Genomic DNA, 60,948 nt, shown 5'->3' with positions numbered 1-60,948 from the left:
CGAGTATAAATATCTTTTCTATAAAATTTTGGTTACAACTTTGAATTTGTCTTGAAATGACTTTTCGCATTTCGCTCACTCCTTTCAAAAACGTCAGATCTCAAAAATTAGCGATTTTGAGTTATGAATTTTTTGAACTGCCATGAATGAGTATCATATCTCTGCAACACCTGCATTTCTATAACCTAATATTTCGCGTTAGAGAGCAAAAGTGTCGTATTTGTATTTTTAAGTATTTTCGGAATGTTCTTTTCAAGAATGCCACATCTTGAGTTGTGTTTGATCAATTAAATGCATGAAACATCTGTGTCGTTTAGTGATAGGTGGTATTATTTTTTCCGAAAACAATATTTCATACACAAAAAGAGCTTTTTTCATTCTTATTTTTTAATCAAGAACGCATTATTTGCATTTATGTCTGCATTGTAGAGAACAATTATTAACAATAATGACCTGTCTACAACGATACTGCTGTTGGGACTTAAAAATAATATCGCAATAGACAGGCTATCGTTACAGACAGTTTGATTATTCATGCTGACATTTTGCTGGGGCCAAATATATATATACATATATATATTTTTTTTTATTTCCAATGGCTATATATGTATAGTTATAGACAGATTATCGTTATACACAGGTTTCACTGTATTTTCAGATATTTCAAATAGATCAATGATTGATCTCTGAAATTTAGTGCAAGAACGTCATAAATAAAACGCAACTTTTTAAAACTAATGCTTTTTACACTTCTTCATGAAACAGAGAAGAAACACCAGATTTTCTTGAAAAAGACCTTGTGCGTAAGAAAGAGTTCAATCAGTTTCTTGAAAAATAGTTTTACTACATGAGATCTTACTTTTAAACTTTAAAAGCGGTCTCCTGAAAAATAGCTTTTTTTTTTTTTTTGATATACCTGTATTTCGTTGTTGCACCGAAACACGTGTCTGCAATCATTTGCAAGTTTTGTGCTTAATAACGTTGGATTACTGACTTTTTAATTTTTCAGCACAAAGGTATTTATTCTTTATTTATCTTTAATTTTAGTCAAGATCTGACACGAAATTGCTTTACATAAAATGTGGTCTTTATTTTTATTATTGATTTGCTTCCAATTACTTTAATTTAATTGTCCTAAAAATTTTTTTAATCATTTGTTTGTGACTCCCCACTTTTTGACCTGAAACAACTAATATCATTTTCTTTTTACTTATTGCCTTTTTTTTTTTCAAATCCAGAACTATTTCTTTTTGAAACGGTAGGTATTTCTTTTGTTTTGTCAAGTGCTTTTCCTTTTTTAATTTTATTTTTCATTTCCTGTCTTTTAAACATTCAATTTTTATTCATATAATTGAAAGCTATTTAATGTCGGTTACATTGGCAACTTATTTTTAATTACCGATAAAAATTACCATTTAATCTCATTCAAGAAACTGGAGACCCCCACCCCCTCCCTTTCGTGAAAGCGAAAAAGCTAATCTTTGGTTTTCTTGATTTTAATTGGAAATTACTTTAACTGTGATTAGTCCTTTGAAAGGTCTTTGAGGTCGGATTTTACTGTCCCCCTTCTTCTTCTTCTTCTTCTTTTTTTTTTTTTTTTTTTTGACGTTGTGCAAGTCAAGACTTTCAATTTTAAGCTATTCATTTCTTTTTCTTTAAATCGAACCAGACTCCTAAATTTTTAAATACTCAGACACTTTACTCTTGCTCATAGAGACAGATAAAATTAATGAAAAAGGAGAACGAAGGATAGTATATTTTGTACGAACTGTGCTACATTTTTTGGAGCACTCAATAAATGTGTTTTTGCTCTATAAACACAAAGAAGCAAAGTGTTTTTTACATTTGCTTTTATAAAATTTGTTTCAAACTTTTTAATGTTTAAACTTTCAAAGTCGAGAATCTGTCTCTCTCCTTTTTAAATTTGTAAATCTTTAGTTCCTTCACTAAAAAGGTTCAAACACAAAACATTTTTGTTGAAACAGATCGAAAAATTATTAAGAAATGAGCAGTGTGCTTGCACATACGAAAGATAAAAAATTTCTCAGACATAAGTACAAATAAATGACAACTTTAGGGCTGCTGAATCGGGGTGGTTTTCGGGCGAAGGAGTCGGAGTTTGAGTCGAAGGCTTTAAAATTCAAAGAGTCAGAGTAAGGATTGATTGTTTTCCCTCTGAGTCAAAGTTGAAATCGAGCTGAGATAAAGGAGTCGGTGTCGAAAGCTCTAGAATTCCTAGAGTAAAAGTTCGCAAATGAATACGTCCATCAATAAAGAAAAATAAAATAGTCAAAGATGCAAAGATAGTTTTCCATGCATCAATAATCATATTCTATATTTAATCAGTCCTTCCGATTTATTTTCATCATTGCTTTAGTGTCAAGACAAGACATTGCTAATTCCTCAATTCCAGAAATAAGAAAATATATGTAATTATTCTGCTCTTGATTTATTTTGGAATAATTTTCAAATTAAAAAAAAAAAAAAGAACCAAATGATTCCTTGACAAACTGCAGAGCTCAAATGAAAAAAAAAAAAAAAAACTGATTTTTCTCGAGACAAGCAATGCGCGAACAGAAACGTTAAAACGCCATATGGAAACGACCCCTACACATGACGCAACTTAAAAAGGATCGTCCACATGAGCGTTTTCTACCCAAACCATCGCTATGGTAACATGTACGCAAGCATTTTCTTTGTGAATATTCTAGTCATACTGTAGTCAGCATGAGGATTATAGTGCTAATAGTGCTCTGTACGCTGTACTTGCTGTACCTGCTTGACACAGGTAAGTCATAAAAAATTCGAACGAAGTTTGAGGTAACTTTTTTACCTATTAGTCTGTTCTAGCGGCTTTCTTTAATGGCGGCCGCCATAACCGTTCAGAATCGACAGGTGTGTTTTTGTGTTTACGGTGTTTGTAATTTCTGTTTACATCGTAGAGCCCAAATTTCGGGTTATACTTTTTAAACGTTTTTCGCAGATGAGTTTTTAAATTACGTTTTTAAGACATGATCTTAAGTTGTTTTTAAATCGGTTTGTTTAACTCTGGGCGTGGCAAAAGTTTGTTTACAAATTAATGTGACCAATAGTCAGGGTTAATTTAATTTTTTAAATTAGTTAATGAAAATCGTTTAGCATTAATGAAGAATAGAGCTAGACAAGCCATGCATATAACGAAAAATTATCTTTTTACCCCAGAAAAAACATTGGTTGTGCTGTAGAAAAAAGTACTATAAAAGTTAATCCTTCGAATTTAACATAATTAAAATTTGCCGGTGGTGCAAGAGTTAGTTGCACCCAATCGGATGCCAGAACAAAAAGTCTCAGGAGGTCACCGTGACCTCCCACAAAACTCTTTATTCGTCATATTTTGCCTGACTGTTTGGGCGAATTCGGAGCCAGTATTGTTATACTACAATTTCTTTTCTTTTTTTTTTTTTTGAAATTCATAATATCTTTTCTCGTCAGAAGGGTAGATGCGCGTACTTTATCATTCGGAAAAATTTTAATTTCATTCTATAAATTGAGAATTATCCCTTCGGAGAATTTGAAGTTTGGGTCGCCTCTGCTCCCAAATTTATATAACCATTCAGTATTATTTGCATTTTAACTTATGAATCACTTTTATGATAATTTAAGAAAAAATTAGCTTTTGCTACATGGGGTTGTCTACAAAAAAGTGTCATGCTCTGGGGGGGGGGGGGGGTCGTGAAATTGTGACAGTTTGTGACAAGGAGGAGGGAGGGGGTATCAAAAGGTGTGACATCACGCATTTTCCACAAAAATATGTTGATGAAAAATAGTGTGACGTGTTACAAAGGGGGAAGGAGGAGGTAAGGTGAAGTGTGTCATTTTGTTACAATGAGGGAGGGAGGGAGGTGGTCAAAAATGCTGAAAAAAGGTGTGTCATCATTTGTGGACAGCCCCTATATGGATATGAAATTTTATGGAAAATGAAAGAGCAAAATGACATTAAAATGATACTTTGCCAATTAATCAATACTTTCATTAAATTATGTTCATGTTATCATTGGTTATTGCTAATATGTTTTGATAGAAAATAGCAATACATGCAGGGAGCCCCGAATTTACATTTTTAAGGGGTCGAAAATTTACCGACTGAAACGCCGAATTTTATCGAATGGTAAATTACGGGTATGCACAGTGCACACACCTGCACAAAATGAGAACAGACATTGGGAATCATTGTGAAAAATTTAAAAAAAAAAAAAAAGCATTACGAAGACATTTTCAGGAGGTCACCGTGACCTCCCATCGGGACACCCTTGATTATGTGATGGAACGAATTATCATTTGAATAGTTCAAAGTGCATTTTTTAATTGAAGTTATAAAAAAAAATATAAGAGAAGAAAAGTTTATCTTTGTAAAGAAATAATTCATAACAAATAAATATGATAAAAGTAGAAATTGTACAAAAATATTAGTAACATTTGTTTCAGGTATTTCAAATAAACCCTTTTTAATGCATAAAGTTGAGCATCAAAATGTATTTTTGCATGTATTTGTTTTTTTTTTATTCTTGTATTCTGAAGTTTACAACTTTATGCACTGATGAAGGTGTTCTTTGTTATCCCAGAAATACGTGTCTGCAATATTTTTGCTATTAGGATTTTATTTCATTAATTTATATTCATTAGTTGTTTCTTGTTGAATTCGTGAAATGTTACGTAATATGACGTAATTTCCAATGCTACGCACTGAGGTGTACGGTTTTCTTTTCTTTTTTATGTATTACTAGTAAGTTTTTGGTAAAGATATCCAGCGAAAATTTAATGGTTAATATTATTACTTTGTTTTCATAAAAAAAATACGGGTATCTCAATGCAAAAAAAGGGTTCTACGTTTAAGCTACCCGCATCGATACTTTAAAAACTAAACGTTAAATTTGATAATCAGCTTTAAAAATACAAGAATTAATACAGCAAATTCTCCCTCTTCCCTCTACGTCATTTTCATGAGTGAGCTGGACGTCGAATTTGGATCAAAAAACTTATGAGTGCAATTGAACTGTCATTTTTTATGCTAGTCTGTGCGTTTATGAGTCACTGATTTATTTTTACACTGCTGATACTAATAATTTTTTTTAATGCTTTATTCATTCTAACTTAAAAATCTTTGTTTTTCAAAGTTAATCTCACAGTGATTGATTTATCTACTTAACTCATGGACACGTGAATGGTAATGAATATTTTAAGTAGTGTTATTCAGTAGTAATGTTACAAGTAGTTAAGTAGTTTCTTCGAGTAGTGTCAAGAGAAAAAATCTTAGGAAGCATTTCAAAAGTTGTAAAGCTTCAAACCTTCCAGTTTTTTTCCCCGCCATTTATTTCCGTTAAGTAAGGATCAAGAGGAGAGGGGAAAAAAAAAAAAAAAAAAACAAAAATTGGTCGTCAGCGGCGAGAAGCTAAGGCCGTATCTAAAAACAAAAATCCGGAAAGGTTGGAGGAGGGGGGGGGGGGGTGCTTATTTCATGTATTTAACACAGAAGCAGGGTCCATCCTGGAGTGTCGGCCTCCCGCGTGCAAAGACTTAATGTACCACCCCTCAAGAGAATTTGCATTTTTTTCGTCTCATAATGGTCCTTATCCATCTTCCTTCAAATTTCCGTAAAATTCTGATTTAAAATTTAAAAAAAAAAAAAAAAAACGGGCGAAGGATGAAGTTATAAAAAATAAGAAAAGTTGAATAGTGAGAAACTCCTTGTGTACTATTTATTGCTTTGAAAATAGTAATAAGATGCAAAAATATGCAAGTTTTAAAAAAGCATTTCAGTTTTCTTTAACATCAGAGGAAGGACGAAGGCAGAAGGATCGGGAGAGGTCCATCAGAAAACTTTCGACGAATGAAAAAATTTGAATAAATCTTTGGTTGTTTTAGGAAAAAAGCGTCGTTTAGGTTCAAGGTCCTTCAGCGGAGAAACTTACAAAAATGACGTCAAAAATTGCAAGTTTAGGAACTTTTCGACGTTTTAGCTAAAATCAATGTTGGGGTCTCTCTTAAAAACCTTGAGCTCATGAAAATCTTTCAAAATTGAAGTTAAATTTAAGCTATATCTGATGACCATAACTTAGGAAGGGTCATGGCACTTCCCGAAAATTTTCCGAAACTGAAGCTAGAAAGACACAATTTAGGGTTATCTTTGTTGATTTTAAAAGAAAGGAAAAGTTTTGATACTCCGCCTGGAAATGTTACAACCTTCAACTCTAAAAAAGAAAACCATTACAGACTTGTCTTTGGTGACAATATGGGAGGGTGGGTGATACGGTCGTCTCCTATCGAAATTTTTCGAACTTGAAGTCGAAAGACTAAAGCCCTCGATCCAGGGCTTTAGAAAAGACTTTTTTTACAAAAAAGTTGGTCAAGTCCCACTAATACCATCTATTGTCCTAAAACTAAATGAGAGTTTCTTCTACTATTTGCACTCCAAATTTTTGATTTTGGAACTTAACCTTTATGCTTTAAGCTGCTTCATACATGAAAAGGAAAAAAAAAATAATAATAATTTCTTTCTTTCAGATATAATCGGAATATAGCTGAGAATCGTTCTCTGAAAATGGGCCGATTTTAATCCCAGCATCCTTTAAAGAATATATATATATATATATATATATATATATTTTTCATGTTTATTTTGTAATTTTTATTATTTACTGTACATAAGATTTACTTACATGATTTAACACTTTTTTGCTACGTTCAGTTTGAGTTTTGAGGTATATTGTAAAATCTCACATCCGTGGCTTGTCCCCACCCATAAGTTTTATCATATTTGTCTTGCAATGCGGAATAAATTAAAAGCTAAAAGTTTTCAAATGTGAATTATTTGTTACGTGGATGTTGGCAAAAATAAATAAATAAATGAAAATAAATAAATAAATAAAAAACATTACAATAAATAAATAAGATACTTTATACAAATATATTTTTATTTTGATAATGTTTTTGTCCCAGATGAAATCCTCAACTCCATTATCATAAGGTTTTATTTTAAGAATTAATTTATAAAGGGCAGTACTAGTTGATGAGTTTTAGAACTAAGTAAATTACGCCAGTTTGTACATTACCAAAGTAAATAAAATAATTTATTCGTTCTACTTTAAGATTTTACACATACACAAATTAACTTTTACATGATGTAAAAGTTACATTAACATCAGTTCATATATTTCCGAAATATGCACTATTTATTAAAATATTCTCACCTCCATTACTCTTATCCCCGTTACCTTTATTATTCACGTAAGTGAGACAGATAATTGAAGCTGAGACTAAATTGACTATCATTGTATCTATTTAAAATTTATCATTTTTTTTTATACAGGCTCGTCTTATAGAGAGTTCAGGGAAGATCAAAAGCCTTCCCCAGCTTGGGGGGGGGGGGGGGAATACATAAAAGTGGGGTAATTTCTGCTGTTTTCTGATAAAATGTGCATTTATTATGCTCGTAATTTTCAGAAAGCTTAAAAGTTCGAGAATCCGCAAATAAACAATAACTAATAGGAATGTGTCGTTCACGAACAAACGGGTCCGAATGACCAAAACCTTAAAATGAACGGTACAGTACGATCTTCTAAAAAATGAACGGTCGTTCTTTTGAACAATGATACTTACTTTATAGTTCTCTCTCACTTATTTAAGTTTTTTAATTTATGTTTTTAATGTGTTTTGATATAACTTTAATTTTGATCACAAACAAAATATGTTTTTAGTTTCTTTTCATTTTGTGATAAATACTTGGAAGCAAGATATTTCTATTTAGAAATATAGCACTATGTCACGCAATTTAATTTTTTTAACATTAAAAATGTTTTATAGGACAGTCGTCAGTGAGTTTTTCAAAGAAATTTTTCTAACTTCTCATCAACTAAATTATCTCTTTTTATTAAATAAGATTTAACTACCTAATTCCGTACATTGTTGGAATCAAACCTGTGATCTTTAGAATGAAAAACAGATATCAAGTCTTACCTAGCCCTCACTTGGTCATTGAGAAATATCTTTAAATTGAGCTACAATTGCTTTATACACATCAACCTATATAAACTATTTTTTTGGTTTAGTTTTGTTGGCCTATTTTCTTACTCTTTGATAATTTTACTTGCTTTTCCTCAGAAAGACTATTGCTGATCAAATAAAACATTTTTAACATACGTGAGCTACTCCCACACGGATATCACTTGCATTTCATTGAATGGGTTAAAAAAAATGAACGAACTTCTGATAAATGGATCATTAAAAAGAATGACATGCTCATCTGTAGTAACTAATAATCATAATTTTGTAAACTTCGCCCATTCTGGATTATAAAATCCAAAAGCTTTCGTAAAGGACACATGTTTATGCAAAATACATGAAAATATGAATATGTTGACAAGCAAATTATTTTTCAATAGAGTAATCGAAACCAGTTCACCTATTGATACATCTAAATATGTTTGATGTATATTTTGCATCAAGTTTTATTATTTCCTATTGCTAAACAAGAAGTTCCGTCTAGAACTAAACGAGCCTATACTTTCCCATATACCCATACTACTTTCTAGTACCTTATCAATATTCTCAAAAATAGCTAAAATCGCAAATTGTTTCAAACATATTTTTTAAATATTTTAAGCTAATTTCTAGGAATAAAGTATTCCTCACTCATCTAAAAATTAGATGCGTAAAAAGCAAATTAATAAATAAATGAACAAATAAAATAGCCTCACCTTTTAAACAAAGCAGCTAATATACTTTTTTCTATTAAAAAAAATTCTTTAACAACTTTCAAAACGAAAAAATAATAATTAAAATTAATAAACTCATTAAAATAAATACAGTGACTCCCAAAAGTGTTCGTACACCTACGACTTTCAATGAAATAGGCCCTTATCCATTGGTTAGAATTGATATTTCGGAATAGGTATTTTATTATAAGATCTATGATCTATTTTTAACAACACTACATAAAAATTTTTAATAAAACATTAAAACTTAATTTTTTTAAAAATAAAAAACCACAAAGTGCCGGAAATTTTATCTCACAAAAGTCTTCGTACACTTTGAAAAAATGTCAAAAAATTAGTAAATAATCTAACTTTTTACTAAGTTATTATTTAGTAGAATATCATGCAGTAACGACAACAGCTTTTAAACGTCTGGGAATAGATTTCATTGTTTTTTCTTTCTTTTTTTGTGCAATTTCTGAGTAAGTGTTCAGCCGCACTACGAGTCTTACTGTTTTTAGTTCGCTTTTCGTTTCAATGGTGTATTTTCGTAATCTAGCCACCAGATATCTCCAAATATGTTCCATTAAGTTTAAATCTGGCGATTGAGGAGATATTTGTAAGCTTAAGGACAAATTTTGAGGCACCAAACGCGAATGCGTGCTTCTTATCGCTATCTTGACGAAAAAACAAAGTTGTTTCCGATTACCACATTTCGGGCTAATAGTTTAAAATTGTTCTTTAAAATATTTAAATGAACAGTATAATTCATTATTTCACCAAAAAATTCCAAATTTCCAAGTCCTGATGCTGAAATGCATCCTCACACAAGAACACCTTCACCGTCCTGATTAACTGATCCAACTAAGTTCTTAAGATTATATTCCTCATTTTTTTTTCTTCCATTTATAATCATACAACAATTTAACCCAAAATGCTGAATTTATTTTCATCTATAAGTAAGACGTTGTTCCAAAACGTTTTGAACTTATTTATCACTGATTTTACGACGGAAAGGGTAAGCTTACTGTTTTCCGCACGAACAAGAAAACTTCAGCGGGAAGAGATCCCATTTAATCCATCTAATCAGAAACCTTGGCGAACAATTTTAGGTAAAAATTAAACGTAAAGTGTTTCATTCAATTCTGCAGAAACGTTTTCAGTTCTGAAATGTGTATTTTTCATGCTTTTTTTTAACTGTAAACCTCCAATCACGCTTTGTTAACTTTGCCAGTTGACCTTTTCTTACCTTGTTTTCGATCCGATTCTTGTCTTAAAAGCATTTTAGCAAGCACTTCACTATAGAATGGTATAAATTAACCAATTTAGAGACGTTTCAAACCAATTTACGGCTACTGAGGGGAAAAAATCAAATTTCGAATCGTGTTTGTTGTTTTCTACGCATACCTGCCATTTAAAAATAATAAGCAGAATATTAGGGAATAAATATAGAAAAAATTAAAGGTAAATGACTTTATAGTATCATTACAATGCAAAAATAATAAAAAAACCTCATATAATAATTTTAATTATGAATTTATTCGAAAATATTTCAGTGTACGATGACTTTTGTGGCGTTTCTTTTCTCTGTCTCTTCGTTTTTCGACAAATTTCAAAAATAAAATCTGGCAATATTTTGAAAAAAACTACTGGGTTTTATTCAGAATGGCATAGGAATGGTGTGAAAAAAACATGTACTTCATATTCGAATTCAGTTTTGTGTTATTTTGGTTTTACTACAAAATTTCAAGGTGAACGAACACTTTTGGGAGCCACTGTACATCATATCAAAAAAAAAAAAAAAAAAAAAATCGTCTCCTTTTTTTTCCCTGTTGCAAAAGTTATTTTTTAAATGAATTAATGCACTTACCAAAATAAATAAAAACAATAAAATGTCGACTTAAAGAAATAATTTTCACTGTCAAAAAAAAAAAAAAAAAAAAAAAAATCGTCTGCACATATCTTTATGTAAACATAAATGACTTCGAGTTTATCCGCCGAAAACTGAATACCTTAGTTAAAACGTTAGCGTAAAAATAAAAACAAGTCATAGTAACAATAATTATTTCACAATTAAAACCATAGCTGCGGAGTCGGAGTCGGAGTCAATCTCATTTTGAGATAAAGGTCTTGGAGATATCCAAGAATCGGAGTCAGTCATTTATCCTCCGTGTATAAACTTTTACCAAAGCTACGGAGTCGAAGTCGGGAAGTCAGAGTCCGACTAATTGTCGGGCACAGGAGTCGGAGTCTGATGCCCCTAAATTCTCGGAGTCGGAGTCTGGAGTTTGTCGTCAAGAACTATTTCCAACAAAATTTTCTTGAAGTAAATCCGTCTTCAAGTACGGAATCTGCATTGACATTCAGTTTCCCCGTAGGCGCTAATGTTAAGGGATTTGAACTGTTCAAAATTGAACGGAAAATTGATCAAATCAAAAAGATATTTTATATACAAGTTTTTCATCAAATGCTTTTTCCTACAAAGTTTGAAGCAAATTCGCCTTACAGTTCGGAATTGCTTGAATTTCCCCGTTGCGCTAATGTTAAGTTTTTTTTGAACTGTTCAAAATTGAACAAAAAATAGTTCAAAGCAAAAAATTAAATATAGGAATGAGGTGTCCTCGCCGAGATCTTTCGAACAAAAAAAAATTTGTTCGAATGGGACTACTCACTCAAAAGTTATTAGGGGGCAGGGGACAGACAGACCGACAGACATTTTTCCCCATCTCAATACCCTACTTTCCAGTTTTTGATTTTTCGATATTTATTTAATTTTTTTACTTTTTTTTTGTTTTTTTTTTTTTTTTTTGTAATATTTTCAAGATGCATTAAGCCTTCTTTCATGCTTTTTTCGTCTTTCTCTGACTTTTACTGGGAAAGTAGGCTAAAAAGTGAAGTATTCTTAAGAGTCAATTTTAGTATTTCAACGTTTATTATTTGGTTTACATTTATGTATGCAGGTAGTGATTGCAATACCCCTATAACGGTATACCGAATACCGGTATTTCGAGCAATTTAGCAATTTCGTAATACCTGTATTCACTGAAGTAAAGTACCGGTATTTTCGGTATTAGCTGAAAATAATAAATAGTGTCAATTAAAGAATTTTCAGTTTAACTTATTAAATACCTACTTGTAGTTTAAATAGATGTTTCTTTTTCCATGATACAGAACTAAAACTAATCTATTGATACAAAAATTTGGCTTCAAAAGCACGAACTGGTAGAATATTATAAAAGCGGAAAGGTTGCGAAATGATATTGTCATTACTAAATGATGAGATGAATCGCATTTTCGATTACTCTTTTGTGTACCATGTTTTTTTTTTTAATTATTATTTTTTAAATCCATTACCCTGATCACTCGCTTTCCCTTTTGTAAAAGTTAATTTCGAGTGTAATTTTGAAAGCATTTGTCCTGTGAACAATTTATTCCAACAAGCAAGCCAATTGCAGTAATATTTTATGATTTTTTTTTCAAATAAATAAATAAATAAATAAAATAAACCATTTGTCTCAACTACTAAATGTTGACAAAACCCTTCTCGTTACCATAATAACAAATGGCCTATAAACCTATAATAACAAATGGCATTTTGTTGTCACTAGTATTGGTTTATTTTCCTACCTCGCAATTAGGCTTTATATTTGGTAAGATAATATTTAGAAATTATATAGTGCCTTGAAAATATGCGTAGAGGTGAAGCATAATCCATTGTAACATATTTTTAGATATCTACATAATATTAATTAAAAAGAATTTTGAAAAGAATGAGAAAACGAATAAGATAAACCAAACAAGATCAAATTTAGTCAAAGTAATCGTAAATTTCAAACCAAAGGGCTAATAAAAAGCAAACACAAACCTCCCCTGCTCAAGAGAAAATGATGTTTCTTTTGTAAAAGTCGTCTCTCAGAAAGAAGTTACAACTAGCTATTTATTCAAAAAATATAATAACAATAATATTCACATCACAAAAGAAACACGCACACACAAAAGGATTTATCCAAAAATAACGAGCATAAGACCGAATTATATGAAGATGAAGGACTTCTAGACAATTAAAGGAGGTGTATCGCGCATTGTTAACTGTACCACAGACCAGCTTGAAATCAGGAAGAGTATTTTCAACTGTAGGAAAGTTGAGTACTAAAATGAATTCTTGGCTTACAGATAATTCAATAGAAGCATTATGTTTTTTACTATCATTGTTTTTTTATTATGACATTTGTCCCTTCATTTTATATTTGTACACAACACGTTTTCATAAATAATACAATTTTGGTACAAAATTATGAAATGTGGCAACGAAACGATGTGATTTCAAGCTTTTGTTTTTGAGAAATTTCAAATACCGGTATTAATATCGGTATTCCGGTATCACGTTTTAAAAATACCGAATACCGGTATTGAATTTTTGGTCCGGTATTGCAATTCCTATATGCAGGTATAGTTTTCTTGACTCTCCATTCCAATACTAAGGACTTGCCTCCGCTACCAAAAAATTTTTCAAATATTTTTTAACTAAAGAATTAAAATGAAACTAACAGGACCACAGCTTTCCTGGTGTTTAATAACTGATTATATACCCAGAAAAAAATTTAGCTGATGAAATTAGTATCTATATTTAATAACTCCAGTAGATAGCGTTCATTGTTGACCACTTTTTCGTTTTTTTCATTCTCTTAAAGTTAGTCTTACCAGTAAAACAGTAAAGTTACCAGATCGAATTTGGCCTTGTCAAAATAAAGCATTCCCTGCATGCCAAACATTGTCAGGAAATATCAAATTATCATGCTATGGTGCGAGTTTCATGGTTGTTGCATCCGCCTTACTCGATCAGTGAATTGGCTATTATATACGAGGGTCGATCCAGAAATAAGGTTCTCATCAACTTTACAAATAGACAAAATTTTTTATTCTCATGGAAATTTTACATCGTTGGTAAGATGAAACGTTCCTCTATTTTGCTACATGATCGCCATCTTTTTCTATACATTTTTGCGGTCAGCGCTCCAATTTCTGTATCCCTATATCATAGAACTCCGCCGCCAAACCGTTGAGAAAACGTTTAACCTCTTCTTTGACTTCATCGTCACTACGGAAGCGTTGGCCATTCAAGTGTTCCTTTAACTTGGGGAACAAGCGATAATCACTAGGTGCGAGATCCGGGACTATAAGATGAGTGGGGCATGACAGTCCACCCTAAGTCTGTCAAATGTTCCTTGGTTTCGTTCGTCGTCGCGAAGCAGCGTTTAAACCGGCTGTCAGTCGTCTTCGCCGGCGGTTCTGGATATCTCGCTTGAGTTTTCTTAGTGTTGCACAATAACTGTCCGAGTTGATTGTTGGAGAAGTTAAAGGAACATTTGAATGGCTAGCCCATCCGTAGTGACAATGAAGTCAAAGGAGAGATAAAACGTTTCCTCAACGGTTTTGCAGCGGAGTTCTATGATATAGGGATACAGAAATTGGAGCGCCGTCTGCAAAAATGTGTAGAAAAAGATGGCGATTATGTAGAAACAAAGAGGAAAGTTTCATCTTTTCAACGATGTAAATTTTTATGAGAATAAAAATTTTTGTCTATAACTTCGATTTAACTATACCCGATGTAACGATTTCCTCAATTTAATGATACATTTTACTGGTCCGGATTTGACTGCATTGAATGTCTATCCATCTCGGTTTAACGATGTCCTTGATTAAACAATAACTTTTTCCAGTCCCTTGACAATCGTTAAATCGAGGCTATACTATTTGTAAAATTGATGAGAACATTATTTCTGGATCGACCATCGTATATGAGGATTCTTCAGAGGTGCAGGAAAGTATTTAAAAGTTTGTAAAAAGCCTAAAAGCTAGAAAAAATGAATTTAAGAAGTGTAACTTGTATCGCGGGCATTGGTGCGCGTACACTAGGGTTGTTCAAAAATACACGTAAAAAAAGTTTCTCCTAGATAACAGGACACCTCTGACTTGTGGTCTGTGACTTGTGTCCTCTGACTTGTGTCTCTGTGTGACTTGTGGTTAGTAATGTACTGAAAGAGGGTGCTCAACACCCTCCTCTAAACTTCATACGTATGGGGAGGGAAGTTAAAAAATATACTTTGAACTGAAAAAACAATGCTACATATCATAATATACATATTGTAATATAGCCATATACATAGCAATAAAATAATTATTTACAGAAAAACAGCTGAGGAAATTAAACGTTTCCGAATTTGTGGCATTTTCTATACTATGGGTAATGTTAAATGAAGGAGTCATTGAGCCCCCTCTTAAAATTTGAGTAAGGAGCTAAAACTTTTACGGCATAATACCATTAGTAAGTCTAAAGAAAATAGGGGGTTTCCTGGACTCTAGATGAAAAGTTTTTTTGAACAACCCTGACGTACACATTTACTTTCTTTCCTTATCAAAAATTATGTTTAGTGAAATTTAAACTGAATTAATCACTCTTGTAATCAATTTTTTAACACTCAATCAGCATTCCTTTGCAATCCGAATCTTCCTTTACGATCTCCATAATATAATTGTAAACCTCTTTCCGTATTCGTAGTTTTAATAATGAAAATTTTGTATTCATCTCGTTTCATCTCACATAATAATGCCTCATGCGTTTTCTTTTTCCCAAGGTATTCATGGTATTGACCGTATGCAGGCGCGTGGTGTCGCACCCTTTCAAATGCTAAGGAGCATCCCCCAAAAACGAGAAACCCCGAAAATAAGACAAAAAATTCGCTAAAACTAAACCTCGTAAAAACTTTAATGGTGCAGCCTGCGTACGTAGTAAGGGAATGTGGGACAGAGTGAAATAATTAAGACAACTTACTTTTATCAAAATGAACAAATTGGAAATTCGTTATGAAAATTACGGCCCATAAGGGAAGAAGAATATATTTTACAATATGACTTTTGCATTGAAACATTATTTTTTTATTTTTGGCAGTAAACTTGTACCTCCAAAAAAAGGTAAAATGTTCACTTCTTTTTTTCATGGGGAAAAGTGAAAAATTTAATATTTTTCTAATGAAATATGTTCTATTAGTTTTTTAAGGTTATTTTTTCATCAAATAAATGAAGTAATAGAAGAATGAATGAATAAATGAAAAGGAAATGAAATAATAAACGAATAAATAAATGATTTAATAAAGTAGCGAATGAATAAGAAAATAAGAGAATGAATGGATAAATAGGGGGATTATTAAATGAATGAATGTAAATGAAAAATTTATACGTAAATGATTTGAGAAAAGATTGAATAAGTAAATGAAATGAACTATTTTACTTTGCTCCATCCACTTTGCCCCGCATGCCCTTGACTAACTATACAAAGCATTTAAAATACAAGTAAGCTTAATATTAATTTAAACAAACAAATACTTCATTGAATATTATTAGGTCTCAATTAGTATTTTAAATGTTGAAAACAAGAACTTAATCATTTTATAATAACGAAAATAATTTTTTACTTACAACAAATGTAAATACGAGTAGCAATTTTAAAAAGTTGCATGTATAATCGTATTTTATGATTTTCAGTAACAATTTTAAAAAGTTGCATGTATAATCGTATTTTATGATTTTCAGAGGTAATTTTTTCTTGATTGGAAAAGACTACATGTGTTACTACATAGTTAAAATGTTACTTGGTAGGTGGCGCTAAAAGCATAGTAAATATTTCACCACTTCCCTTAGCCACACATTCCCCTGCTACAGGTAGTTATCAAAATAATGAAAACACTGAGACAAGTGTGGTGTTAGGAATCGCTACTCTGCCCTAAATGTTCTGTTAATAAAGGTGTCTTCTGACTGTAAATACTCATACTGGTGAACTCTGATGGTGATTGAGTACTGTGTTCACTTTTGCTGCTATTGTTCGTTTTTTAAACATTACAATCCGCTTCAATACCCGTCGGTTTATTTCATTGAGCTTCTTTTTCCATCTACTATTTTGCTTTGCCGGACTTGTCGTACCGTAATGTGCGTATGCTGTCATGACTTTAGATTCTGTACGTCTAGAAACGCCATAAAGTTGAGATGTTTCCGTTACACTTGCTCCAGCTAGACGTGCTCCAACAATTTGGCCTCTTTTACAATTTAAGAGGTCCGACATTTCACGTGCTTGAAAAAAATTCAAGACTTCCAGAACTTCAATTGAGCCACCATATACTACCTGAATATGCACATTGCTACTTATAAAAAAAACCAGACATCAGTTTTATTATTTATTACTTACGAAGTACAGTCAAAAATGTCACTTTCATTCACAGGTGTTTCCATTATTTTGATAATTTCCTGTAGATAACTCCTGCTGCATGTTTGAATAACGGAACTTTATAAGTGAATTAACGGAAGTTAAATGAATAATAATAAAAAAAGTATTGATTTTGATTTTTCTGCTATTTATATTTTTTTTCTCTTTTTCCCCTCTCATTTTAAAAAATCTCAAGGTCCTTGCTTTTTTTAAATTACTGCTGGAAATCATGTGAACTTCTGCGTAATAATCTATAGACCATACATAGTTCTTTTATGATATTATGTATTGCTGTATGAATATTATGCAGTTGTGCACGGACTATTATACTGATATGCGTCATGCAGCTAAGATACATAATGCTATTCGGAACTTTCTATGTAGTTCTTAGACAGTACTGTATGGGTTTCAATTTATTACATTATTTGCAACTTCCTGTATAGACTTCATGTGGTTATGTATATAGATGAATTTCTATTATACAAACGGTATTTTGGAAATTTCATTTATTCTTAGCTAAATATATTGTTCATTTTGATACATTGATAATGCTGAAAAATTTATGAAATGCAATTTTTTTTTTGTTATCTTTTAAATTATACATGTAAAGATATTTATATATTTTTATAACATTCTTAATCGCTTTACGTTTTCTGAAAATTTGCTATATTATGTACAGGTGTTGAAAATTTTAAACTGCTGTTTTCATTAATTTGACTGACTCCTTAGCATATTTCATTTTTAGTTTTAATTTTACACTCTTTTAAGCATCTGTTTGCCTTGTTTGGTACTTTTCTAGTACACATAAATTTTTACTGGTATGCAGCCAAAAGTTCTGGTTTGTCGATTTCTTGCAGTATAAAATAATAATAGGGGGCCTCGTCCTCTTCAATCGGCCCTGGCTCGATTCCGTAGAGGACGTATAAGCACGTAACTGCAGTCCTCGGCTGGAAATGACTGAGCTGGCGGTGTATTTCACGTGACGTTTAAAGTGTTTAAAGTTTTTACATGGGGGAAAGACTTTCTCTCCATGTTCCTGTTCCCTCTCTGCAAGTCCTTCTCATCTTCTTGCTTGTATTGGTGTCTCATGGAGGCACCTCTGTGATGAGCAGGATTTTATTTATGAGGATCTATAGCGCGTCGGGACCTTTTGAACCTGGTGTAGGCTTTTCTACATCAGGGGGATAGGCAACAATAACAACAATACGGGTCATTCTTCAAAAAGTGTAACTTTTCTGTCACACGCCTTTTACAGTAAAAACTTTAAGGAACAATTCATTTAACAATGATTTTTAATTTCATCAAAAATATATCTATTTAAACCTGCCAACATTTTTTGAACAATAATTTTTATTTTAATATATTTTTGGTTTACATCATGTGAATTCTCACCTCCGTGACATGTCACACACCTTGTGTGGCTGTTTATGTTGCTTAATAACTTGTTTAATTAAAAGTATATACTTATTTATTGATTATTCCTTTCATAAGTGCCTCAAATACTAATTGTTTAAGTATATTCATTTTTTTTTAATGTTGTGTTTTAGTTCGTTTTAGTAGGACAAAAAGATATGTCACAGAATGAATTCTCACCTCGGTTATCTAAACACAAAATGCAATTCCTCGTTAACACGTGGCAGTAATGACATCAAATTTTATTTTCCATGATACAAGGGAGCCCCCTTGTTTATTTTCATCCATAGTTCAAGTTGTGAGATTTTTGTCGAAAAACAAGAAGATAGATTTTGCTTTAAAAACTAAGTGTGGTTATTGTGACTTCTCACCTCCGTGAACTTGAACTTCAGAGATGTAAATTAATGTAAAGAAAGAGTGAACATGTTTTCATATGCTTATAACATGTGCAGATTGCAGCAACGAAGAAAAAAAGTTCCCTGAAAAATGTATCTATTAGGCCTATATTAATGGATAATTCCTCGCCTCCGTGAATCTCACCGCCGCACAGTGGAGTATTTGACTGAAAATCCTGGCCAAAAGTCCAAAATTAAAAATTTACCAGATTTTTATGAAAATTTATTCTATGATAGTTGACTAACTGGTGCATCGATCGGCACCTGTTTTGGAAACTTGAGTCACATACAATTGCTCATAGCCTCAGTGAAAGATGAGATTTCTATAAGAATTTTCGCTTTTTTATTACGTTTCAGCTTAATTATTACGTTTCAATGTAGATTTTTTTGTGGCTTTCTAAATGAATGGAATTGAACCAAACCAATTTTACGGTATAAAGAAATGTCAGGGCTTAGTGCTAATTATAAATCAAAGTAAATATTTTTATTTTCTTTTAGTGAAAAAAATAAAGAAAATTTGGTACGTGAGATTTTTAAAGGCTTTTCGCCTTAATTTATAACTAGAGAAAGCTTTTTAAATGGGTGTCGGGCTTGGTCGGGCTGTTTTGAAAGTTGCATCATATTTGGCAAAGTCTCTAGTGCTAATTTCAGCAAAAAAATCTTCCGCCTACAACTGCCCTTTTTTTAAATGATTTTTTTAAAAAAAAGTGCATAATCCGATCTTTTTGTGACAAGTCATGATTTTAAACTGAATTTACCTACAAAGATTTAATAAATTTGCAAAAAAGTTATCATAAGTACTACTGAATGAAAAGATCGACATATTTCAGCGCACAAACAACAATAAAATTTCAGACACGAGTTTCATGGTTATGAGAAACCGCTTCATCAATGTGTAAAGATGTAAGTAATGGAATGAGAATCATCCAATTAATTTCGAAAACGCTTGCCTTTATGCATCGCTAAAGAGATTCACTGAACCCCTAAAACATGTGTTTGCGTTCAGTTATGTTAATTTTCTCATGTACGTTAATGAGTTAATAAATTAAATTATTTTGTGATCTCGCTAAGAAAATTTGCTCGTCCTTAAAATTGAGATAGATTTTAGATAAAATAAATAAATATTTATATTTTTTCAGATCATTGCTGCAAATAATGTGCTGGGGGAGGGGGTCTTTCCCCATTATACGTAGCAAAAGGGGGGAAATACCCCTCCCCACACACACACTTGCTAGCGTTAGGAGACAATTGTAATTGTCTCCTAACGTTCCTACGCTAGCGAGCTATCCATATTTAAGACATTTTACCTACTCATTGTGAAAGTAAAGTTATATAAAATTTTAGTTCCAAATTTGTTCGTACAATTTTTAGCGGGACACATCACACGATGTAAAACTAAGGATCGACCCAAGGTACGAGTACAATATATACAATTCAAAAACAAAGAGCTTTTGAATATCCATTTTCGAGTGTTTTTACAGTTATAATATCCTAGTTCATTTATTTATTTTTTTTTTTTCAATAGAAAAAAGGTTCTTTGTAACCCCGAAACCCTTGTCTTTAATTCTTTTTGTGCATGATTAACTCAGGGTTTTAATAATTGAAACCAAACGAAAAAAATAAAATTGATTATTTTTTTGGTTTCAAATTAGTGTCTTGTACGGAATATTGGGATTTTTTTAACCGCTTTTTGCTCTTTTCCCCCCTTGAACAGTGCACTTAATTACATATCTTCAAAGGAAAACAGCAATTCGCATCGAACATGTTTACTTATCACTTGTCTAAGCATTATTGGCAATGAGCCAACCGTGGCATTCATTTCGGATCGAGTGAAAATTATTGAAAATTTTTATTTCAACTCATTGAAAAAAAAAATCATTATAAATCAGTGAAAGAACATAACTTCACCGTTTTCGCTGTAAATGAAGGTAAGGTGTTTATATTATTTCCTTAAAAAGTTTCAGAGCCATAACATTATTAGAATATTGGATGCAAGAATTTTAGTTTACATGGATTGAATAATTGAAAAAAGTCGAAAAAGTGACCTCCCTTTGTAAATTCTTAGAAATTCGGTTAATTACGTTAGAACTTCAAACAAACCATAATCTTGAAGAAAATTATTTTTCCTATCTAGTGATGCATTGGGTTTTTTTCTACGTTTACTAGGATCGTTTTTACGGTCGTAAACATGCAAAAGTCTAAACCGTGGATAAAATATTAAATATTTCATTTTCTAATTCAAATTTTAAAAATCGAGTTTCAAATTGTAACATTAGACATTTCAGACAACTTGTATACCAAGTTTCATGTCTATAAGTGGGATAGCTTCGCCGTACAGTACACAAACGCACACAAGGATGTCGCCTTCAGAAGGGTGAAAATTTCAAACTAGTTTTGGCCAGGATTTTCAGTCAAATACTCCACTGTGCGCCGAGACAGACCTTATCAATGTCATTATTTATGAGGTGAAGATAAATGATGGAGGAGAAATACATCAATAATAGGCATTCTACCAAAATTATAAATTGCCAGTATATCCTCAAATTTACTAAATACTATTTTTTAACAGACATTTGAAACTACTAATTAAGCCGTACTTTAATTAAGAGAGCTTAATATTATATTCCCACTAATCATTAAAATAGCCGATTGTTTGCACAATTAACAAAATTACTACTTTCATATTAAATTGGCCTTGGTTTTTAAACATTAAAAGTTTTTTATTTTTTTTTTATTTCTATGAACAAGGCATTTGTTTTTTTTTTTTAATTTATGAGTAAAATAATTGGAACTTAGCTGGGCTAGTGTTTATGGTTACTTCTAGTAGGTAACACTTTCATGTAAGAACGAAAACAAAAAAAGAAAAGAAAACAAAAGGTTTCGAAATTGAAAAATATTCGCGTTCAAAAGTTACGTCTTTTGGAGAATGACTCATACATTTTTGTTGCCTTAAAAAATAAGTTACATTTTTGATATTTAATGCATATATTTTTAAAATCTAAACTTAATAATCTTTTCAAAAACATCAGGGTTATTTTACGAGAAGTTATAGCGGAGGGAGACAAACTAACTTGTGGTTTGGCCATACAGATGGCTACTTGGTGCTTTGAAGACTAGAAACAGCGTCTTTTTGGATTTTGGATGACTGTCTTTGAGAGCAGGAAACTTTTTTGAAGTGTGTGAAACTTTTTTGAAGTGTGTTATACATATATTTTTTAATTTTAATAAAAGCATATTAAAAACTAGCTGCTATATCCGGCTTTGCTCATGTTTTAAAAAAAATGTAAATTCTAAGCGAAGAAAAAAAAAAGGTAAACCATCCAGAGCTAATTCCCACCTTTTGTAGGATGTCCTTTCTTCCATAAGCTCACTTATTTAGCATTGAAAAAGAGGTTCCTTGTAACACCGAAACACGTCTTTGCGGTAATATGCAATTTTGTGCGTTGTTATTTCTTCTAGCATTAAGGTATTTATTCAACTTCAAACGACTGTTGTTTAAGTAAGGAGAAATATTCGATTCATTTTTTCGTCCATTACTTTTCACGATGGTTTCATACGATTAAGAATAAGCTAAATTGTTTGAAAATTTAGTTTCCCTAACTTGAAAGTGCTTATGTACCTCTTTTTCTAGTTAATTTAGGCATTTCGAGCGGCGGAGGAAACTTCGAAGGGGATATTTCTCGCGGGTTTTCTAATAGTACCAAATTTGAAAAAAAAAAAAAAAAAAAAAAAAAAAAAAAAAAAAAAAACCGATTGTATCGCGTAGAAAGATCAATTCTAAAAAATATTTTGGTTTAAAGTAACAAAAGAAAAAAAAAAAACTAATTTGAATTTTGTGATGAAAGCTTTGGGATGCATTAATTCATGATCCAAAGTACCTGTAACCAATTTTCCATACCTTTAAACCTCTTTATCTTGCCTGGATGTGACCGACTAACACACCAACACAGATATATACTCACTGTTTAATTTATGTTGTGAGGTTTTTTTTTGGGACAAACTTAATGTACGCAGGGGAAGAACAAACAACGCAAACAACTATCACCTTTGTTCAATACCAATCATATCCTCCATTTAGCGAGGAAACCGTAAATTTGGAAAACTTTTGCTATAAAACAGTAACCCTTTGCTTTCTTGAACTCGATAAAAAGCTAAAAATTGCGCGACTGTACTTCAAGACTTTAAATCACTGTGTACATTTTCTTTTATAGTTGGAGCCATCAAATGTTGGGTGTGCCGATCCGATGCAGATCCGCGGTGCGTAGATCCTTTCGATAACACTACTATTCCCATCTTCGACTGTGATACGGCTAAATTGGAGCAGTTTCCAGGCTTGAAGGCCAGCATGTGCCGGAAAATCAGACAGAAAGGTGAGTTTGGCAGGAATCAATTTCTAAAGAACTTCTATTCCCCTATATGGACAAAATATGTATAACTACTGTAAAGCTAATACATTAGAAGAAAAAAAAAGATAAAATTCGGTCATATAAACATAAAAAAACCTCAAATTGACACTATTAACTTCAAAGACTGAAATTCATAAAAATAAAAAACTTGAACTCGTTTTTGACAAATAAAGATTTTCACATTCAAGTATTACAGTCAGATGATTACTCCGTTTTCCTAAAAGTTATAGTTTTACATAAATTTCAGTCTGCCATTTCAGGTTTTTTATTCATATTAAAAATCACACAAAAAGAACATTGATGAACCGTAATATTTTAAAAGTTAAACTATGATCCTTGAAGTAGTAATTAAAAGATAAAATACCTATGCAGTAATCAAATGTGCGCAGTTGCATTAAAGATATTCTTGAGAAATTGTAACATAAAAAAAAGAAACCTATTAATTTTAAAGGAGACAAAATAAAAATGAAAAGCACCTTCAAATCGATTCAGTTAAATGTCTCTAAGACATTTTATAAATCCATTTGGAATGTATTTTTAATTTTTCTTTTGTCTCCTTTAAAGTTGATAGTTTGTTAACTTTAAAAAAAAATCTATTTAAGACATTTTGAAATCAAATATGATTTTTAAAGTAATCATGCATAGTGACCGTGTCCAAGTGTTTAAGAAATACCCACCATAATTACTGTATCTAAGAGTTAAAAGTGAAATTATAAAATAATAACGTGCAAAAGTGGCTCCATAGTGGCAAAACTTTTGGCAACCTGCTTGTTTACTTTCGGTCTATCTTTTCTGTGAATACAGTACAAATTCAAACATCCATAAATCTAGGTTAGAGGATTGGAACTGAGAGTTACAGCTTAAGTGACCGTTCAACAATATAAGAGGAACACGGGGGGGGGGGGGGGTGAACTACAACGAAAAACATTGCCAAATTTAAATTTTGCATTTAGTAGACGATGTGAAACTCTTCCTAATTATTAAAAATATTTTTTCACAATTCACTTATTCACACGAAGATGGCAAAAATAGTTAAATGAAACAACTTTTTTTTAAAAGATTATCTCATTAAGAGCATAATTTAAAAAAAAAATCTTTCTCTCTCTCTCTCTCTCTCTCTCTTTTAAACAAAGCGGATATGCATGTGTTAAGTTGATAATTTAAATTGTTTTATTTTTATGCTCTGAGGAATACAAAACGAGTTAGATGCAGAAAATGCAATTTAATTATTATTTTTTTAGAATAGAACATACAAAAATTAAATTTTAACCGGGAAAGGTTTTGCAATTTACTATTTTTATCATTGTTGAAATGGGGCAAATTACCTTTTTATTAGAAGCAAAAACTTTTACCTTGCACAGAGCCAATAAAATTATAAAAGTAACGTAGTTAAAGCAAAAGTCAAAAGATTAAAAGAAAGAAAGAAAAAGAAAAAAAACTACTGCAATTTTTTTTTTCTTTTTTTGCAACTTTTGTGATTTTTCTTTGTAGCATCCATTTGCCAACTTAAAGCTTAATCTAATTTGATTTCGAGTTCATACGTAAGTGTAATCAACACTTTTAAGTTTTAATATATTTAAAATAATACACTAAATCATAACATGGTACAAAATGTGACAAAAACGTTAGAACAAACGTAAATGGTGACAAGCAACCCTTTCGAACTAAAGCCCTGACTACCCAGGAGCAGTATACAGAGCTTTAGCTCGCACATATCACAACTATATTTCTTTCTAGTTGCAAACATGATCACATAATTTGCATTTAAGTATAACCTCAACGTCGTTTTCATTCTCTGTTTTACTTTTGTAAGGTTTTAAAAAGAACAATGCTTATACCATATGGTAAGAACAAACATTTTAATAAATTTCGGTAGAGTATTTACATCATTATTTCTTAACACTTTTTTTTAAAAACCGTTGAAATGATGAATTTTTTAGAATTCCATGCTTTTAAACAGAATAAATTTCAGTTAAAATCTTTTGTTGAGGAAAGTGAAAGGTTTTCTTTTTATGAAATAAAAGAGAGATAGCAAATGTAACAAGGAAGGTCAAGTAGTCTTTCATCTATGTTTCTCAAAACTTCATGGTGCCATGCAAACAGGAGCGGTCTAGGTCCCCCCAGAGAGCGCCAACCTTGACTCCCAAAGTGCGCACAGATTCGAGGGCGAAAAAAAAGGAGGGGGGGGGGACGAAGGCGCGCAGGTTCGAGGAAGCAAATAAATAAATGATATATAAAAAGTAAATAATAAAAAAAATACAAAAACATATATATCTATAGATAGACAGATAGAGAAATAGAGTATAATGATGAAAAAACGCGTAGGCCGCACGTTCGTGGGCGCACCGGCCGGCAAGCCGATGGGTCGATGGAACAGCCCCTGCATGCATACTTGTTTGTAGATAGTACGTACTTTTATAAACAGTTAGGTATGTAATTCTTCTTTTTTTTTTTTAGTGCACGGAGATTGGCGATTCATCCGCACCTGTGCTTTCCTTGGCAGCCCAGGAGAAGGAACTGGCAATGAAAACTATTGCACAATGCGAACTGGTACCTACAATGTGTTTATGGAAACGTGCACTTGCAACAGTAAAGATGGCTGCAACGATGCAATGACTATTCGCTTGTCTTACGCAGCCATTTTACTCTGCAGCCTGTTATTGCTCAAGATAACGATTTTCCAATTTGGTTGAGATGAACTGAAGAATTATAGACTATAGTTTCAGAAAGGGAACATTATCATTCTAACCAAAGATCTTAGCAAGTGACTCCGACAGTTTCAATTTCATTTTTAGAATAAAGTGGCGAAACCAACTTTATTCTTGACATCATAAAATAAGTTAATGTTCTTATTAAGAGCCCTTATTTTAGGGTTGCTTTTTTGAATAGTACGTTAGAGTTATTTTTTATTTTTGGATTATATTGTTTTCATTGCAAACAAAATTTACAGCCAAGATTTTGAGGACGATTCTCGTACCAGTCGAACTTCTTTTGATGTCGATTTCGACCAGTTGCGTGGACGAATTAGCATCTGATTCACCAACCAGATGTCATGTTTGTCACGTGAGCGGTTTAAAAACGATGGCGAAGTTAAATTTGAGACGTATGAGAATCAAACCACTTATTTTATAAAAAAGACTGGCAAATTTTAAAGTTTCGTCATTTGGTTTGAAATGAAAACAAATGCCGATTTTTATTCTTGTTTTTTTCTCTATTTTTTTCTTCATTATTAATGCTTATTTTTAAGTGCTATTTTGGTTTGGTTTTAGAATTTAGAGGAAGGAGAGAGTTCGTTACATTGGTGGAGCTTAAAGCCATTTCTTAACATCCCCATGCTCGATACTAAATTATCCAGTGTGAAGCATCACGAGCATGTTGTCATATTCCTACGATGTTTTTTGCAGGATGGCTTCCTTTGTACGGAATTAAATAGTTTCATATTCAATAGTGAAGCACTATTTATACGTTTTTGAAGGGACTGTTTGAAAAAAGTGTATAAATAAAAGACGTATATTAGATGTATGTTAATGTGTATTAGACTCTGCAGGGAGAATTTAAAAAACGTGTAATTAACAAAAACGTATAAACGATGCTCCACGGTATTCTATATGATATGTTAAATGATTCAAATTTTATATTAAAGCGCATAAATAACAGGACGTTGTTTTTTGCACAGGATCTTTACTTATCTTCGCGCTATGCTTTGTTCCTGGTGAAATCAATCAAAATCTGCTATGCACAACGAAGGGCTTCTCTTCTTTCTCCACGTCTTAGAATTGTTGTTTTACTTTAGGATCAGTGTTATTTGGGGTTCAAGTTTAAATTAGGAAAAATATTTATTTCTTGCAAAGAACTCTGACAATTTTAATCTCATTCTTTCGTTAGTTGGTGTAGATTAAAAACCCTAGATATTGTCACACATTCTTCGTTTGGTGCTTTTGTATGGATGCTTACTTTTGGGCAGCTCATTTTGTGACAATAGATTTTGATATTTTCGTGTCATGTTTACGTTGTTTTGTATGCAGCGACTTAAAATGCTCTGTTGTATTTTAATTAGAGAAACATGCTCAAGCCTCTCATTCCAAGTGCCTTAAAACCTATAAACGTTCTTGTGTAAGATACACTTTTGTAAAAGTATGCACATCAATATTGAAATGAATCTCTTTTGGCATTAACAGATTTTTTTTTTCGTATGAATTTTTATCAATTATTATTTTAACTTGCTTAGCAGGTTAGGTTTACTTTACAATTGATTCATTTATCATTAGCACAAACCATTTTTGAATCTGTTCTTTCATAATTCCAACGGAAGACTATTTTAGCCTTATTGAAATTAAGGCTACAAAAATGTTATTTTTGATTTTAAGACCTGTTATAATATTTACCTACATTAATCTAGAATCTAAATTGTATTTTTTTTTGATAAATTTTAACTTGTGAAGTGAACCGCAACAGTTACAAAGCTTGGTTCTAAATTATTTTTAATATATTGGTCTCTTAATGCTCAAATGACTTCTGAAAATTTTTAGAAGAGCATTTTTGAAGTTTAGTTTTGTGTAAAAATACAGAACTGTTATTCAGCAGTTCTGAAATTATAGAATTTTCTACCTTAAAAACTCACACAGAAAAAAACTAAACTTGGTGATTATTTATTCTTGGTTAGTTAGTCATCTTCCAATTTTGCTTACCTCAATTTTGCAAATAATACCACTGAATCACATTTGTGCAGTAATCACCCAGTTGTAGTATCATTCAGATATAGCTTAAATAAATGGGTATTTGTTAAAATGTTTACAATAAAAAATATTTGAACTTTGTTATAATAAAATAGATTATTGAAATTTATTGACCTAATTTAAGAACGTATATTACTGTTGATGCCTTCTCATTAGGTTGTTTTCATTGATGAAACTCTTACAATATCGTTTATTGTTAATACTTTATTTAACTACGCATTTTATTAAAATCTAATGGATTCTATATTCTTGTATTTATGCATATTTTATTCAATATTCAAACATTGAGCTATTTTTTCCGTCCAAATAGTGTGATGCTATACATGTGATTTTACAAAGATCTGATTTTATAGCTGAACTTTAATTGCTCTCTCTCATTTAAAATTTTCCTAAGTTTTTAACATTAATTTCTTAAGTTTAGGAAAATGTATTCTTTAAGAATGAATTGCCATCATTTGTGCAACGTTTAATGAAATATTTATTTTGTGAGACAAGTTTTTCTTAATTGTGGAAATTTTTTTGCATTAATTCTTCATCACTGTATTTGTAACTTTTCCTTTTTTTTATGAAGATACTTTCATGAAGTACCATAGGTGTAATGTACAAAGTATCTTGTACAAAATTAAGAAAAGCGTCGAGAATTTTAAATTGCGATATTCACTTCTGTTATTGTTGGTGAGTGCAAGTTTTATTGATATCAGTATGAACTACTATTGCAACACTATTTGATAATATCTTTGTATGCTTGTTAAAATGCTAAATTGTTCTTTTGAATTATACTGTTATTTATACCGTCGTATGCTAAGAATCAAACTTTTTTTTATTTGTTTGGACTTTATTAAGTTCTGATTAGAATATGTAAAATGATGGATGTAGGGGCAATTTTTTTTACAACATTTAAATAAGCAAAGCATTCCATGCTCAATTTTAAATTTAGCACACAACATATCTCTATTTCGTATATATTTTTTAATGGTTTTCTAAATAAATCATATGCATGTGTCATTTAATTTATTGTGCTTTAACGTGTCTCATAAACTTATCAACTTTTTTGAAAGCAGTGGCTAAATAGAAATCATGTCATCGCTATTCAGTGAAAAAATGGCAGACGAAACACAAAAAGCAACTATGCAACTTTTAAATTATTATTCAATGTTAAGGTATAAAAACAATTTCACAGGATATTTATTCATTATGCATTAGAATTTTTTACCTTAGTTCACACATATATTTCTGCTGAAAAGGTCGTTTTCATTCAGTAATTATGAGAAACACCTTCCCTGAAAAACAATATTTTAGAAAAAAAGACTACCCAACAAATTTTGTTACATAATTATATTTGAATACTTCTCAATGTGAAACTAAGTTTTGGGCAGCGTAACATTTTGAACAATTTTTATGGTTTTTAGTTGATATATTCACTCTCATTTGCAGCTTTAAAATTCAATAATTGTGTACATTTTTGAAGAAAAATTGTTTACATGGAAGTTTTTGTACTTGTAGTTACATTTTTACACTATGATAAATAAAATCATTTGAATTTTATAGTAAAAGACTCATTATTTATGAAATTTGTTCTTTCTTTTTAAAGGTGCAGGAATAATGTTAGAGCGCTGGGTATATGAATTTTCATCTGCTCTTTTATGATTTTCTTTGTTGTATACATTATGAATTGGAAAATAAATCTCTTTCCCTCTCTCATCTTCTTACTGAGCTTAAAAATTCAAATAAATGTATTTAAAGTAAAAAGATAACTGTCCAGAATTTCCCGAGGGGAAAGAACACAAATTTATTCAAATAATCTGAATACTTTCAATGGGCGAAATAATTATTAAAACTATGCTAGAATTTTTGATTGTTCTTGGATCTAAAATGTTGAACTTGTTTTGAGGTAATATAAACGAAAAACAAAACGTAAGGACGTGTTGATTTGATTGCTTTAATCAAATTCACAGTACAGTATAATCGGCATTCAAAACTTTAATGAAATAGTAAATGCCCCGAAATGAGAAAAATTTATTTAAAAATTCGCATTAATTTCTTTGTTTTACAACATATGATTAAACTAGGATAAATTCATCAATACAGTGACAAAAGGAAATGTATTAATGTATTTTTTTGAGCATTATTTTTTTCTTTGTCTTTACGAAGTTGCAATCAAGTATGAAATCATTTAAAATTAACATTAAAATACAAAATAAACAATATAACTTGGTTTGTGCATTGTTAAACTTGTCTATAATTTTTTATGTGAAAACTATCTACAAATTATCAATTTGGAAATTTCACAATTTGAATTAGTGCAGATTGAAACGTTCTAATATTAAAAGGAGTACTAATATGTGTAAAAAAATGAATTATATCCTGTAACGTTTCATTAATTATTGTGCAAACGTTGGTATCAAGGATATTTAATACACTATTAAGTTGAATTGATTAAAGTAAAATTAAGTAAAATTGATAAAAGTTTTTCCTGTAATAAATTTCATATAGCCTTTTATAAGATGGAATGATTTTTAGAATGTTCAGAGTATTTGACGTGCTATGACGCGTCAGCGAAACCCTACTTGGAGAAACTGTGGAAAGTTAAGGAAATATTCTTTAAATCGTAAAATATTTTCTTTTAAGAAAAACATTTCTTTTCACGTTTCTGTACAAAATTCTATTTTAACGGTATATACAGGGTGTTCCGGTTTAACTTGCAAAACCTCTATTTTCGCAACCTTTAGTCCCCCTGGCAAAAATGTTCAAAATCAGATGCAGAGTTAAGATATTGAAAGTTTGAAGTGAAAATAATAATGAGTCAAAAAATACAAAATTTACGACCTATTATTAGTATTAGTACGACCTAGATATGCCGACGCATCAGCTTAAGTTTAGCCATTTTGGATCGGATTTTTCATTGTTGCACTGATAGGCTTACCACAGCAAAGTTTCGGATTTCACCAAATTTACCGAAAATAATATTTTATTTAATAAACAATTCACGTATGAGTGTGCAGCTAATAATTACTCACAGTGAACAATCATCAAACGCACCAAACGCGATAACTCGCCAGAAAAGACAACCACTCAAACGCGTGTTCCGATCCAAAATGGCTAATCTTAAGCTGATGGGACTAATAATAAAGCTAAAAGTCTGGATGTCGGGATCTCTGTGATGTGCATAGCACCTAGACCGTTCGGCCCAAATTTGACACAAAATTAGTTTGTAGCTTATGGGTGTGCACCATGAAGCGATTTTTCAAAAATTCGATTTCGTTCTTTTTCTATTCCAATTTTAAGAACATTTTACCGAGCAAATTATTATAACATGGACGAGCAAACTACCATAACATAGGCGAGCAAATTAATATAGCAAATTGGAGAGAAATTCATCATCCATTATTTGTAAATATACAGACGAACCAAATGACCTTTTAATTTTTTACTACGGGCAAAGCAGTGCGGGTACCGCCAGTTGCAAATAAACCTTGAATGATTACCCTGTTCATTGTTTGAAAAATGACTAAATTTTATAATCCCTCGGAAGCAATCTGAATCCACAAAAAGCTGGGGTAGCAAAGAGAAAATTAATGAAAAGGCAACACCGTTTCACCTTGAAGGGAGTAAAAGACGTTCTGTGACACGTGTATCGTGAGTTCGTATTGATTTCTCACTAAAATATCCTATCTGACAATAAATTGCGATAAGATACTATACTACCATCATTTTCTTGGATAATTTAGAAATTGTATAAAAATATTTTTGAAATTATATTTATTTAGAAATATGTAGTTTATTATAAAATTAAACTATATAGTCATTTCGAATTCGTCTTGAATGATTGGCTTGTTCATTTGGTCAAAAAATAACTAAACTTTACGATTTCACAAGAGCGTTTTGAATCTATAAAAAGATGGGGTAGAGAGAATTTGCTATAATTAGTATTTCATGATTTCTTATTAATTTTTCTCTAAAACATCCTTTATGACAATACATTTCGATAAGCATCATTTACTTGGAGAATTTAGAAATTATATGACTAATCGTTCGAATTAACAATCTATTTTATCATACAATTAAATTATATCGCTTTCGAATAAATCTTGAATGATTGTCATGTTCATTGTTTAAAAAAATGGCTGAACTTAACGATCCCCCAGAAACAATCCGAATCTACAAAAGGAAAGGAAAAATCTATAGACAGCATTGTTTAACTTCGAAGGGGAGAAAAGGATGTTCTATAAGATGCATAATGATGTCTTATTTAATTCTCATTGAAAATTCTTTTCTGAGAACGCATTTCTGTATGAGCTTTTGAATTACTAACATTTACTTGGAGAATTTAGAGAACTCCGAAGTAGTTTGAAATTAGAAATTTTTCTTGTCATAAAATTAAACTATACAGTCATTTCGAATAAATCATGAATGATTTTCATGTTCATTGATTAAAAAATGACTCAACTTTACGAGCCCCCAGAAACAATCTGAATGTACAAAAAGCTAGGGCAACAAAAAGAAAAGAAAAATCCATAGGCAACATCGTTTCACCTCGAAGGGGAGGAAAGGACGTTCTATACCATTCTACGATCGATCGGTTAATCCGGGCATCCCGTTGCAGCGGGGCGCATGCGCCCGGATCCAACCACCGACTCTCCTTTCTTCTAAGCGCGCCTCGTCTTTAGGGCACCTCCATATCTTATCTGTGAAAATTCGGCCCAAATTTCCGGCATCTATGGTTGGGAATCCTTGAAACTAAAACAAGCAAACGCTCGGCTTCTTTGCCCCTGGATAGCAGCCTCATCCTGGCCGCTAGCAGTTGCAAGGTCGTTGCTGCGTAAGCTTTTATCATTCATCCCCACCATCCCGACGGACCGCCCGAAATCCACCATGGCTGCCATAGACCACCTCGGAAGCAAAGTCTGGTTACCTGTCCTGGTTGCTTTGGCCTTCTCCATCCAATCCGGTAAGTAGTCAACAACAAGTAGGTACAGCCTCAGGCATCCCGATCCGGCAATATCATGCGAAAAAAAGTAAGATTTTTCACTGAAATTGAGATTTTTCCGTTTTCCGTTCCCCTTAGTGAGAAAAAAAAATCTATAATCGCTTTCTAGATCTCATCAAAGGCTATTTTCAGTAAACTGTGCTCTTATTTTTATAATGAATTAATTTTACTGAAAGAATTAGGGATTATGTGGTGAAACTGCAAAAGTAATTTTTTAAAAAAATATTGATTTTCCTTGTGACTCCTTCAAATAATAATTATTTTTTGATAAAATTCTTAATTTATGGTAAGTTCATAAAGCAAAAGGAGAAAGGGAAAAAAGAGAACAGTATGAAAGTAATTTTTATTGAAATTATTTAATAGTTTTTAGTTTAAAGAAAAACGATAATTGCTTTGTCCTTGTGCCCTTGTGAGTCTTAAAGTGTAAAAATAATCCATTGTTTTGCATTAAGTTCTTATTTCATACTAAATTCATAAAACAAAAAGAGAAAGAGAAGAAAAGAAAAAATTTTAAAATTATAAAATAATTTTTTTTAAAAATTGTTCTTAGTAAAAAAAAAAAAAAATAGAGTGAGCCAATAATTGTTATTTGATTTCCTTGTGACTCTCTTCAGAATAAGTACCTTTTTTTGCTGCATATTATATTCTTATTTTACAGTAAATTCATAAAACAAGAAGAATAAGAGATGCATAAAAGGAAAATTACCAAAGTAATTTTTATTAAATTGCTTTAAGGAAAGAGCGAAAGCTGAAACTGTTTAGAATTTTATAGTGTTACAAATTTAGAAATTGTTCAAAAGTTTAAAACAAAATCTGGTAATCGTTATTAAACTTCCCGGTGACTTTCGTAAGTATAAATATCATTTTTTGTTCCATATTATGTTCTTATTTTATAGTGAAATCATGAAAGAGAAAAAAAGAGTAAGAGAAAATTGTGAAAGTATTTTTTAGCAAAATTCATTTTACTTATAGAAAATAATAAATAATAATTGTTATTACGTTTCCCTGTGACTCTCATAAGAAAAATGCCTCTTTTTTATTTTACGTTACTTTTTTCTTTTATAGTAAACTCATAAACAAATAGAGTAAGAGAAGGAAAGAGAAATAGTGAAAGGGTTTCTGTTCATATTCGTTTAGAGTTTAAAAAAATTGAAAATTGTTATTAAATTTTCCTGTAAATCACTGAAGAATAAATGACCTCTTTTGCTTTACATTATGCTTTGATTTTATCATAAATTCATGAAACAAAAAGAGTAAGGGTAGAAAAGAGAAAACTGTGAAAGAAGTTTTCGTTTTTATGAAGAAAAATAAATGATAATTGCTATTAAATTTCATCGGGACTTTCTTAAGTATAAATGTCCTTTTTTGTTTTGCAATATGTTCTTGTTTTTTGTAAATTCACAAAACAAAGGGAATAAGAGAAGAAAAGAAAAAATTGTAAAATTAAATTTTATTAAAATTGTTTTTAGTAAAAAATATCATTAATAATTATTATTCAAATAAATTCAATGTGACCCTCTTGCGACAAACACCATCTTTGTTTTACGTTATGCTTTCATTTTGTTTCAAAATCTTTAAAAAGTACGAAAAAATTCTTAAAGTTATTTTTCAATCAAAAAAGTGTGTTGAAATAATTATTATTTAATTTTAGTGTGGTTCTTTTACGATAAATTTCATTTCTTTTTATTGAACTGTGTTCCTATTTAAACAGTTGTAAGGAGAAATATGGGCGAATCAATCAGCTAAATTGACAAAAAAATAAATAAATTAGTTAATAAAGAAAGGGAAAAAACGTGAAAGAATGAAAAGAAAAATAAATCTTCATCAGAATCAGTAAAAGTTCAAAATTATTAAAAAATGTTTTTATATACCAATATTTTATTTTTGTTAAAAAGTTGTTTATCGTCATTGTTGATATTATTTTATAAAGATTATTATTCACGGTAGTAAGACATAAAACATAGAAAAGAAAAACTTCAAAAAGCAGACAGGTTGATAACTTTTAGCAAAATAATTTTCAAGTACAAGCCACTTTCATTGGTTCAAAACATTGTCATTTTGTACACTTTACATTCTAATAATCATGAGGATAAAAGAAGTTTTAATTTATTCTCCCAAATACAAAACTTAGAATTCAACACACATTTTTCTAAACATATTTTACAAATCATAGTGTTTGAATTTCTTTCGTTATTAGATTTCAAATTTGATACTTAATTTTTTTTCATAGTTCTCGGTACGGAAAAGTTAGTATTTTTTGTCGACAAAAATTATATTTGTTGGACAACCCTGATTTTTACTAAACAATTAAGACGTTATTAATCAATTCAAATTTGTTCTTTAAGTGTTAATCACAAAACTATATCTGATTAGAACGTTCTTTGCAAATATTTTGCAACGTCTATTGCAAAATATTTTTATAATCTTAATATAAATGAACAAATAACAAAAGATAGGGAAAAGAGTTAGTTAGTATTATTAAACATAAACTTGAAAATGATAATTTATTGGAAAATTCAATTTCGTTCAAACTTTACATCCTCGTCGATCTGCAAATCTCTACTTTTCCGCGATACACTGTAGCTGCAACATTTTTTGTTTCCTTTTTTTTCATATTGTTGGGAAAAATGGTACTCTGTGACAAGTTTTTAATTTCGATTTAATATATATATATATATATATAAATATATATATATATATATATATATATATATATATATATATATATATATATATATATATATATATATATATATATATATATATATATATATATATATATATATATATATATATATATATATATATATGCATAAAAGTCATTTTGCTATTTTTACTGCAAATGAAAAAAAAAAAAAAACAATTGGTAAGTATAATTATGTAACACAAATGATAACTACTTTAATTTTAACTGCAACCACTGAACTTTTTATTTTCTCTTGCTAATGTGAGTGTTAGTGTTTTAATTACATTATTTTTTATTGCGAGGGGAAGAAATGTTATTCAACATTTATTTATAAAAACTATATTTTCAAGCTCAATATGCACACGTTTGAAAACAAAATATTTCAGGAAATAGAGAAAACTATTGCTACAGAACATACATTTGCTCAAATAGTTTTTTCAAGTATGTTAATTTCTTTAAGGTAAAAAAAAAAGAAAAAATACTGTCAAAGATTTTAAATTTCATTTAGCATACAACTGTTTTTGTAATGTTAAGTAGAGGAATGTGGGGCAAAGTAAAATGGTTAAGATGACTGAGCTCTCAATATGTACAATTTGGAAATTTGTTTTGAAAATTACACTACATTAAGACAAAATATTGTGTTTTATAATAAAATTTGCATTGAAATTTCTTTTCATTGGGCAAAGTAAAAAATAAAATATTTTTCTAATGAAATATTTTCTCTTCGGTTATGAAAAATATTTTTGATCAAATGAATCAGTAAGTTAAAGGTTGAGTGAATAAATGAAAAGATACTGAAACAATAAATGAATAATTAAACAAAATACATTAATTAATATATGACGAAAAATAAATGGGTGAACAAAAGAGTGAATTAATAAGACAATTAATGAATGAATGAATAAATAAGTAAATTACTAAATGAAGGAATGTAAATGAATGAACTAATAAATGAATAGTAAATTATTAAATGATTTAATAAATTATTGAGTGATTAATCAAAATCAATTAAAATACAAACAAGCTTAATATTAAATTTAAAAAAACTGCTGCAAATATTAGAAGGTTTCAATAAAAGTTTAAAATGTTAATAACTAGAACTCTTTATCCTTTTATAATTACAAAAATAATTTTTAACTTTCAACAAATTGCTACAAAATGAGTACAATAAATTTTTGAAAATTGCCTGTATTATCATGTGCTTTAATCTTCGGCGATATTTTTTTCCTGACTGGAATAGAATAAATGCTTACTACGTAGTTAAAATATTACAAGATCGATGACACTAAAAGAAGAGTAAATATTTCACCACTTTCCTCTACTGATTTGTTCAGACTGTTTTATTTTCTAAATTTGGTTTCTTATATTCTAAGGTAAAAGTTCATTTTATACTTATTGGGGGAAAACAAACATTAGTAATCTTACTGTAGATCCGCAACTTAATAACATTGCTTGTAAAGGTTCCCAAATCTCCTTTGTAAGTGATGAATATTAATTCTAAATTTTGTTCGACTGCGCCATTTTACTAAAGATGAAAAGTTTTTCATTATTCAGGGAGAAAATTAAAATAAAGACTAAGAAACTTTGAACCCGGTTTTAATTACAAATGTGAGCAAAAATTTAAAAATCTCTGCAGTAGTCGATAAAAACTAAAAATTTTACGTTGTTATATAATCAGTTCGTTTCGATTGATTCAGAAAGTTCCTTCTTTTAGTCAAAAATAGCAAAACAAAACAAATATTTACTTTTTTTTTGCATAGTTGTCTTCAATAAAGAAACATAATTTTTGGTTTCACATTCTTAATTTAACATTGAACTTAGTTTGCATTATAACTAGGCCATGCTTTCATTTTAAATTTACATTGTAACATGAAAACGATTTGAAACAAAATATAGTTTTAATTGCTAGTCATTTTATTTGAGTTGTAAAATTATATTTAAACTACGGACTTAATCGTAAAATATTCTTACTTGAAAAAATAAACATTTAAATATCTTATTTATTAGTTACTAAAAATACTCTTAAAGATTGTGAGGATTTATTGTCATTATGAAACATTGATTTTTTTCCTTGGAGTAAGTTTTTTTTTTCAATACTTGATCATTTTAGGAAAAATGGCAATTTTGTTTGATGATGTTTTATATTTAGCTTCCTCAATAAACTAATAAGAGCGCTACACAAGGTAATAACTGCATCAAGTTTATTTTCATTGCAACCCACTTAAATCTTATTTCTTATTTATAATATGAAATCGTTGAATACAAATTAATAGCTGCCATAAAATGTGTTAGCGTGGTAAATGTACGAAGCATAATAACTAAGTTTATTCTGTTTTTCATTAATTAACTTGACAGTAGAAATTATCCATCTTATTTATTAATAATTTCTTTTCTTCGTTACATAAAATTTAACCTAAACCAAAACCACAATTTAATAATGAATATAAATACGAATAAATTAAAAATATTTACTTAAAATATTAACTTTAAGCAATTTTCTGACTGTCTAACAGTTTTTTTTTTTAAGTTGAAATTCTTTTCAACTCACAATTTAGCCAAAATTATCATTCACACAATTTATCACATTTGCCCTTGCTCAGTGTTATTTTCCCTGCTATTCGTGCTTTCCTTTTGCAGTTGTTAAGTTTCTTTAGAGACACTTCAGTTGAAGAAGTCAATCGTGCTAAGTTGAAAATGTGCCAGAAAACTGTGTATACTAGTTTCAGAACTACCAACTTCGTAGAAAGGATACAAGTTCAATGAAAATGAATTCTGTGACTATGAATATCTTTTTAAATTGTTCAATTTATAAGCAATACAGATAAAAACTCTCGGTTCAGAAACAATCATTAAAATAATATCTTTTTCTGATAAATTTAGCTGATGCATCAACTCTTTCATTTTGAAAGCGTCTTTTTCCCTTCATCTTATTTCGCATTTAAGTATAAAAATAAATGAGATTCCCAACGAAGATCTTTTATTTTAAAATGCTTCTAGCATTTACTTGGTAGCGAATTCAGGTTGGAATCATAGCGACAAAAAGAGTAAAAAAGCTTCACACAGAACATCAGAAAAATTTGCTTTATATGCTTACTAATTAGTTTACAGAAAAAAGAATATTCTGAAATAAAACTTAAATAAAGGCAATTTTTCTTATCCCATAAGTAAAAAAAAAAAAAACAACTCTTGTTGCACTCAATTCTACAAGAGTTTATTTCAATTTCTACCCTTTCACATTCTAGTTTTTCCAAATTCATCATCAACTATAAAGATAGGCGTACCTATCCTCAATTCGAGCAGAAGTATTTTCCAAAAATAGCTAGCCCTTCACCTACGTTAAAAGGCCAAAAGGGTCTTTCGGCTGGTACCTTCCTTCTGATTGGTGGAGGGCTGAAGAGCTCAAAGATATTGATCCACATCCGAGCGCCTAGGGAGAATCTCCCAGTCTAAGTGCACATGTGATATCTGGGATTCTTCCCCGTCTCGCGTAATATAAACTAGGTCTGGAAACGTTATAGATCTAATACCTGTACTCAAAACGATCGAGTTTGAGTTTTATGAAATAAATTTCTGCGCGATATTTTAATTATGGTTAAAGAGCCATGCTGAAGTTTATTTTTTGACGAATTTTCCCTTTTTATCCAAGGGTGCCAATGCGAAAAATTACCAAATTCAATTAGCGATATCTTGGTTTCAAAATATCTGCTAAAATATTTTTTTACTTTGTTACGATTTTTTCTTCATGGAATTCATGTAGGGAAACTTTAAAAGATTAGAAAAAAAATCCTTAAATGGCGCCGCGGATGTCTATATTGCATTGTTGAACAATTGGTGCTATTTGTCTGAGAAGAAAATATAGCTCATTATTTCAGTTGCTCAATGAATGTTTCTTTCTACTCCATCTTTTTTTTAAAGAATTAAAAAAAAAATACTTTCTCATTATTTCACTTTTACGTATTATGTGACCCCTTTAAATTATTTTTAAACATATCACTTCGAAAAAGAAGAAGGAAAAGAAATTCCACTTAATACAAATCTTGTAATAGTAGAGAGCATAAGTTAGTTAAAAAAAATATTTTTCTTTCTTTTTTCCCCTTTCAAATTAAAATTTTAGGAGAAAAGGAGAATTCCAATTCGTTCAAAAGACGAAATGGAATAAGACACATGTTTTGACCTTCTGCTCAATGTCTCCTTGTTTCAACTTATTTTTTTTATATTTTTTTGCAGAAGCGGAGATAACATCCGCAGATGAAAACACTAGTTTATAAATGACTTGTAACTTCCGTATCTTTATCTCACTTCCTTGTTTCGATATATTTTTTTATTTGTAAGTGAATATTCAATTTTTAATTAGGGCAAAGACGATAGGAACTTGTTGAAGTTTTTGTAATGAAATTCGATCGTTGAGCAACAGAGCATGAAAATAATTTTTTTTTATTCCGGGAAAAACTAAATAATAAAAAAAGAATTTATTTTTATTTATTTGTTTGTTTATATCTTCTAGGGTTGCAAATGGTTAAATTGGTCTATTTAACACAATAACACTGATTCTTACAATCAAAATACGTATTTTAAATAGTAGAAATTTTCTGTTGACTTGTAAGCAGTTAATTATTTTTGGTATTTTGTTAAAATGGCGAATACTTGAGGATAGGAAGAACTTCTGAAAGGTTCTAGATTTATGGAAAAAATTACATCAAAGAGCTGTATATCTGGATAGTTAAACATTTTCAGAGAAGAATATCTTGCCATAGGGAAAACCAGTGTACAACAATCCTAAATTCACTATCTTACTGTGCGAGCATCGCGCCGATGAGATGGAAAGGCGGACATCTAGTTTACAGCTGAGAAACGGACACATCTGTTAGAGTTGGGAAGCAGACACTCCAAAATGAACGAAACCGCACATCAGGCTATTCCTTCTCCATCATATAGAAGCTCTACCTCTATCTCTAGACTCATTCATATAGAATTATTTTAACTGGATGCTTGCCAATTTTCCACGACAAACTTGGTTGTACAGGGTTAGCTTTTCTCATTCGCGTTGCGAAAGATACAAGTACGAGGGTCGATACAAAAGTAAAGTTCTCATCAATTTTACAAATATGCAACACTTCATGTAAGAATACTTCTAAAATAAGTTTTAAAAAGAAATATGTTAAAAATCCTACAAATTTCTTGCGATTAAAAAGTGTTGCGCCGTTCTATGCTTTTAAACATTTCCATACTAAGTACTATGTTAATTACTTGCACCATAGAAACACCTGCATAGGTTTGCTGCGAAATTAGTTTGCAGAATACATTTATGTAATGAGTCTCCAAATCATAGGTTGGTTTTGTCATCATCATATCCATAAAAATACCCAATTTTCCACTGGGTTGGGGGTCAAGGAGTATTATCATGCATATATATTATTATACTAGCATTGATAGCATGGCTTCAGACCAAAAATTCTGGTAGTTTAACCCTCCCTTCTCTTGCTTCTGCCCTGCAGTTGGATTCTTTAGAACAGATATACGAAGGTTGATCCAAAAGTAAGTTTCCCATCAATTTTACAAGTATCAGCATAGTCTATTCTCATTGAAATTTACATCGTTGGAAAGAGAAAACGTTTCTCTATTATTATACATAATCGCCATCTTTTTCTGTGCATTATTGTCGACGGTGCCTTAACTTCTGTATCGAATGTCACATAATTCCTCCGTCAGAGTGGGACATGACAGTTAACAACTCACTCCGTTCTTGATTGCAGTTCGGAGCTCGATTCTAGTGATTAGCACTTGTTTCTCAAGTTTAAGGAACACTTTGATATTTGATGGACAACGTTTCCGGAGCGACGACGAAGTCAAAAGAGGGTTGAAACGCTTTTTCAACGTGTTGGCGGTGGAAGTCTGTGACATTGGATACAGAAGTTACGGCACCGTCGACAATAATAGTGCTGATATTTGTAAAATTGATGGAAACCTACTTTTGGATCAATCTTCGTATATCTGTTCTAACGAATCCAACTACAGGGCAGAAGCAAGAGAAGGGAGGGTTAAACTCCCTGAATTTTTGGTCTGAAGCCATTCTATCAATACTAGTATAATAATATATATGCATGAAAAAACTTCTTGACCCCAAACCCAGTGGAAAATTGGTATTTTTATGGATATGATGATGACAAAACCAATCTATGATTTGGAGACTCGTTACATAAATGTATTCTGCAAACTAACTTCGCAGCAAATCTATGAAGGTGTTTCTTTGGTGCAAGTGATTAGCATATTACTTAGAATGGAAATTTTTAAAAGCATAGGATGACGCAACACTTTTTAATCACAGGAAATTTGAAGGATTTTTAAAATATTTCTTTTTAAAACTTATTTTAGAAGTATTCCTACATAAGTATACAAATATTCACCTAAGCACTTTTTTCTGGGATTTCCGGAAAGGGAAAAGGAAATGAGAATCAAGATTCAAAAATGGGGAAGAATTCTTGTGTCTTATCGCATAAGAAAACGTCTGACGTAAGCGAAATTCTTTAGGGAAGAATATGAACTTCTCATAAACTCGAGTTCTCCCGGTCTTGGGAAGAAGAAAATTGATTATTGATCGAGAGCTCCTGGTTTAATATGAGCGGATCCAGATGGGTCTAAATTGCAAGCGGAAAATAGCTGAAATATAAAGAGAAATTTATGTGCTATACAAAGGATGAAATTTATGAAGAAATCTTTAAAAATATAGCAGATTGTAGAAACTTCGTTTTGATCTTTATTTGATATATATTTTTTTTATTATTTTGATGCTCTTTTGATCAATTTTTTGAAAGTTTCAAAAGTGCCCGCTATAACGAAATTTGTCTCAAATAGATAATTGCTAAGTGTCTATATGTAGCGACAGAGATAATGTTAGTTTTTTTTTTCAAGGCGTGAAAATACTCCTTGACATGTTTTAGAGGAGTGAAACTCATTTTGTAGGAGCAAAATACACGAAAGCAGTAAGAATCACAATAGGTATCAATTACATAGCAACACCTAAAGGTTAGTTGGAAGATGGGAAGGGAAGAGAAGATATGTATTATTATTATTTTTAAAATATAGTATATGTTAAACACTTTGAATTAGAAAAACATTAAACACATTAAAGTGCAATATTTTAAAAATTAAAACTGTTTTCCCCCTTTTCCCCCACAATGATACTTTTTTTTTAAAAAGATACAAAACGTGAAATACGCTGAACTAATTTTTGAGGCGTATTTTCGATTTTCAATGAAGAAAATACTCTTGTAGAGCCATTTACAATATCTTTGGGTATAGTGCATAAATAGTTAGTCGTAATTCAAAATATTTGAATTAAGACTAACTTTTTGTGCAAACTTAAGAGAATTTTATTCTTGGAGGAATTCTCTTATCTTTACCAAAGTACATTTTTTTGAAAACTTATCATTTTTTAAAAATAATTTGCAGAACTGCTATCGGTGCTGTCTTCGTTAAGATTCCGAACCTCTTTTGTCCAAAAGACAATCAATCTTTGGTTGTTTGTGTAGTTGTCAGAGTTGCATATATGATTCTTTACTTACCAATTGCAAGGACGCTTCATGCTCATTTACCAACCAATTGAATGGACACTTGAAACACTTAGAAACAAAGAGGTATTAATATTTGGAGATAACTAGTATAAATGGTAGAGAGAAAAAACTCTCTACTGTTTTGAGACAGGAGATGGTACTAGTAGCTTTGGTAAGTGCTGCTATACAACACGATTTAGAAAACGTTTCATTAAAAACCTACCTGGGGCTTGAATTTTGCTCGCTGTTAAGTTCAAAACTCTTAAAAATCCACTAACATCACTTCGTTTCTCACTGTTTCGATTCTGTACCTCAAAGCAAGACTGACGTAAGTTCAAAAATTGCGATTTTCTGTTTATTAGTGCATTGTATGTAGAAGTCTATTATGCATCGAGCCATGTGAACGTAATTCCTTAAAAAAAAAAAAAAATCCTTTTAAATGTTTTACCAGGGTGTAAAGAGCGCGCGTCTCATCCTTTGCATGTGCCAGAAAAAAGTTTTTCTTTTCTCCTGTAAATTTACCATTATGTGATTTAAGTCCTTCTGGCTCTGAGGCGCAGAATTTTGTGTTTTTTACTAACTCATTGATGGAATGCGTTATATTTCTTTACTGACCTCTTGAAGAGATATTTTTTTACTAGTAAAGACAGGTTAATTTTTTTTCACTTGAGATTATTTCAAGGCAAAAAATTACGTAAAAGTAATTAAGAATTTCAATTTAATTTTTGTCGTTTTTTCGATGGAGGAAGAAATTAAACGATGTCCATGATGATATAGATTCTAAAACACTTCACTACAAGAAAAGGACTATCCAGAAAATCTCTCTTGTACAGTTTCCTGACAATGCAAGATGTGTTGATGGGGATGCTGGCATGCGGCTGCATTTAATACAATGATTTTTTTTAGAGCCACCACTATATGTACAGTAAAATATCGAAAGTGATCTCCCAGTCTTCTGGTTATCTTTGTTTGATCCTGTCGGTTGCACAGTTGGCTGAGAGCCTTCCCTTGAAAATTGCTTTGATACCAGTCATGTTGTGCGGTGAAGCCATTTTCCATGTCTTCCTTTCAGAGAACACTTCTAGGTATATGTCATAGAATTTCATGAGGTCAAAGTAGTCCCGGTGTCTTTTTTTTTGCAGTGTCTGCTACATTACTTTGAAAAATCTCTATGTGGGATGGTATCCACTGGAAGGGAAACTCTTTTAGCTGGGTGGGATTTTTGAGCTTATTAAGGATTGAAATTCCAGTTTTATTCTGAAAGATACTAAACGGAGTTTAAACTATTTGAAATGATAAAGAGATTGTTACATTCACGCAGGGAATATCCAGCGCAAACTCTCTGGCAATAAGTTCACGTCTGAATATTAAGCAATGGCCAGGATTTCTTTTCTTAAATCTGTAAAATCTAAAAAGGTCAGTTATATAATTAATGCTTTGTTTAGTATTAATTTTTAGCTATAATTCTGTTTTTTTTTTTTTACTGTTTTTTAGGCCTGGCGATTATGTGCTGGGAATGTAATTCTCATTACGACAAAAACTGCGCAGATCCTTTTCGAAATTCCACATTTGCCCTCACAGATTGCAACCAAAGAGAGCGTGATGACTTCCAACAGAAAGCCACCGTCTGCCGTAAGATCATACAGAAAGGTAAACACCTGCTGAAGTTGATTTCCCAAAGATCATTCAGTACCCTAATAGCACAATGACTAAAATGAGATCTTTATGTGACACGTAACATAAATGACTGTTTCGAAACGTCGTTGTAAACTCATCAACAGGTTGCTACGACGTTGTAGTGGCGTTTTCACAACGCTTCAAAGTGGCTCGTCACAAATTTAATATTGCAGTTAAGTCGCAGTGAAGTCACATGAAAAACGTCCTAAATGTGTCACATCGTGACTCCTGTGAAGCGTTACAAATCTGCCACTTTGTGACGTGTGACTATTATGAGTCTCTGCGCCGTCACTATAACTTTGCCTTGACTTGTTGTGCTATGAGGGTACTTATGAGTACTCATGCATTATAAAAACTAATTTCATTCAAAATTCTTACAAATTCGCCTACATTAATAAATAATTCATACTATTTGATGCATTAATCTTTTATGAATTCAATAACATAGTTTTTCAGTTATTTAGAGCAGTTTTGAGCCATTTGGGATAACTCAGCACCCCTTCATATCTTTTAGTATTCTTTGCTTCAAAAGAAATTCTTGAAAGCTCATAGCTGCTTTCTACTCAGTAAATAAGTTATTAATACTGTGTACAGCTAATTATAATCTAATAAGCCTGAAGTTACCATTTGAAAGTTCCTCTTAAATACTATTTTGAAGTTGCTGAAACCTCTCGTCCAACTTTATGTATAATCTTTTATGCAATGTAATAAACACAATAGAATATTGTTATGCTGTGAAATAAAAACGGGGAGCTTTTAAACATTTATATTTTTTCACATTCCAAACTGTACTATTTTGATTCAAATAATTTATTTTACATCACATTTCACAAGAGGTTCAAACTTATCCTTAGTTGCAGGACAATTTTGAACCCGGTTAATGTTTTATTTTAAATAGTTTTCATAATTATTATTTCCTAACTTTGGAGAACTATACAATACTAATGTAAATAGACGCAGTAACACAATTTAGTAATGAGGGGTTTAGATAAATACAGACAAATTGGGGATTAAAGTTACTCTAAACGACTGTCCTAGATGTTTGATCTTACAATGACTTTTGTCTAAGTTTTTTTTTTTTTTGATTTCGTCAAGTACCAGTTTTTGTACACTGAGTATGGTTCTATGTACTGTGAACAAATTTAGGTCTTTATATCATGACGCACACTAAAATGGATACGTGCTTGGCATGTGGTGTCATTGTTTTTCAGATAAAATCCGAACTTCTATCGTAAACACAATGTTCAAAAATTTTGAGAAGTGCACAAAAAAAAAATAAATAAATAAATGAATAAATAAATTTAAAAAAAAAATCATTGAAACAAAGAACGGGAATTTTTTTTATATTCTACAACCCATCTCGCAAATCAGAAAACAAAACATGAATCCCCCCCCACAAAAGTTTCAAGTTTGAAAATTGACAAGAAAATTTTGGGGACACATTTCGACGATTTTGTGAGGAATTAAGAATTCAGTGAATTATGCAATCAAGTTTTTCAAATGATATTACTCAAACCAAATAAAAAAAGTTCCAATTAAATAATAAAAATGAGAATAGAATGTTTTATGTGCAAAAGGAGATGTGTTGTGATTTGAATCTGTACATCAGAACTATAGCACCAAATGTCAAAAGTTACAATGAGTGGTAAGTTTTTTTCATTATTTTGTAGCTCTTACTTTTACACCCGAACCTAGTAAAAATTGAACACTTCTAAAGATCATTGTCTCATTCTAGATTAGGAATTTACATATAATTTCAAACTACTTTAATTATATTTGACTTGCAAGTGATATTGATTGTTTTAGTCCTAAATATAAAGAAATCTGAAATGCTGAAAACCCCCGAGATTTTAGGATTTAAACAAATGTGATTACTATAATTCAATACTAGAGCTCTGCATCACATTGTATGTTGTTGTCGTATCGAAAAGTTTAGAAATTTGTGGACAGGTTTCTACCATAAAATTGAATTTGGTCAAAATCCGACAATGTTAAAACGATTTCTCAGAGACCTTATCCCTTTGTGGTTTGCCAGTTTAAATGAATCCTGGGGATAGCTCCGGTAATTGCCGCCATAGGGCGAGTTAAAGTTAAAATTTGACATTGCTTACATGCAACATACCGACAGTCCGGTTGTGGCATCAAGAGAAGAATGCAGTTCCGTCCTTGTTATGAACTCAACAGTCTGGAATAGTCATCAACCTAGCTGGTTGCAGATGTCCACCAATTGAAGTCGAGAGTATCAACAGGTAGCTAAAATAAATTTAGCATACCAGCAAGAGTCCGCAGCAATGGTGCGGTTCAACTCGTCAATTGAAGGCTGAGTTTGGATAAAAATCAGTAAGTTGAAGCCCTTAAGACTGGGCTGTTGGTATATTGCATGTAGTTCTGCATCAGCTAAGGTAACCTTAACCACCTTAAGGGCGGTAACCAGTGGCGCACACAAGGGGAGTTCAGGAGTCCGGACTCCTCTCTTTGAAACTATCACCCTTGAGGTTTTTTTTTTTTTGATTCATGATAGTCTCCTATATATGTTGTGCGTAAAATTAGTCCAAGTAAATAAAACAATAATTTCAGATTTAATACATGAAAAAATTAAATTCATTTTATTTTTTCAGGAAGAAAAAATAAATTTATTTCTTCTTCCCCTGTAAAACAGAATTGTTTGCAAACATAAATTTATTTCTTCTTCCCCTGTAAAACAGAATTGTTTGCAAACGTAAATTGTTTTACAATGATGATTTTGCTTCACTGTTTTTATTTTTAATAATGAGAAAGGTAAATACATGAAATCTGGTGTTCTCTAGTATTTTAATTAAGTATTTGTAACTAATAATTAATTTTGTTAACTAAGGTTAAGTAAATATTCAATAATTTAAAAGAATAAGTTAGGCGACGCGTTGGAGTGTGATATGAGAATGGTGACCTTCAATCCTGCCCCCCCCCCCGTTTTTTTTTTTTTTGAAAAATTCTTCTGTGCGTCACTGGCGGTAACTTGCTGATTTCTGACATTGGCTGGTGTTGTTTCAAGTTGCACAAATTATGTTTCCCTCACAGTTCTTATCTCAGCAGCATTTTTTCTTTCCAACTAGTGAGGGACGATTACCGGTTCGTGCGTGGTTGCGGTTGGTTGAGCGCTGAAAAGGAAGGAACAGACTGCTTTAAAAGAGCTGGCACTTTCAACGTCCTGATACAGTACTGTAGCTGTGATTCGGATGGCTGCAACGCCGCACCACACACCACAAGCCACAGCTGGATTGGACTGCTGGCAGCCGTGATTTTATCCGTCATCGTGGTGGTCAAGTAATGGATGTCTGTCGGTCCGTAGAAACAAACCCAACAAACAAGAAAAAGAAAGTGGCTCAGGCCACTCTTATGATTTTGCAGGCTGCGATGGTTGTAAAAAATACACATATTTATGCATACAGAGTTTTGTAGAACATTTCATTGTCAAGTACAGTAGACATATGAGATTTTCTCATTTAAGGCAATGCTGTCAAGGATGGCGTCAATGTTTTGCATGGTGTCAATTTCGCCTCACTGTTATCATATAAGATGGTTTCAAGCCTTAAATTTACTCGAAATTATTACTGTATTTTTTAACTCATTTTGTGCCGTCTTGGAAATCTATCTTCATTTTTTGCTTCTCATTTAGTTGTTAACAAACTTTTAGTTTTTGTGGTATTACGGATTCTATTTGCCAATCCTGTTCCGAATATTTTCAACGAACGTGTAAGACATTGATGTCATCCATTTTGTTTTTGGTAATTCAATTGCATATTATTTTCGCGTTAATTATAGCTCATTTTCATTACTTTTCCATCAATGGTGAGTTTCCAACTTGCCCTCAAAATGTTTTGACGCGTTGACTTGAATTGATCTTAACACATTACTATTAATTTAAATATGATAAGACTAAATGATCTACTTAACAAACGATTTTTAAAAGAAAATATTGTTTAACCTCATTGGGTTCAAACCTATTCGAATAATATTTATAAATAAAGCCATTGTATTTTATTGAGCACAAATATAAACTAATAAAAGAAATAAACTTTTTCAAAAAATTCAAAATTTAATGATGATTAAAAAAATGTCATGAGGTCTGAAGTTGGGAATCTCATCGTAGGTTTTTAAAAAATAAATGTTGCATGCCTTCTTTACATATTTATTGTGACAGTTTAGTGTACTACGCTTTTTAAGGGACTTAAAGAAGTAAATTTTAAATTCTTCAAGAGAAATTGTATACCGTAGAGTAAGATTTTCATAAAAGCCAGCTTTCACAACAGCTGTATGAGATATAAAACGAATTTAGTGCTCGGTTCCATTGCTGAGTACTTACTTTTGAATTTAGCAATAAGGTATGGAGTATTTAAATTTATTTTATCAAAAACTTATTCTTAAAAGTCATTACTTCAATTAGAATACAGTGAATGGCTACCAGTTCCTGCAATATTTTTGATGCAGCATTTTATTGAAAAAAATAATAGGTGTTGCAGTGCTTCGGAATAACGTCTAGAGCTGAAATTTATAATACGATGTTGGTAGTAAATCGCTGATAGTTCACTTTACTGCTACACAAGCACAAGCATTAGTGTATTTACTTGTAATTAAGCATCATTTTGTATTCACCATGTGTGGAGATCTGAATCCTCATTCCATCATGCACATTTGCAATTAGTTCAAAACTCTTTGATTTATAAAATGAAATTGGAACTTTTATCTCATTAATGTAATTTAGTGCATTAATATATTTAGTACATATGATTGAAGTCATATTTTTAATTTTTTGAGAAACTTCGTTGAGTATATGCATCTTATAAGTGCATTTTAGACAACAACAGTTGAAGCTTGCTGTAAAATAAACTTAATAGCCCATCAATAAATCCGAAACAGTTGAATATTATACCCACAATTTTTTTGAACTTGGAAAAAAAAAGAAAGAAAAATTATCGCTTAGTTATGATATTTGGTTTTTCAAACTCACATGTTTGTATTTCATTGGAACAATAACTCATTCTCACAATTTTTCAATTAGAATGTGAGGTAAACTTCAAAAAATAAATATTAAGAATCAAGAATTTGTTTTGAATCATTACCGAATTGCGTTACAAAAAGAAGTCTTACATTTGCTTTTAACATAGACTAGATATGGAGATGCCTTAAAAACAAAAATTATTTCAACATTCAAACTTACAGTTAAGCGTACACCTCATAAGAACATAAAAATAAAAAAATAAAAAAAAAATAGAAAAATGAAAAAAAGCATTAAATGTATGTTTAAATGTTAAGTGTATTTGTTTCGTACTGTGAAACCACTATTGATTAGATTAACTTACCCTTTTATTAATAGAAGAAAGGAAAAAATGGTTCAGGGAACAATATGAAAAAAATATTTTTTTTTTCGAACGCGGGTCCAAAATCCGTTGCCATTTTTATTTTTAAAAATCTAATGGGATATTTTGAAACAGTAAATATTTTTGCTCACTAAGTATTTTTTACTGTATTGATTTTTCCAACCATTAAAATAAATGTCTTTTTTATTATAGCGTTACCAAAACTGAAATATATTTTAAGAACGGGTTTTGTTTCAACTTCAGCCTTTTTTTTTCTTTTTTAAATCTAATGAAGTGTGGTTTCATTACTTTAGGTTTACAATGTGGATGACGTTTTACATTCTGTCCGTTAGAAATGCTGCAGCTAATATTCCAAAGATTTTAGTCGAGCATGGATCCACGCAATGGGTTAATCTTTGCAAATAGAATTGTTATAGTTAGACAGAGATATACATTATGAAATACTTTTATAATTTTGGGATTAATTTAATCGTAACATCATGATTGATTTTTAAAATTTTAGAATTGGCGGCGAAAAATATTGTTCAGCATTTTTGATAAAAAAAATCACTGCTTAAAAAAAATTTGATATTGGCATGCAGTAAAAAAAATCACGATTTTAATAAAATTGATACGTTTCCTGAAAGCAAGTAAAATTTCCTAGCTTCTATATGAATCGCCATTATGTAACTTTTTACAAAATTTATACGGAAACTTCAGGTATTTCATCAGAAAATGTTATCTATTTTTCTGATGAAAATTTTCAAAGTGATCGTATTAAAAATTTCGATATTGTAATTAAATAATATTTTGACGTGAATACATTTTCTGGCGTAATTTTATGACAGCAACATGCTAAATTTAAATTGAATGCAGCACTGAAATTAATGCTGATATACATTTCGAAATTTTATAAAATGTACCATTTTAAATCTATTTGCAAATTAAAGAGATATTTTGATTGCATTGTTTAAGAAATGCTCTTGTTTCAAAATTTATTGCCAAAAGTGATTTTTTCTGACAGTTTATCTTTTTAAATACGATTGTTTTATTAATTTGAAAGAAAAAAGAGATGGAAAAGTAATGCTCTGGGCTGAAAATAATCAGCTGTAGCAATGCTTAGTATTCATGTAGTTTAGATGTTGACTTTTCGTATTATAATAGTGTATTATTTATAATGAAATTTATTACATCATTCATAAGTGTTAACTACTAAAAAGTATTTTTAAACAGAAATAAATGAAATAATAATTTAATAATGCGGCAAAGATTCTAAATTTATTTTTCTAAATTAAAAAAGATATTGTTCTCATAAGATTTAAAAATTATAAAAATAATATTAAGTAACTATTTTGGTACATAATTTTCCTTTCCAACAAGGAACATATTTTTCGCCTTTAATAATGTCTTCTCGAAATTAAGTATCAAAAGAAATACATTCTGAGACTTACGTATTTTTGGTTTATAATGTTATAAAAAATATAAATGAGTGTATTTCGTTATTTGTATGTGAACTTCTAATGTTGTTTTTGCAGTTATTTCATGTTATATAACTGAGGTCTAAGCTCCAACAATAAAAAACTTCATAAAAATGAAAATAAAAAAGAAAATACTCTCCGTTTGTTACGTCATGGCTAAACTATTAAAATTCTTGTATATTCAAGTAAAAATTTAACATAATTACTAATTATTACCAATAAAAAAGTCAAATTCCTTATTTACTGCACTGAATATTGTTTCAAAATAATTTGATGAAAAAACTTTTTCATTTGAAAATTAAATAATGATGCCATATTTTTCCTTGACAGTAGAAATAAAAACGCAACCGCAATTAATATGTGTTACAAGACAATCTGACTAGGCTTACATGCCATTATGTATTATAACCACTTTAGTTGAATTGCACAAATTCTATTTTGCATAGATAATTGCATATTTGTAGTTTTTAGCTCAATTTAGAAATTAATTATAACTTTTCTGTAAATTTATAAGTTTTTCTGTTCGTATAAAGGTAGTAAAATCCTACCTTTTGAATTGCGGGTTACAATCAATCAATTGCTATTCTAAAATATTCGCAATGAGAGGACGATTCACTAATCATTATTTCTTATTCTTTTCAGTACAATTTTTGTACTCATCAAAATACTTAATTCTACAGCTACATTAAAATTAAGCAAAACATACTGTTTTTTTCAAAATTGGAACAGATTTTTAGCTTATTAAGTAAATTTGTTTTCAACAATACCATTTGTCATTAAAATTTGCATTTCGAACGAATATGCTTGACTTTTGGACACGCTATGCCAACATTATTTTGAACTACGTAAAAGTAGTATTTGAGAGTGAAAAGTTTAAAACTAACTAATAGCATTCATCAACTGCGCACTTGGATTCAATCTGGATTTTGAAACATTTATTTCCAAAATTTGTAATATGGTTGTGGCAACAGAAGTGGCGTGTTCTGTTCCTCCATTACTGCTCGCTCTTCTCCTAAGATCGAACGGTTACGCTTTCTTGATGTCACTGGAACCAAAGCGCGCACTTATGAAGAATTGTATTAACTTTCATTTAAATCTGGCATTACTTTTATTTACTACCCATTCCAGAGCGAAAGCAGTGCGCAGTTAGTGGAACATCCCTTGAAATTTCTTCCAAAATACTACAATTACAGTCAAGACTTCAAGAAAGAAACTTTAGCCAATTGGCTTTCTTTCACACAACAATCGAATACGTTTTGAGAAAGAGTAGAATTTTACCATTAATTTGGGCAGACGATTGAAGTTATCCTTCTGCGACTTTAGGTGGATTAAAAAAAGAAAAAAAAGAATGAAACTCAATCAGTGTCAGTTTATACTACTGATTTGAGAGACGGAATGATCGCAATCTGAAGTGATTGTAGAAAATAAAACGTCCTGAAGAAATGAAAATCATTTATGTTTTACCAATGAATGCGAGAATTTATTTGTACTCCTTTTTGAATTCGAAAATGCGCGACGTAACGGTTCTGGTTAAAATAAAACAAACAAACAATACTGAAAACTTGCGAGAGAGCGTATACAAACAGCACAAAAAATTTGATCGAGGCGAGCCTTTCTGAGGGCATGGGATGCGCCGTTTTAAAAAGCCGGCTAAAACCATATCTTAGTCTTTAAGTTGAAAGTAAAATTTAGTTCTTGGCTCTTTTTACCTTCTTCGGGATCTCACAAGAATAAAAAAAGAAGAGAATGCCTAAGACAGCGTAATTTAGATCGAAAGATCAGGATAACTTCTCCCAGTTACAGTGAAATTTCAAGGGACAAATAAATCTTTAAATCGACTAGATGTTTTTAAATCATTCCATTACAGCTGTAATAATATGAAAAATATTCATACACTATATTCATACATAAGTCTTGACACCACTGGAAGAAAAGTTTTGATTTCTGAAAATACTATTCTAAGATTTTGATGAATACAAATATTGAATACGAAGTGATTTCGTGTTTATTTTTTCATGAAAATTTTGAAAAACACAAAATAAAACTCATTAAATTTTTATTAATTAATATGAATTTTAAGTATCATTTTATCAAATATGTATTGTAAATAATTTATTATAAAAAATCATTATTAGGAATTTATTCTCAATCTTTGAAACCATAAGCTATTTTTTCAAATTCCAATATTCATTTGCATTTTATGATTAATCAATTTTCATTAATCAATTAAACGTGTTTGGACATTTAAACATATTAAACAGTGCGAAAATATTCCATGTAATTAATGGCACAAAATGTATTTTTAAAGCAAAATAGTGCATATTTAGGAAAAATATTTGAACCTGATGAAAATAATTCTGTACAGTCATAACCAAATGTTTTGCTTTAGTAACAAACAAATTACGCTATGATAGCTTAAGCGAATATTATCCTAGATACATTAAAAAATTATATTAATTTACTGTGATTTATATATGCATTCTATCTGAGCTTCCAAATTGGCAAAGCATATTTAAATTTCCCAAATTTAGAGCATGACATAACAAATGTGAAAAAAAAAAAAAAAAAGTTTTCGCTTACTTTTCTTAAAATATGCTTTCACTTAAGCTTTATTAGCTTTTCATTGACTTATATCTTTGTTTGGTATTTGTATCTTTTGTTATTGTATATTTTTCTTCATTCCATGTTTTAAAATGTTAACTTATTTGTTATATTTTTCAATATTTAATCTTGTTTTATAAAGTTTCCATAATTTCACGGATTTTAATTATTTGAATGTAGATAAACTTTTTTTTTTGCTGGTTAAATAAATTTTTTTCAATTTATTCGAGTATTCTTGATTATTGACGTTTGAAAATTCTATGCTTGTGGTTAATTATAACAAATTTTTGCAATTTTCGGTGCTTCACGGTATTATATTGTTTTTTTAATGGAACATTTTTCTGCAATGCGTTTTGAAAAAACATTTCCAGATCAAGTGAACAGGGCAAAGAAATTATTATTGTAAATTTTTTCCTTCTAGTTTCCTTATAATTAATTATTTTATTTCCGATTTCTATTACAGAAGTAAAAATAGTTCAAAGACAATTGTGTTTGATATTTTAAAAGTGATTTCAAAATATGGACCAACTTTGGAACTATGGTCTAATGATCACCTAAAAGCTACAATTTTGAAATTGTATGATATAAACAGTTAAATTTTATCTTGGAAAGAATTGCCCTTGATAAGTATTACAGATAAATGCAAAATCCAAAAAGTAAATAAATAAATAAACCAAATACACTCAACTAGAAAATTATGAAAAATCACCAAAACGTATCTATGGCCACCTTTGGTTCATTTACCTTAAAACAGGGTACCGCGTTTTTCTTCGTGTAAGTAGCGGTTATTATTCAAGTTTTGCAATGATGAAATTCAACTGCGATTTATATATGAGGTGAGTGAGAAGCAAAGGGATTCAAGTGGCAAAATTAAAAATTTGGAGATAACTAGTACAAATGGCAGGTGAACTTCTCCTCTGTCTTGGGGCAAGAGATTGTACTAGTAGCCCTAGTAGGTTCTGCTGTACAGCATAATTTAGAAAAAAATTTCAATGAAAGCCTACCTAGGATCTGATCTTTAAAAGCGTTTTACTCGAAACTTGAAAATGTCCATTTACATCCTTTTGCTTCTCACTGCCTCATATGATCAAATAATAACACACAAAACCGGACACAGAAAACTTAACTGCTTACTAATTGACCAACTGAATGCAAATCATGTTCTGTTTAACAAAAAATCCTTATTGTCACTTGAAAAAAAGAAGAGGAAGGGACATATTTATTCTTCAAGGAAAATTATTTTTTCTTTGCAATAATATTTGAGATATTCTCCGAAATTGAAATTAACGAACTGATGTGTGCATTACATGACTTCCTTTTACTCCAATTTAATATCATTTCCCCATTACTAGCAATTTTAATGTGATTCAATAGTTTACTCTCTAAATATCACCTACAGTGGCCAAATAGAAACAGATTTTTAAAAAAAATTGCCAAATTTGTCGCCAAGTTGTCGATAAAACTTGGCGACCAAAAGACTGGCGATATATCACCAATTGCCCGCCAAATAATAACACCACTTGAGTTTACATCAAATTAAAAATGATTTCCCCCCAAAAAGGGGCAAAAGACCCCTTTAGAAGCATCCAAATGCAACCAAAAGGGGAGGTGCACAACTAGAACTCACTAGGAGTCTATGTACCAAATTTCAACTTTCTAGGACTTACTTTTCTTGAGTTATGCAACATGCATACGCACATACATACATACGTATATACAGACGTCAGGAGAAAATTCGTTGTAATTAACTCGGGAATCGTCATTATGGATATTTCGCGTGTCTGTACGTTCTTAGGCACTTATCCACGTGTGGTCGAGTTGAAAAAAAACTCAGTATTCATTTGGGGGGTGAGTAAAATTGAAATTAAGGTCGATTTTTTAGTGAAAATTATTTCGCGACTACAATACTTATTTTTTTGTAAAAGGAAGTAAAAATTACTCCTTGCTTAATCATGAACCATTATCAGAGAGTACTTCTCTCAATGTTCCCTGTATCAACGTTTGACAAATTTATAAATCATTTCATAAGCCTCGACTTTAGCTTCTTCCAAAAATTTGCAAAAGTCAGTGTTTAAAAAACTTCTTGAATTTTGTAATTAACATACAAATTTATGAAATCCATTTAGGCATTGGTTTCAGAGATGGGCATCTTACTTTGATAAATAATGTAGTAACTTTCCTCCCAGGCTATAATCAAAGCGATTTTGGTTCAAACAGCCTTTGAAGTATTCTCATTTACGCTAAGAATTGAAATGTTGCTGTGGTAACATTTACATTTAAATTAAAAAGGATATTCTTCCATGGGGATTGCTAAAATAGTTTAATGTCCTTAAGATGCAAACTGTATACTTTGGGATTCAGTGATTTAACGTTAGTAAATTAAATTTGGTGGAGAAAATAAACAAACAAACTCACCGCAAACAAATTCTGGCCACCGCATATAGCTGACACCAGTTCAAAAATAAATAACTCTGGAGATCAAAGCATATAATAGCACAAGTCATTTTCAAAACTTAGGTACCATTTTATAATAGTTTGTGCATTATCAAAAATTATTTTTATTATCACAAAAGATACGGTTTTTGTAATCCAACTATTATTCAACTATTGATTACTTCATTGTTTATTTATTCATTCATTTATTCATTCATACTTTTATTTACTCATTCATTTGATCGAAAAGATTTTCAACAATCAAATAGAAAATATTGCATTAGAAAAATATTTTCTTTTGCACTTTGCTCCATAGGGAAAAAAAAAGAAAATTTTCTTCTTTTTTACTGCTAAAAATAAAACAATGGCACAAATTTACCGCTAAAAATGAAAAATAATATTTCAATGCAAATTTTATTATACAACACGTTATTCTTTCTTTATGTGCTGTAATTTTCAAAAAAGATCCAGTTTGTTAATTTTGACAAAGGTAAGTCATCTTAAGCGCTGGATGGTGTAGCTTAATAAGCGTTCTCCACATTTCCCTACATCAGCTAATATACACCTGGCAAAGAATATATTATTACCTGGCATATCTATAACAAAGCAAGTAGCTTTAGAAACATTTCAGCCTGCTATGTTCGATGATAACGTTGGTGTTGCATTGTAAAATTAAAAACAAACTCATTTTGCAAAAATATATTTTTAAGAAAACTTACTGAAACGTGCATGAAGTTCAGACAACTGATTACTTTTTCGCTTATTGTTTCTACAATAACAATAACAAAGTGAAATGTCATTTTTACTAAAAGTTTTCAAATTAGTTTAGTTCATACCATATTGTTGCAAGTTGAAACATTTACTTTGAATATCATGTCTTCGATCTTCGAAACAACACGGATAAAAAAAGAAAACCGCCCAAAATAACTAAGAATTGTACTGCTTTTTGGATAAGCATTTTAAACAACTTAGAGAAAAGGATGATACTTAAGTGCTCATGGTAAACAGCTTTATGACTTGCAGAATTTAACTAAAAATTTGATTATTATTTTCTTATCTTGCTCCAGTACGTAAATTAGAATAGTCAGCTACTAAAAATTGAAAAGCGTTCAAAATTTTTTTTAAATAATTTTTTTTTGAGGGGGGGGGAGCGAAGTTCTAATGGAGCGGAAATGGTTTCGGATGAAATTCCTCTAGAAATCCAAACAGCGTTTGAAGAAAAATTCCTGAAAATTTCGAAAACTTCTGAAATTTCAGAAATTAGGGCTAGTGAAATTTCAATCGCGTTCAATAGAATTTTTTTCTTCAATGATATTACAAACAATATTTTTCATGTAAAATAAGAAATGACAATGTCAAATAGCACAAATTACATGCACCATCGTAGAAGGAAATGACATTTCGTTTACATTTTTTTTCTCTCAGTTTAAAATGATGCAAAAAGTTACATTGTAAAAAGGAGATATCTTTGGTCACATATCAGCAAATTTATGTGAAAATGTAGCTTAAAATATCTATCACAATGAGGCTCCATCTACAACTAAACGAGTCTACATTCTACTATACCAACATCGGCTTTCTAGTATTAGATCAATATTCTCTTAATTAGCGAAGATTGCAAAGTTTGTCAGACATGTCTTTTTAACATTTAAAGCTGATTTCTAAAAAAAAACATGAATTTCGCTTAAAAAGAAACAAAAAGAAAAAGGAAAATATCTGATGCTATAGAATTGATATCAAATTAAGTTTCTCATATTGTTAGGTTTTATTTTTCACTAATTTTAATTTATTTTGAACTCATTTTATTTATTTTAGATTTTTTTGCGATATTTTTACAGTGCATTTAGCTTTACTTCATGCTTTCTTCTTCCTCTTATGTTTTTATGGGGAAGTAAAATAAATAAATATAGAATAAAATCAAGTTTTACAAATAAGAATCACTTCTAGGAACCTTTTATTCGACCTTTTTAACGCTTTTTGTTTCGTTGTAAGTTATTGAACTAAATATCATGAGAGTCTATTGGATAGGAAATACAAAGAGGCAAATCCAAAACAAACATTATTTACTATTAAAGGTACTTAGTAGAAGAGTAACAATTACAAAGGAAAATGAACTTAAGCAACAAATATTCAAACTATTTTATGTTTTTAATTATTTAATTAAGCTTTCAACTACAGTCGGAAGCTGTTAAATGCTGCAACGTATTAGAGCAGCTTTATTCTTCATACATTATACAGATGGTTCTGTTCACAATCTACGACAATGCATCTTTCTTAAGTAGAAAAATAAGTTCTTAAAATTGCGAATTTTGTTTGACAGAGCTTTAACTGCGGAAATAGTTGAGTTGACGAAAAAGTTCAAATGAGTCTTGCTGGTATCCCTTTGTTATTCATTTGACTTTAACGTTAGTCAGCTGATTATTTTCAGTTCACATATTGCTGACTGTTTTCCAGCAACTGACAATGTTAAAAAACTTTAAAAAGATGAAATATTTCCCCAATCTTATAACAATCTTGTTGAAATCAGCTCAAGAAAACATTAAGCACATGTTAATATTTCATGCTAAAGTTCATTCAAGCACGAATGATCAAGTTTTTAGAAAGAAAGAAATTTTCTGTTCGAACATTATCGAACATTTTCGTTTTGTTTTGATCTTAGGTATTATTTTCAATTTTAAGTTTTATTTAAATGACGGGGGAAAAACGCCACAAGTAGATATACTAAATTCTCAAAATAAAAATAATCACAACTTCGCGTATTTCAATAAAAGTTATGATTTAAACTACAAGTGAAATATTAATTTTGCACAGAAAAATTTCAAACCTTTAATGTCTTTCTTTGAAGTACGGTCAGAAAAAAAAAAACTTTATAGAGAAGGATGTAGCCAGGACTTTCTTGTGCAAATGTTCTTTTATATTGGACTCGTTTCACCGCAGCAAAATAAACATTATTTAGGAGATTTTGATAGCTTGAGAAACACAACGAATATTTTTTATTACGTAGTTGTTTACACATTATTTATACTGATGACTTTCAGCTCCTCCTCGTCCGAATCCTGCAAGAAAAAAAAAGAGAAACATCACTATTACGAAACTAAAGGATGGGAGTTCTTTTTCTTTTTGAGTGCAGAGATTTTTTTTTTTTTTTGAGCAAAAAAAAAAAAAAAAAAAAACAGGAGCAACAGTTATTTTAATCCATATTTTGTTGCTACACCGATAACGCACGATTTTTAATTACTGAATGGGCATCAGTTGTGACTTACTTTCTGCAGATCCTCGATAAAAGCTGCTTCATATAATTTTTTTTAAAGAATGTTTCTAGGATTCTAATAAGGGTTTCAGGGGACCATTGTTCAAATTATAATGTGGAGAATTTTAGGAACAGTTGTCTTCATTATAAATCAAGTGACTGAGTGAGTCCACGCCTCAGATCTGGGTCGGGAATGACTCAGAATTTAATTTATTAGTGGTTCGATAAAAATGAGTACCAAGCATTCTCGCTTTCGATTAACCACCTGACCCAGGGGTTCTCAACCTGCTGGGCTCTCCTTTTGAACACTTACATGAGGTCTCCCCCCCTCCCTTATGCGTAGTTAATACAATCCGTGCATCATGAAACTGAAACTGATTACGATTAGGATATATCTGAATCTGCTTAATAAGTAAAAATCGAGATATTTTGACACGCAAACTTTAACACAATCACACAATTTGAACATATTATTACCAGAACATATAAAATCCAAGAAGCAGAGGATGAAATACAATCTTTTTGAACAAATTTTTGATTTAGGGGATGTTGGCATGCACATTAGTTATTTTCACCAAAAAATGAGAGGACTAACACTTTTATTATTTTCATTTGAATACAAAATTGAATAGGCCATTGTTAGTTTTATTTTACCTTAGATAGTCTCAAGCCTTCCTTGAAATTCTTCTACGGCCCCCTGAAGGGGGAGGATACACACCCCACAGGTTGAGAACCGTTGACCTAACCGGAACCTGCCTTGCACCCCAAAAGCCTCGGTTTCGTAAACTGAGAAGAACAAAGTAGGCCTTGACCCTCATGCGCTGCTGAGCCGCTGACTTTAGTTTTTAGTTTAGACTATATATTTTAATGTAGGGTTTCTTAAAAGTTAATTTTCCTTTTTTTTTGATGATGATTTTAGAGGCTGTTAACTTTCGTGGTTTAGATAAGCGTTATGCTTGTTCTAATGGTAATATTAAAATACTTCTGTTCTTAGTTAGGTCTTGCCATCCTTGT

The 60,948-nt window shown here is 30.7% G+C and overlaps 3 protein-coding genes across 3 annotated transcripts in view; 2 read left to right on the top strand and 1 right to left on the bottom strand.

The window, feature by feature from the left end:
* The first annotated feature begins 2,609 nt into the window (after positions 1-2,609).
* LOC129230671 (uncharacterized) lies at positions 2,610-29,481 on the top strand. The gene is made up of 3 exons (XM_054865086.1): positions 2,610-2,788; positions 23,006-23,164; positions 25,658-29,481. Exons 1-3 carry the CDS (start codon positions 2,728-2,730, stop codon positions 25,891-25,893), a joined length of 456 nt encoding a protein of 151 aa, XP_054721061.1. The 5' UTR covers positions 2,610-2,727; the 3' UTR covers positions 25,894-29,481.
* A 3,107-nt stretch (positions 29,482-32,588) lies between these two features.
* Positions 32,589-54,475, top strand: LOC129230708 (uncharacterized). Its single transcript, XM_054865128.1, has 3 exons — positions 32,589-32,884; positions 44,654-44,809; positions 47,929-54,475. Exons 1-3 carry the CDS (start codon positions 32,809-32,811, stop codon positions 48,141-48,143), a joined length of 447 nt encoding a protein of 148 aa, XP_054721103.1. The 5' UTR covers positions 32,589-32,808; the 3' UTR covers positions 48,144-54,475.
* A 4,255-nt stretch (positions 54,476-58,730) lies between these two features.
* Positions 58,731-60,948, bottom strand: part of LOC129229362 (cysteine-rich protein 1-like) — a 17,423-nt gene continuing 15,205 nt past the window's right edge. The window contains exon 4 of the mRNA XM_054863652.1: positions 58,731-59,740. Coding sequence (XP_054719627.1) covers positions 59,700-59,740 — 41 coding nt within the window. The 3' untranslated portion in view covers positions 58,731-59,699. The remainder of the gene's footprint in view (positions 59,741-60,948) is intronic.

Source organism: Uloborus diversus, chromosome 9 (assembly GCF_026930045.1).
Source record: "Uloborus diversus isolate 005 chromosome 9, Udiv.v.3.1, whole genome shotgun sequence".
Lineage (NCBI taxonomy): Eukaryota > Metazoa > Arthropoda > Arachnida > Araneae > Uloboridae > Uloborus > Uloborus diversus.
The sequence above is the reverse complement of the archived record's forward strand: the minus strand, read 5'-3'. Positions and strand labels throughout refer to the sequence as shown.

Excerpts from the sequence above, each read along its gene's own strand:
- LOC129230671 (XM_054865086.1), top strand. The coding sequence starts at position 2,728 with ATGAGGATTATAGTGCTAATAGTGCTCTGTACGCTGTACTTGCTGTAC. Across the intron at positions 2,789-23,005 it reads GCTGTACCTGCTTGACACAG|TTGGAGCCATCAAATGTTGG; the intron begins GTAAGTCATAAA and ends TTTCTTTTATAG. Across the intron at positions 23,165-25,657 it reads CCGGAAAATCAGACAGAAAG|TGCACGGAGATTGGCGATTC; the intron begins GTGAGTTTGGCA and ends TTTTTTTTTTAG.
- LOC129230708 (XM_054865128.1), top strand. The coding sequence starts at position 32,809 with ATGGCTGCCATAGACCACCTCGGAAGCAAAGTCTGGTTACCTGTCCTG. Across the intron at positions 32,885-44,653 it reads GGCCTTCTCCATCCAATCCG|GCCTGGCGATTATGTGCTGG; the intron begins GTAAGTAGTCAA and ends ACTGTTTTTTAG. Across the intron at positions 44,810-47,928 it reads CCGTAAGATCATACAGAAAG|TGAGGGACGATTACCGGTTC; the intron begins GTAAACACCTGC and ends CTTTCCAACTAG.